The sequence below is a fragment of the Mustela nigripes genome, chromosome 8 (assembly GCF_022355385.1).
Source record: "Mustela nigripes isolate SB6536 chromosome 8, MUSNIG.SB6536, whole genome shotgun sequence".
In the NCBI taxonomy this organism is placed as follows: Eukaryota; Metazoa; Chordata; class Mammalia; order Carnivora; family Mustelidae; genus Mustela; species Mustela nigripes.
In genome coordinates, this window is record NC_081564.1 from 22,625,322 (window position 1) to 22,693,203 (window position 67,882).

General features: G+C 55.1%; 4 protein-coding genes and 1 long non-coding RNA gene across 8 annotated transcripts in view; 1 reads left to right on the forward strand and 4 right to left on the reverse strand.

Annotated features, from left to right (window-relative positions):
• Positions 1 to 7,227: 7,227 nt before the first annotated feature.
• LIF (LIF interleukin 6 family cytokine) lies at positions 7,228 to 14,935 on the reverse strand. 2 transcript variants are annotated; one of them, XM_059408806.1, is made up of 4 exons: positions 14,797 to 14,935; positions 12,444 to 12,563; positions 10,407 to 10,585; positions 7,228 to 9,679 (listed from the first exon to the last, which is right to left on the reverse strand). In XM_059408806.1, the coding sequence occupies exons 2-4, from the start codon at positions 12,460 to 12,462 to the stop codon at positions 9,269 to 9,271; spliced, it is 609 nt and encodes a 202-aa protein (XP_059264789.1). In that variant the 5' UTR covers positions 12,463 to 12,563; positions 14,797 to 14,935; the 3' UTR covers positions 7,228 to 9,268. The 2 variants fall into 2 exon arrangements, with proteins under 2 accessions (XP_059264789.1, XP_059264790.1); XM_059408807.1 differs by lacking the exon at positions 14,797 to 14,935 and having other exon boundaries at positions 7,228 to 8,149; positions 9,299 to 9,679; positions 12,444 to 12,629.
• Positions 14,936 to 27,372: 12,437 nt separating this feature from the next.
• OSM (oncostatin M) lies at positions 27,373 to 31,291 on the reverse strand. The gene is made up of 3 exons (XM_059408808.1): positions 31,159 to 31,291; positions 29,458 to 29,591; positions 27,373 to 28,906 (listed from the first exon to the last, which is right to left on the reverse strand). The coding sequence occupies exons 1-3, from the start codon at positions 31,190 to 31,192 to the stop codon at positions 28,358 to 28,360; spliced, it is 717 nt and encodes a 238-aa protein (XP_059264791.1). The 5' UTR covers positions 31,193 to 31,291; the 3' UTR covers positions 27,373 to 28,357.
• Positions 30,331 to 38,605, forward strand: LOC132023322 (uncharacterized). The gene is made up of 3 exons (XR_009405931.1): positions 30,331 to 30,471; positions 35,669 to 36,026; positions 38,077 to 38,605. It is a non-coding gene; the product is annotated as an uncharacterized LOC132023322 (long non-coding RNA).
• Positions 38,606 to 44,240: 5,635 nt separating this feature from the next.
• Positions 44,241 to 48,999, reverse strand: CASTOR1 (cytosolic arginine sensor for mTORC1 subunit 1). Of its 2 annotated transcripts, none has more exons than XM_059408809.1 (9): positions 48,752 to 48,999; positions 48,067 to 48,137; positions 46,476 to 46,663; positions 46,257 to 46,389; positions 45,862 to 45,988; positions 45,362 to 45,475; positions 45,108 to 45,190; positions 44,912 to 45,006; positions 44,241 to 44,781 (listed from the first exon to the last, which is right to left on the reverse strand). In XM_059408809.1, exons 1-9 carry the CDS (start codon positions 48,862 to 48,864, stop codon positions 44,713 to 44,715), a joined length of 993 nt encoding a protein of 330 aa, XP_059264792.1. In that variant the 5' UTR covers positions 48,865 to 48,999; the 3' UTR covers positions 44,241 to 44,712. The 2 variants fall into 2 exon arrangements, with proteins under 2 accessions (XP_059264792.1, XP_059264793.1); XM_059408810.1 differs by having other exon boundaries at positions 45,862 to 45,985; positions 48,752 to 48,994.
• A 2,321-nt stretch (positions 49,000 to 51,320) lies between these two features.
• The window catches only part of TBC1D10A (TBC1 domain family member 10A), a 31,536-nt gene continuing 14,974 nt past the window's right edge, over positions 51,321 to 67,882 (reverse strand). Inside the window, exons 2-9 of one of the 2 annotated variants that reach the window (XM_059408812.1) lie at positions 62,902 to 63,001; positions 58,569 to 58,676; positions 54,843 to 54,949; positions 54,046 to 54,160; positions 53,901 to 53,966; positions 53,012 to 53,201; positions 52,748 to 52,902; positions 51,321 to 52,186 (exon numbers count right to left, since the gene is read on the reverse strand). In XM_059408812.1, coding sequence (XP_059264795.1) covers positions 51,695 to 52,186; positions 52,748 to 52,902; positions 53,012 to 53,201; positions 53,901 to 53,966; positions 54,046 to 54,160; positions 54,843 to 54,949; positions 58,569 to 58,676; positions 62,902 to 63,001 — 1,333 coding nt within the window. In that variant the 3' untranslated portion in view covers positions 51,321 to 51,694. The remainder of the gene's footprint in view (positions 52,187 to 52,747; positions 52,903 to 53,011; positions 53,202 to 53,900; positions 53,967 to 54,045; positions 54,161 to 54,842; positions 54,950 to 58,568; positions 58,677 to 62,901; positions 63,002 to 67,882) is intronic. The other variant, XM_059408813.1, reaches the window with a different exon arrangement.

Consider the following 67,882-nt stretch of genomic DNA (forward strand, 5'->3'; position numbering starts at 1 on the left):
CAGCCAGCTATGGGCTCAGGACCAGACACTCTCAGGACCGGATGCAGGAAAACAGGAAGGGAGGTAGCTGCTGCTGGCCGTGGTTAGGACTAGGGCCTTCCTCTCTTCCCCATCTCCACCCTTTACAAAAGCAGGCAGGGGCCCAGACCCTCACTCTCAGCATCCGCCAGGTGGCAGCCCCTCCTGTCAGGACCAGAGGATTCTCTCTTAAGGGTCTTTTGCAAGATGGTTTAGAAGAGAACCCCCGGCACGAGATGATTCATTCCTGCCATAGGCAAATTGGGCAGTCCCCAAGAAGCACCAGATGGGGGATACTGAGGCTCCTCCTTCTCCATCACGTCTCCACTCAAATGTTGCTTCCCTGGCCACCCAGCTCCGGTATTTCCTCCAGGGCCTTTCTCAACCTGCTGACATCAGCTAGTGTGTCCACTCGTTTCTCATTTCTCTCCCCACCTTGAAATGAAACTACATGAGAATGGAGACCTATGTCCAGTGGCATCTAGCCCATGGTAGGAGTTTAATAAATATTTGTTGAACAAATGAAGCAAGAAAGAACCCAGCCCAGAGAGAGGGAAAGGACTCTGCCAAGGTCACTCAGAAGTCAGTGAAGAGCCAGGCCTAGAACCTGGGCCCCTAGACCCCCAAGCCGGTGTGCTTTCTATTTTCTTCTAGGCTGTGTTCCCAGGGTGACAGTGCTCACTTTCTTCTGTAAATATCTTCTCTATCCACCACCCCGAGAATGAAGGATTTACTCTGTGGGCTCCAGCCACACAACCCCACCACCCTACAGCAAGCAATCATTTCCTGACATACACCAGGGCTCAGCAAACTTTTTCAGTAAAGGGTCAGATACTATTTTAGGCTTTGCAGGTCATAAGGTCTCTGTTGCAGATGCTGGACAATACTGTAGCATGAAAAGCAGCCAGAGATAATATGTAAATGAATGCGTGTAGCTGTGTTTCAATAAAGCTTTATTTACAAAAGCAGGCAGGGGGCCAGACTTAGCAAATCAAAATAGAATTTCAGTGTCCTGCATTTTGTCTCCACCCTAGGCTGGTGGGCCAGTGTGCTGACCTGAGCATAGATTCTGGATTGGCACAAACCTGGGAAGGAACAGGGGAAGGAACCCTCATGGAGTGGCCTATTATGTGGGTGGCACAGAGCTGGGCACCTTCCTTTCGTTTTCCCAGCAGCCCTGCAAGGTGAGATGTGGGGTACCCATCTGACAACGTCTGAGAAAATGAGGACTTAAGGAAAGGAAGGATCCAGGCTTTTCATAGCTGGCCAGGGACAGAGCCAGGATCCAAACCCGGTTGCAGTCTGACTCCAAAACCCATGCTCTTTTAAACTGATCTCATTGTATTCTGTGGAAACCAGTGCTCAAGAGAGGTGAAGTGATGTGACCAGGGTACACAGCAATGATGGAGTCCTGCCTGGGCTAGGATGAAGGCTTCCTGGGCCTTCATTCTCTGAGCTTTCGGGGGGCACCCAAGAATTCTGGGAATGAACTTGTGCTGTTGTTGACCTATTGGGTTACTTCCCGTGTGTGTGTTTATACACGTGTGTGTACACGTGTTTATGTGTATATACGGGCACGCATGCCCGTATATACACATGTAAACAAGAGCGGAAGCCATGGATCTGGTCAGTTTCTAGGGGGCTGGAGCCTGTCTGCTTGCAAATGAGATGCTGTGGAATGCTGTGTTGGTTGATGGCTTTGTTTTGACCCGGGCTTCTCAACCTTGGCACACTTGGGCTGGTGATTCCTTGTGGGGGCGCCAGGGGACTATCCTGTGCGCGGTGGCACAATTAGCAGCACCCCTGGCCTCTACCCACTAGAAGCCAGTAAATAACACCCCCATTGGTTGTGTATGACACCCCAACATGTCTCCAGACATTGCCATGCATCTCCAAGTTAGCAGAGGGCGTGGCTGGGTTGGAAAGAAAGAGCCTCAGGCTGAGAACTACTGTTTTTGCCGAATTCAGAGATTTGAATCTCCTTGAGGGTCTCCTGGGGAAACCTGTATTCACCTACCCTCCAGAGACCCACAGATCTCCCTACACTTCTGGCAAAACCATTCCGAGTTCTTGAGAACAGTACCACTGGGAAAACCTGAAAAGCAGAAGGAAGGGTTTATGTTAGCCAAGTGCCGATAAAACTTGCTGTGAACACAGAATGAACCCAATCCCTGAAGCCGCGCTCTGTAGGCCGCAGACGATGCCTAAAGCCAGAGGTTCTGGAACCTGTCTCTGCCCCAGAGCACCCCAGACCTGTTCGAAGGCCCACTCTGGGCCTGTCTGCGCATGCCCAGTGGCCTCTGGAGGGTAATCCCGGAAGTTGTCTGTCCCGTTTCCTCTCAGCCCGTCCAGCTATCTTCTAATCCGCATTTGGGGCCTACTTCTGAGGGCCCCTCAGAAGGGATGAAATGGAGGGAATCGGGGGCCCTGGGGCTGCTGTCAGGGAGAAGCTGTGGGCGGGAGACTCAGGGGTGCAAAACTCCTGCCACATGGGTGGCTGACTTCTTTGCATCAGGCTGGTCTGGTGGAGAAAATGACCTCACCTGCTTGAAAGAACCCTGGGTGGTTGCTGGGATCTGGGGTCGGGGAGGGGTCCCCAGGGCCAGACGGAGAGGAGCTTAGGGGCTGAGAACACCTCCCCCCACAGCCTGGCTGCAGCCCAGCCTGGCTGCCTGTGGTCTGGCCCGGGAGCAGGGGACAGACCTCCTCCGTGGCTGGCACCCGCTCAGCAGCCTCTTCCCAGCCACGGCAGGGAAAGTGAGAGGGGCTGACGTGGGGCTGACCTCACAATCGGCTCCCCATCCTCCAGGACCTCCCTCGGGGGTTCACTGCTGCTGGGAAGCAGGACCTCCCTGGGGTCCCTGGGGGGAGGGAAGCAACTAAAAGATGCCACAGGCTGAGCGGGCGAGGAGGCACTGGGGGCTAGGTCCCCAGCCAGGGCCAGGGGCTGGGGGAGAGGGGAGATGAAAGGCGCCTGGCACCCCAATACCTCCTCTGCTGCCTACAGGAGACCTGAGGTTTTCCTTAGGAGAGTCATCATTGTAGAGGGGCTTTCGAAATTTCTAGAAATGACTTGAGACTGGATGGCCCTTGAGGACAATGAGGAAGAGGCGGGGGATGTGGTTTTTCTTGTGCTACCTGGCCACTCAGCCGACGTGCCAGACATTACCTAGACTATTCCGCTCAACGTTCGTAGGAGGCCCACGTGACAGGTGAGGACACCAGGGTGCAAAGAATTTCACAGGCTTGTCTGAACTCCTGCGGCCCTGGTCAGGGTGCTTACCCTATGTCAGCCCTTCTCAGACTCAAGGGAACAGAATCCCCTGAGAATCACCCTGAAATACAGATTGCAATTCAGCCTGTCTCGGGTAGGGCCTCGATTCTAAATTTCTTAGCTCCCGGAGGTAAAATTCAGGGGTTGGCAAGGCTCTAGAAAAGGACCCCTCCAGTGTCTTCCAGTGTCTTGTGGCCTTAGGCTTTCTCTGGCTCCTGGCTGCGTCCCTCTGCGTCCCTCCCTCTGCCCTCACGGGGCCTCCTTCTCTCTTCTTCCCTCTGCATGTCTCTTAGAAGACAACTGTCCTTGGACTTGAGGCTCACTCAGTTCATTTGGGATGATCTCACCTGGAGGTCCTTCACTTAATTACATCTGCAAAAATTCTTTTTCCAAATAAGGACACATTCGCAGGTTCCAGGGACTAGGAAGAGGATGTTTTTTTCCAGGGGCCACGGTTCAACCCACTGGAGTGGGCGACGCAGGCGACGTAGGCTACACCCCTCTCCAAGAGGGGACCAGGAGAGCCGGCAGAGGAGGAAGCGAAGAGTTCTACCGTAGGCTGCCTACGTCTGCCCTTTGCCTATGACACACTCTTCCTCGAAGAGCCAACCATCCTTCTGGGGAACTGGGAGGGTTCCAGCTGGCCTGCCAGGGCGGAGGGGTGGGGCCTGGGTGAGCAGAGCCAGGAGAAAGCCTGCTGACAGGTAGAGCCATTCCTGGCTTTGATTCATTGACCGTCCGGGGCAAGAGCTGGACCAAGTCTCTTGGAATTACAAAAATGCCCCACACATATTTTCCCTCCCAGCGGTGGTTTTGTTCTCAGCCAGCAGAGAAGGCCTGTCTGCTCTGCTAACCGCCCCCCACCCCCCCACTCCCCGCTCAGCCTCCTGTCCCCTTGCCCTGTCTGCGGCTCCCTCATCACATCCCCCACCCCCACACCTCTCCCCCCAGAGACACCCTCTCTCCGCTGCCAGTCACTGAGGCCTCAGTGGGCAGGGCTTGACCACGTCCTCATAATTGAAATATTTGGCCCCTCCACTAAGGCCAAAGCAGGGCGGTGCTTCCCCCAAGTCAAAGGGACAGATTCAAGCTGGGTTCTGCTCAGGCAGGAGGGGGCGTGGGAAGTGTCTTGGACACAGGAGCCAGTGGCCAGTAAAAGATTTTCTGCTCAGCACTGGAGGATCCAAGTAGCCTTGGAGCAAGGCAGGGGCCAAGACTCAAGGCCCACTGACCACCCCCTCCCCAAATCCCTGCCTTTGTCATGGTGCCCTCCTTCCCACCTTCCCCTCATCCACCACCTGGCATCACTCCAGGCTCACAGAACCTTCCGGGAGGGAGGAGGAGGGACGTGTCCATTTCGTGGGTCTATTACACATCCATAAAAATGTTCTTCAAATTTCTGGGGACAGAGGGAGCTTTTGAGGCACGGCCAGCCCCTGCTGCCCTCTCGGGACTCAGAAGCCCACTGTTGGGCTGGGCCGAAGCCCCAGTTTGCGCCTGTGTCATCCTGGGTTCTTGTAGAATCCCTTTCTTTGGGCTGCATTGGATGCTGGGCAACGGTTTTTGCAAAGACCGCTGCCGAAACAGCCCCCTAGGAACCCACTCGCTGGAAGGCCTGTCACATGATGACTACCACCCACCCCCCCGTGGGTCTCAATGGAGAAATCACCCTCAGAACCAGTCCCAGGGCAGGCTCTGTTTTCCCCGAGACTGAAGAAAGCCTCCTCCTTTCTGAGTGTGAGAGGGAGGACCACCGGCTGAGCCCCTGCCGACGCCCAGTGTTGTGATTGCCCTCTCCACCTCGGCTTCTGGCACCTTCTATGTGCCTCTTCCATCACTCACATCCTCCCGAATGCCCTCACTGATTGTCCCCAGTAACCTGTGAGCTTCCAGAAGGCCTAGATTTTATCCTATTCACCTTTCAAAACCAACACAGGGCCTGACACTTCTAAACATTCATGAGTGAGTGAGGAGGTGACTCTCAGAAAAACTGTCCAAATCCTCAAATGAATCTCAGCTGGGAGAACCTCAGACCCAAACCCCAGGGTCCCTGTGTCTATGGTTATCTCATTCTAACCTCCCTTATTCCCCAAGGGAGAAGTCCCAGGAAACTGAGAATAAGGTTGGCATGGAAAGGGGCCCCCAGGTGTGAAACAGAGGGACAGGACAGCAGTGTCCACTGCGGGAGAGCTGCTCAGGCCCAGAAAAGCCTTGGTCCTGGTGCCAGCATCTGCCACAATCCTGGGCAGGACCCTTAGACTTCCTGCTCCAGGGTCATTCATGCCTATGCTCTTTAGCTCCCCTTGGACAGTCACCGGGCCACTGAGGACAGAAAATTGGCAGCTGGTCTCTTCTAGATCCCTGGGGTTCCATGCTGCAGAAAGAACATGAAATGTGGAGCTAAGGGGTGGGCCAAAACAGTCTGCCAGTGGGACCTGGGCAAGTGGCTTCATTGCTGAGACTGTTTCCCTCTCTGTGAAATGGGGATGATGACTCTTAGAATCTCACGGGGCTACTGTGAGACGGGAGGGGCAGGGGCCTTTCTGGATGGCACGCCACGATCTGGAACCCCAGCCATCTTGTTCCACCTGTGCCTGTTCTGCCCACCCCACCCACCCATGCCAGCATCCTTGCCCAGTGGAAGTGCCCCCTCCACCACCTCCCTGCCCTTTGTCGAGGAGAACTCCACTAGACTGGGTGTCCAAGACAGAGAAAGTCCCAACCCCCCCGCCCCTGTCTCCCCACATCAGTACAGTCTGGAGAGCTTGCCAAGAGCAGATTCTTTATTAATTTCTCTTTTTTCTTAAAAAAAAAAAAAAAGTATTCCTTCAGTATAAAAAATAAATATTTTAAATATGACATTGAATAAATAAAAATAATCTGTCAGTATGAAACATTCCCACAGGGTACATTCATCAAAGAGGAATTTGTCCCTCAGGGCCAAGTCCTATCCAGTAGAAAGGAAGGAGAGAAACACAGAGGGACAAAATGGGCTAGCAGTGTGGACGGGAGAGATGCCCAGGTACTGGGATCGAGGCGCAAGGGTGGGGGTGACCCGAAAAGTGGGGACATCTGTACCATCTGAAGGGAAATTCTCACTTGATTCTGGCCTCCAACCCCATAGGCTCCGTCTATTCTAGAGAGCCAGCCAGGTGGGGCTGGGTTCCTTGTGAAGAGGGGGCAGGGGGCATCCCCAAGGAGGAGGCAAGGAGAAGGGGGGAGGAGAGGCAAAGAAACCGGTGGTGCTTTTTTTGCTTAAAATGTTTTTTAAATAAGTAAAAGTTCCCAATACTCCTTTCTCCATCAATTGCCAAATTATTTGTCCTACCCCCTCCTCTGCTGACAGCCTGTTCCTCCTCCCTACTCTTGACCCAGGATGCAGGTGTGGGTCAATACCAGCAGATGAAAAATGAGGAAAAGGACAGCTTCCTGCCCTGCAAAGCTTTTTCCGCACAAAGGCTCCATAATTTCGGGCTGCTGTGCAAAGTGGTCTGCTGGACTGGTTCGAGAAAGGGTGTGGGGGATGGGATGGGGATTGAGGAGCAGAGCAGGAGATGGGGGTGGGGAAGGGAGAGGGCAGAGGCCGTGGGAGCGAGGCAGAGAGGTGGTGTTGGGCCCAGGGGAAGAGATTCCCTTGGTCCTTGAGCCTCATACCCTGCCCAGGTGGGCTCAGCACGGTAGCTGGTATACTTGAGGGGACGGGATGATGGAAGATCCAGCTGGCCCAAGCCTTCTGAGTCAGGTTCACCAAGGGAGCAAAGTGCTGGAAGGAGGTAGGAGGCGAAGACACCGGATGAGGGTGAGTGTGACCCAGATTAGGACAGCCTCAGAAAACCTGTGGCTGTCATGGTCTCCTCTGCCACCTGCCACAAAACCACCTTGCCCCCACCCTACCCCCACCCCTGCTGGCTGCCCACCCGCCCCCCTGCCCCCAGGGTAAAGTGCTCAGGGAAGACAGAGAGGTGCAAAGTGAGTGTAAAGTACCATAAGAGCATTGGCTGAACTGCTAGGACCGCCACCCGCTCAGGGTTTGAGAAGAAGCCAGAATGTTCCTCTTAGCAGCTGCCCCAGCTCGGCACCCCCTCCCTTGCTCCCAGACTGGAGGGCGTTTCTCCACTTGCCTGGCCCCAGCACAAAGGAAAGGATCGGGTTCCCTGCCTGGGAGCCCAGACATGGGTGGGGGCGTGGGGGGAGGTGGGGCAGGAGGGACCACAGCTTCCTGGTCGTGGGCCCAGGGCCTCCCTATCCTCCTCTCCAGAGCAGGGAGCTCCTCCCTGCACTGCTCCAGCTTCCCAGAGGTCCACCCAGGCCCTCTGGCCCTTTGTGGGTGTTTGGCCCACCCGAGCAGGAGCTTCCCCACTGTGTGCAAGCATGCTGGATGCTGGCTCAGGACGGTTCCAGAGCCCCTTGCTGGTCTAGAGACAGCATGGGAACAAGGAAACAGCAGCAGAGCGGGCCACCAGGACTGCCTTACCCAGGGTTCCCGGGCACCCTCTTAGCCGCGAATGTTACCCCTCACAGCACAATTCCAAGGAACTGCCAGAAAACACAGTGTTGAGTGAGCCCCCTGGAGCCAAGCAAGATGGCGGCCCTAGGAGAAGGCCCCCAGGCCATCACTCCACAAGCCCGCCCAGCCTGCCATGAACCCAGGATCTTGATATCCCCAAATCAGGCCACAGTTGAGATGGGGTATGGAGGCGGGTCCCCTGTCCCCCACCCCGGTGACCAGTTCTCTCCGATCCTGACTCTCTTCTGAGCTTCACCCGTAAGGCTTCTTCTACTTGTAACATCTTTGACTTCAGGACCAGTCCCTGTGAAGGCTGGGCCCTGGCTCTTCTATGAGACATCGTATTATTTCTGTTGAGTAGGAAGCAGGGAAAGGGAAACTTACTTTGCCATTTAAAGCACCAATAAGTTAATATAAATAGGGCATCATAATAAATAGACAATCGTGCTGGGTCAGACACACAGCACTCTTGGCTCTCAGGCTTACTAAGACCCTGACCTCAGGTTCTGCTGTCCCCTTGTTCTAGGAACCAGAGATGGCCTCTAGTCCCCATCAAGTACCTTTGTGTGACCTCACGGGACCTCCAGGGGTCCCGGATGTGAGCTGCCACCCTGAACTACCCAGTTCTTCCCATCCCTTCCCATCCCTTACAGACCCCGGCCCAGAAGGAAGACTCTGGGTGCCCTCGGAACCTCTTCACCTAACTTTGCCACCTCCCCAAACCCCACCTCCAGGTCCAACCACCAGATCCTGGCCATCCCGGGCTTCAGGAAAGACTGTAGGGAAGGAGAGCCTGCGAAGGCTCTCAGGACCTCTCTACCTTCCCAAGCCTGAAGGTAGCCTCTCAGCCTCCCTAGAGGCCTGAATCCCAGTGAGCTCTTTCTGGAACTTTCTGTTTCACAGTCCAGTCTCTAAGCCTGAGCTCTCCGATCATGCTCAAGAAAAGGAATATCTTAAACCAGAGCTCCCCTTTCTCTCTTCTACTCACTATACTTATAGGGGCCCAAGGAGTCCTCTGGATCCTAGCCCCTCTGGCCTGTTTGAGCTCCGTCAAACTTTCCAAAGACTCCGGAAGGGGCAGCAAAGGCACCGATGGTGGTAATTCTGTGGATCTGACTCCTGCCGTCGGGCCCCACAGTCAGAGTCACCATGGACAACTTGTGCAGTTTTCTCACAAAGCCCCTAGCCAAGTGGGCCAAGTGGGGACAGAGGTCCAGCCCACAATCCCCTCACCAGCCCAACACCCTGGTGTCTGGCTGTAGTCTCCCACAGGAGGGGACCTTCTCCTAATTGGCACTGCTTGGCTTTATCACAGCCCACCCTAAGGGGAGTGGACTGGCCAGGAACCCTCGGGGGTCTGCCGGCAGCCCCCAATTTGGCCTGGCGATACTCTGGGCCATGGCCACAGTCTGAGAGCTGCCTGAGCCTAGGATCTCAGGGTGTTCCCTGCAGGCTTCAAGACCTCCCATCTAGAAGGCCTGGGCCACCACGGCAATGACCTGCTTATACTTCCCCAGGAGCTGACAGCCCAACTTCTTCTTCTGAAAGACGTCTTTGCCCGAGGTGTCAGGGCCATAGGCCACGTCCACGTGGGCCACATGGTACTTGTTACACAGGCGGCAGAGCACATTGCTGAGGAGGCCCCGCAGGATGTCCGCCGTGGCGTTCAGCTTGCTGTGGAGGCTGAGGGCGTTGGGATTGAGGACCTTCTGGTCCCGGGTGATGTTGCCCAGGGAGGCACCAAGGTACGCGATGATACGGTAGAGCTCCACGAGCCGTGTCTTCTCTGTGCCGTTGGCGTGGAATGGCGGGAAGTCTGTCACATTGGGGCCACACAGCTTGTCCAGGTTGTTGGGGAACGGCTCCCCCTGGGCCGTGTACTGAGGAGCAGAGAGGGAGAGGGGTGGTGACGTTGGGGGTGGTCAGGGTTGAGGGTTCCAGCCCTACCGCCAAGCCTCTGGGCAAGCTCTTGGGTCCATTTCCTGCTTCTGGCATAGAGACCCAGCTACTCGCCCTCTAGGCATCTCAGGAGCACTGTGAGAGCCCGGAGTAATCAATGGTGTGAACGCACGCACGTGGTGAAGCATCAAGGGACTCTCGTCCCCCTCACTCAAGATCATATGGGGACGGAAAGGAAAACACCCCGTCTCACCTTCTGTGGGTGTGCCACACACACTTGCCCTTTCACCCACCGTACGCGCCTTCTTCCTGGACGGCTTTGCACCCCAGACACCCACAGCCCACTTTCTCTCCCAACAGCAGCATCTCCCCAGTCACCCCTCTTCCTCTCTGTCCCTCATTGGCCTCCTGCTCCACGTGGTGGAGGAATGCCTAGACCAGCAGTGCCCAGCTTCCCGCTTTTCCCCTCAGCTCTGCCCAGACCCAACTGGACACCTTGGAAAAGTGGCTTCCAGTCTGAGCCTGGGCTGGGGGAGGGGCACCCCCACGCCCCTGAAGCTGTGGCGGGTAGGGGATTGTTGTTGAACCAAGCCCTTTCCCCATTCTCTCCTGCCGGCTCCAAACTCGATCTCTTCCCAAGCCAGCCCCACCAGCCCAGGTCTGTGGAGCCACACCCCCCACCCTCAGGACCTAGAAGGGGGGACTTACATAGAGAATAAAGAGAGCATTGGCACTGCCATTGAGCTGCGCCAGTTGGTTCCTGATCTGGTTCATGAGGTTGCTGTGACATGGGTGGCGGGTGGCACAGGTGGCGTTGACTGGGGTGATGGGAAGGGGGGTCCCTGCTCCGTGTTTCCAGTGCAGAACCAGCAGCAGGGGCACAACTCCTAGGAACACGCAGGAAGGAGCCATGAGCAGGGTGGCTGGGGATGAGCAAGGGGGCTCGGAGCAGAAGATACACCTCTTCTCCCCAGGGACACCAATGCCCCCCAGCCCACCTCCAGCTCTGTCTTCCCCAGGCTGCTTCTAGTTTTCATTGTCTCACTGCATCTGTTTCTGTCCAATTCCCTCTCTCCAGATCTCTATCTCTGCTTCTCTCCACTCCCTTGTTTTTTCCTTCTCTCTCTCCTGAGAGGAGGAAGGGGGTAGGACATGAGCTGTTCCCACCTGCTGGGAGCTGGGTCCAGCATGACAGGAACCATCCAGCCCTTTCCCTCAGGAAGGCAAAAAAACCCTGAGGCTTCCTGCCCCCCTCAGGCTGGAAGACACTATGCCCCAGGCCCAGCAGGTCTCAAGGGACAGAGAGGTCCCTATCTTCCCACCTCACAGGATGGTCCAGATTCTTGTGCATTGCTTCATGCCCCCTGGTCCTTTGCAGGAATTAGCTCCCAGATCAGGCTCCCATGGGAACCCGGGGTTCGGAGGTGCGGATCTTCTGCGGACACTCTTCTCCCTCCCAAACCTGTCACTTGATTCCTCTGGGAGCTAGGGGCAGCAGACCAGTGAGGCTGGAGAACCGGTGAGGCTGGGTTTGGCTCCAAAAATTCTGCCACCCTCCCCCATCTCTTCCATTGCTCTTCTCCCAATGGGGCCATTCTTATATTTAGGACCCTCAGCTCCACCCCAATTCTGCAATTCTGCCCCCTTCTCTAACCCCAAATCATCACTCAGAATTTCCTGTCCCCCAGACCTACATGCCACCCCCCTCTTATTTACCATTTGCCCCAGGCGCCAGGTTAGGACAAGGAGAATCCTGGGGTCCTGCAGGCTCTCAGAGCCTTGGGGAGGGAGAGGAAATGGTGCAACCAGAAAAGAGAAAAGGGAAAAAGGTCGCCGGCAGCCAGGTGGGCGGAGGAGGAAGGAAAGTGAAAGGTGACAGGAGAGCTGGGAGCGGTCCGGGCCTGTTCTGGGTCGCCCCTCCCCCCAGGGAGCCTGCTTCCCTGCTTTACTCTCTCCGGTTCCCTCCCAGGGGCCTCTCCCAGTGGCCCAGCAGCAGGAGCTAGGGGCAGCAGACCAGTGAGGCTGGAGAACCGGTGAGGCTGGGGTGAAGGGGGGCGCTGGAGCACTGGGATCTCCCCCGTTGGGGCAGTGGCAGCCTCAAGTTCACTTCTTCTGGGTCCCCTGTTCCTCCCAGCATCCCCAGGCAGCACTGAGACCCCGGGATGGTTGGGGGGCCCCCACAGCCCCTGCTCACCTAGCAAAGATCACAGCTTTCCAGGCACTAGCAGATGGAGGCGGCACCTGCTTCCGTCCTGGCCGGAGTTTGCAAGCTGCTCGGAGGTCGCTGCGCCTCCCTGGGAGCAGCCCGGGACGCGGTTGGAAAAGAGAAAGCGGAAAGACAGACAGACAGACAGAAAGAAAGAAAGAAAGAAAGAGGGAGGGTGAATCGGGAGAAAGCAGAGCGGGAAGAGCACACGGGAGAGTGGCAGGAGAGAGGAGGAGGAGGAGGAGGAGGAGGAGGAGGAGGAGGAGGAGGAGGAGCGGGAGGAAGACTGCGGCGGCCCCCTCCCTCGCCCGCCAACCTGCCGGCCCCCGGACGCTGAGCGCGCGGTGCCGGGACCATGTGCCTGCGCTCGCTCCCGGCCGCCACCCAGCGCCTCCAGCGGCCCGGGCCGGCTGCACCGGTGCCCCAAGTGTCCGTGTGTCTTCGGCGAGTGGGTGTCCCGCTCGCGATCGCCAAGTGTCCCAAGTCGCCGCAGCACCCTCCGTGGGGCGCGGAAGCCGGCGCGGGGCGGGTGGATTTACCTGCCGCCAAGACCTTCATTATGGGCTGGACTCCAGAAGGCTTTGGAGGAGACCTTAGACGCGGGCAGTTTTCAGAGGTTCATGCTCAACGGGGAATTTGCCTGATTTATATACTGGAGCCTGTGTTGTAAGACAGAGAGAGAAACAGCTATATTTAGCAGGGATCCCCGTCCAGGAAGTCGTTTGAGGTGCATCATAGGAAATTATGAATGGAAGAAAGTGAGAGTGGGGGGGGCAGTGAAGGGGGAGGGTGGAGAGAGCAGACTTTTTTCCTCTTCTAAGAATTTGATTGATAAAATTATAATGAACTCTTCAACAAAACACCCTGTGGTTTTCCTGAGTGGCTTGCCCTAGGAGTTCTTTGAAGTTGGGGAGTGCGAGGATTGTCCCGAGGCTCCAGTCATCAGGGTCCCTGGGGCTGCAGGTGCTCCAGACAGCCCTGACTCACCTGGGTTTGGGGAGGTGGCTCGACACTAGGCAAGCAGATGGAGGCTGGCCCCTGTGGCCCCGTGATCAAGGGATTTTGGGGGCAGGGGGGAGGAGGCAGTCTGGGGCTTGGCTGAGAAGGAGGCTCCAGGAAGAGGGGCTGGGGCCCTGCTTGGACTTTAGACCGTGATAAAGCAGAACTGGAGTTCTGTGGGCACCTCAGACGTAGCCTCCTCCAACCTGCCCATTGCTACTGGGGCCAAGTGGGGCTTCGAAGGGCACAGGTTGCCCAGAGTCCCACGGGGTCAGACCTCCTGACCACCACTAGCAAGCCTCCATTGCTGATACCTGTGAGGCTGGGGAGGAGCTGGGAAGATAGGGGAGCAGGGAGGTTGCGGTGACTCAGTTCTTGGGGGACAGCCTAAGGAGGAGCTTCTGGGAAGGTGTTGTGTGTCGGGGGTTTACCTAAACTCTTTGTGGTCCAATCTCCCCCTTCAGGGAGCATTTCCATTCTGGAGGGACACCTGGAGCAGAGACCCGGGGAGGCTTAGCGGATCAGACCCAGGTTTCTTCCTCAGGATGCTGAGGGCCTGGCTTGGGAGAAGAGAAATAGCTTGCCCCAGCCCCCAACCTTGGAAGCGCCCTTGGGCTCAGAGAATAATGGTAACCCCCCAAAAAGGTATTTCTAGAGTCTGTAAGGCAGGGTCACAAATAAATTCTGGTGTCTATCATGACCAATTAGATTCATAAACATGTGAGGACAGGCAGGAAGGAATGGTGGAGACTAGGGCAAAATGAGCACGGGACTCCTCCCCACAGAAGGCATTTCTAAAAAATGATGTGAAGAACACCTATCTGGCACCGTACTGTCTCCCCAATTTGCCAGGGCCACCCTCTGTCCCATTCCCCTGGGGAGCTCACCCCAGCCCTCCGGCCTGACTCTAACCAGGAAACAAGGCAGAAGAGTTGGTTTCCTGAGGCAGGGAGACCCACCACCTTTCTCAGGCCCCTGCTCAACCCCTCACCCATCCTCCATGCATGCTCCCAGCTCCTGCCTCTTGCCACATCCCAGACCTGCCCAACCACGCGTTCCTCCCTCATCGTGCCAGGACGAGCCCTCGTGCCTGCTGCGGTCCCCCTTCCCCCACACACACTCTGCCCTATCCAGGCTCACTTCCCCCATGTCCTAGGAGGACATGGGATGTGGGGTGATAAACCTGCCCATCCCAACTGGCACTTCCCGGCAGGGAGGAGGCTGGTAGAGTCCAGACTGGCTCTCCTTCCTCCTCCCTCCCCCTCCTTGTCTCTTCCTTGGAAGGCCCTAGAAGACCCCTCCTGGCACTTGCCCCTCCCATACACCTACTATGGGGTCCACATACACCCCCAGGAGGCCCACCTACCCCTGCCAGGCTCAGGCAACCCCACGGCACAAGACACCCCAGCTTACTTCCCTCCCCACTCCCCTGACAAAAAAATCCCCCCACTCCTCTCCTCTCCCGAGTGAGGGCCTGACACAAACACGGAGCACGTGAACACAAATGCTGGGCCAGCCTCCAATCCTACCGCCACATCTCCCAGTCCCCTGTCACCTGACTCAGCCTGGTGCTTCTGCTGTGGACCCCTCTATGGGTCCCCTTGTTCCCCCACCTGAGACACTCTCTAGGTGCCCTGATTCTCCTGGAGGCCGCCAGCCCTTCCCACCACTCTCCTGCCCCCGTCTCTCCCCTCCAGCCTTCAGAGTAGACTTCCAGGTCCTTGTACTGCATCCCGGCTCCCTGGATCCCATGCCAGCCCTACAGTCCACCCCCAGTCACCATGTAATCTCAGCCCCACCCCACAGGAAACAGGAAGTGGGGGCAGAGTCTAGAAGTCACTTAACTCCTCCCCAACTGGCCCTCCCATGCCTCAGTTTCCCCTCTCATGGTACCTGACTTGGTCCGTGCTCCCCAAGAGCTGTGGGCCCCTCGGCACCCTAGGCCCGGCTTCCCTTTCCTGCCCATGTCCAGGCACCACCTGCTCTGGGCCTCTGAGGGGAAGCTCGGGCAGGGTCTTGGAGCCGCCAGGCCGAGAGCTGCCTGCAACGTGGCCTTAGTCCCCAGGAATCGGCCGCCCAGACCGCACTCCAGGCCTGCTCTGGTCTCCCGGAGTTTGTTTTCTTCCCTCCCTCTCTATGAGCTTGTGTGTGTGTGTGTGTGTGTGTGTGTATGTGTCTGTGTGCGCGCGCGCGCTCGTGAGTGTGTGTGTGTGTGTGTGTGTGTGTTTTCCCCTCGGCTTCCTCACGGAAGGCATCCTCCCTTCTTGGCTGCATGCTCCCGGGGTTGTGACCCCAGGCCCCACCCTGGAGTGGCAGCCCCAGCTCGGCCCCTTCCAGCTGTGACTTCATCTCCAGGCTGTCCCGCTCCTGCACACAGGGCCTGCTGGGGATTTGACCCGCCTCAGGGTGAGGGGGACCATCAGGGTCCACATGGGGCCCTTTTCTGCCGACCAGGGCTCTGCCAGGTCAGGGCCCCAGGGTGCTGTCTCCAGGTGGCTGTGCCCTACTTTGCTCATCTCCCCTCTCCAGGAAGTAAGCCCACCTGTCGGCCTTCCCAGGGCCCCGAGGGGCTCTTTCTGTCCTAGGTACTCTGTCATAGGCGCCCACCCCCTCCTCCTTTTCTGCAGCTTCTTGCCTGCTACGCATTCGCCCTTCCTAGATCATCACAGGTGTTTTATTTTTCAGATGGGGAAACTGAGGCTTGGAGAAGTGAAGCCCACTTGCCCAGCTCTGTGCAGAGGCACTAGAGCAGGGTCTGGAACCCACACCTCTGGCTTGCAGGCCGAGTTGAGACCGCAAGCACCTCCAGCTCTGAGAGGAGCAAAGGCTCATGAAGAGCACATAGGCTGCTTCTTCCAGGATGTCTCCCCTGCCCACAGCTCAGACCAGCTTGAGTCTGCCTGTTCCTATCTCTCTCCTCTCAAGCGGAGACAAGTCTTCTTCCTCACTCCTGGAGGGCTTGGATGGGGTCTGAGCCTCATTCGTACTCTTGACAGCACCTGGCTCAAGGTTACACCAGAGGCGATGCTAAGTACTTTTTAAAAGCATTTCACAATTTCCAAAAGCCGTCTGGGCCAAATGTCTCGTGGAGAGACCCTGTGGAGCTCTCTGGTCTGAATCATGGACTTTGGCCTCAGTCAGCACGTTGGAAATTTGGTTTTGCCCCCTCTGAGCGGGGGACTTTGGGGGACGTGAGCAGTTCCTGGCCTCAGTTTCTCCATCTATGAAATGGGAACAATGGCACCTATGCTGTGGGTTGGCCGTGAGGTGTGGGGCTCTGCGCATTTCTGGGCACTCCACAAGCTCTCAACAAGTCAGCATTTATTCTTACCAAGTGAAGAACCTCACCTCACTGGGAAGGAGGGGCTTTTGTCCCCATTTTAGAAAAGAGGACACTGGGCACACTCCGGGGCTGAGGAGGGAAAGCTGACAGGAACTGTATCCCCTCTCCTGATGGATAATGAGGAAGGACACCCTTATAGGCTCCAGCTTCTTCAGGGACACCCCAGACAAGATAAAACAGGTCCTATGGGGGGATGGCATGGCACCACTCGCTCTCCTCATGTCCCATCCTGGCCCCTGACTCCCCCTCCCCTCCTCACCCCAGGCCTGAGCTGAGGACAGCATCTGACCCCAGGCTCACCGCCCCCAGGAACTGATTCACCCCCAGGCCCCATCTGAGAAGGAAGGAGACATAGCTCAGCTCAAAGGGGCTTGAATCACCAGCCGCCCCCTGCGGAGCCCCGGGGGGGGGGGTGATGCGGAGGCGGGGGCCAGCCCCCTGCCTGCCTGTCTGTCTCTTTCCTGGGCCTCAGGGGCACTCAGGGGAGAGGGCAGCCGGTGGCAGTGGCCATCAGCTGGGGGACGGCTGGGAGGTACCCTCACAGTCAGGCATCCTGTGTGGGTAGCCAGTAGTACTTACTCACCAGGTAAGCAGCTCTCTGGGCATTGGGGAATTCCCCAAGACCAGTGACCCAGAAACAGAGTGCTCTGGGCAAGCCCCACTGCCCAGGCCAGCCCCCACTCCTTCCTTCAGCATCCCCTCCCCTGTGCCCAGCGGAGATCTCAGTTCTCTGAAAACTCAACGGGCAGCTGCTCTTAGCCTCTGGCAACCCAGCCCCTGCCTGGCCTCGATTTTCCCACCTGGGAAATGAGCACAGGAGAATCAGATGGGCCCAGGGAGGCAGTTGGAGGTCAGAGGCTGTGGTCCAGGACTAGGGCCGGTGAGGGGTGGCCAGAGTTGGCAGGAACAGCTCAGGAATTCTGGCACAGCCCTGGCAGTTGGGAGTCCTGTCCAAAAAGGCAAAAACACCTCATTATTCGACACTTGAGCAATGAAAGTGTCACTACGCCTGTGGTCCCAGCCTGCACCCTGCAGCACCACGAAACCATCGTGGACTTTCCTGTGGCCCCTGGCGCCGCTTTGCAAGTCAGCCGTGGGCCAGCCAGGGCTAGGCTGGGGGTAGAGCCTGTGGGTAAAGGTGCGGCTCAGAACCAGGAGAGCCTGGATTCGAACCCTCCGCATACCACTTACCAGCTGTGTGACCGGGGGCCACCGGGCCCCTCTCTCAGAGCCTTGATTTCCCCTCTGGAAGTGGGAATGCTGCGTGTGGTGCTGCCATGAGGGGTGTTCAGTGGGAAACACAGACAATGTGCTTAGCACACCATGGTCATTCTAGTCGGAGCTCTGAGTGGTCCCAGGAGGGGTTCAAATCCCAGCTTGAGTCAGGGCCCTGGGTCTGAGAGGCCAGGAAGGGCTCCTGGGTCCTCTCAGTCCACAGAGCATGGTGTGGCTCCTGGGGGGTCAGACAGCCTTTGAGAACCTTAGCAGGAGAATAAGTAATACTTCCCGCCTCAGTGTCCTGGAGAGCCCAACTGTCTTTGAGACTCTAGAGGCCCGGGTTCTGGGATTATAGTCTGCTCTTTCTCACCCTCACCCCGTCAAATCTCTGGCAGGGACCAGCTACACCCCTCAGGGCCAAGCACAGGCCAGAAACCATCCTGGCCTGCTGCCAGCTGCCCCCATCATTACCCGGACATTTCCTGACTGGTTCTGCGTCAGGAATCACCCCCCTGGAGGTGAATCAGAGTGACTGCATTTTTTTCTTCAATTCTGATAGAAATTGCAAGGGAAGCAGCAGCCCACAGAGTGTGCTGATCACATCATTGGCAAGGTCAGAAGCCAGCCTTCGAGGCCCACACTGTTACATGAAGCCCACTTCCCCGCCGGGCTCTGCCCTCAGCATCTCTATCTTGAAGATGGGCTGCTCTCCTCTCTCATCCGCCATCAGCATGGTCTCTGTGAGCACCTTGACCTCCTGCTCTAGGTGCTCCCGCTGGCCCGAGACCGGAGCAGGTGGGATGGAGAGAGCAATGTTTTCACGCTCTGGGTTTCGGAAGCCGGCCACTTAGCAGCTCATGGATTTAATTCAGAGGGCTGCCGCCAGCACTTTCAAAAAGGAAATGGAAGAGCCAAATCATGGGGCATCGCCCAGAGCAAGGGCAAGTGCTCCTCCACAAACTTTTTTTTTTTTTTCCGTTGTCTCTATGTGTCAGCGGCCACATCACCCTCCCGGTCGCAAGGTGCGATGTGTTTCTAACTGCGGGTCGCGGTCAAAAACGTTTGTAAGCCACTGGTATCGATGATGAAAGCCTGGCCCTGAGGGGCTGAGGAGTGTCTTGCTCAAATCAAGGTCACTCAGCAGTTGACAGCATGGGACTCAGGACTTCCATGCCATCCTGCTGTCCCTTCCAGTTCAGGATCAGGCAGGAGGTGCTGCGGGCGGGTCGGGGCCGGGTGGGGCGGGGCGGGGCGGGGCAGCTGCTCCTGGTATAGGCTGGAGGCCTTTCATCACCCTGTGTGGGACAAAGGCCCTGGGTGGGGGGGACCCAGCCCCTCGCCTTCCACTCCCTTCTGCAGCCTCAGACCCCCAGCTCCCCGCCCCACCCTGCCCCACCTGGGTGGGGTGGGGATAGTCACGGGCCTTTCCTCACTCCTCCAAGGGAATGCTTCATCCTCGCCACAGGTGGCAGCAGGAGGAAGTGGCCAACGTGTGCCCCCCCTCCTTCCAAGGTAGCCTCCCACCTGGAGACTGAGTCTGTCTGGGAGCACCTTCAGGGCATCCCATGGGTCTAGGACTGAACGAGCATTCATACGCGAGCATGCATGTGTGGCAGGGATCTGTGTGTGTTGACCGGTCCGTGCTGGGCTGTGTCTGATCCTGTGGGCATGCACACGTGTCTGTGCTGGTCTGATCGCTTGTGGGAGACAGCTGAGGCATACATATCTCTGGCTGACTTGGTGGCCCTCTTTGTTATTATTGTGTGGCTGTGTGAGTGACCGTGAATGTGAATCCTGCACGAGCATGTGTCTGACTTGGTGTCTGTGTGAGTCTGCGTGGCAGGGAGGGTTTCTGGGCCCAAGTAGTGAGGCATGACCCCTGCCCAGGCGAAGTGTGTATGTGTGTGTGTGCGTGTGTGTGTCCCAAGTGTGCCTCCAAAATCCCTGCCCCTCACCCTCCAGCTCCCATCCTTGGGAACTGTGTGGCAGCCTCACGTCACGGGGGCCACCAGCAGCTGGTTTCCTCCCCACCCCGCCCCAGGCCCCCCTGCCCTGGCCACCCTGACTTTTGGCGCAGGGACAAAGCTGATGTCAGAGCTGAGCTGACAGCTTCCTTCTCCCACTGGATTTTCCAAAAGAGAGAGACCACAGCTCGGCTCCTATTAAATAATCGTGGCGGGGGGGGGCGGGGAGGATGTTTCACTCAATGATTTCCTGAACTCAGAGGCAATAAACAGAACAGGAAGCAGCCCCGGGGACCCACTCAGCCTGAAACTGGCCAGCCAGAGGTGGGGCCCAGCCTTTCTCCAGAGTCAAGCTCACTGGAGCCACCCCGACCCGACCCCAGAGATGATGTCAGGGAGGCAGGCAGGCCTTCTCTCCAAACTGTCCCTCAGTGCCTGTAGGGACTGAGGAAATGTTCTGAGGATGGTGGGTGGGAGGTGATAAGATGGATAGAGTAGAGGGGGCCCCTCCCAGTGGGTGGAGAGGATGGAGGGAAAGAGGCCCAGCCAGAGTTGGACCATTGTCTTTCTTGGGAAGAGAAGAAAGGGGGAACTCCTTGAAGTCAGGGGAGGGACAGAACCAGGTAGGGGAGCAGCTCGTGGGGAGCAGGGAAGACAAGGCCAGGCATCCCCCTGCCTCCCTCAGCCAACCTGGAAAAGATGACTGTCTCCCACAAACCCAGCAACTTTGGACCACTCCAGCCCTGCTTCCTGCCCTTTCTGGGGCACACTGCAAACCCCAAAGGCCATCAGGGGGCTCTCTCCCATCCACATCCCCCAAAACAAACCATTACAAAGTGCTGCCTGGAGCCCCCACCTCCAAGAGAAGCATTTAAATCCTGTTTCACAGACTTGGAAACTGAGGCTCAGAGAGTTGAAGGTTTGCCAGAGGTCATACAGGGTGTGACAGAGCCAGGTCTATCCCCCACATTCCCCACATCCCTACAGGGTTCCTATAATAGAAGCCAGGATGGGCAGGGTTCTCTGGCAACAGGGGACACAGGGGTCCCCAGGATGAGTCTTCCCCAGGGAGCCCCTCCTTCTGCTTGGGCCGGCCACTCAGCTGCTTATCAGCCACAGGACTCCATGACACAATCCTGCTCTGATCTCCTGCCCAGTGGGGCCCCTTCCACCCCTGCCCCTCCCTTGGACCCCATTTCCGCTTCCTCCCTTTCGGGGTGGGACAGGCCTGCCCCGGGATCACAGTGGGCTGTTTGGAGAGCCGGTATGCCTGCCAGTCACTCAGCAGCCAGGAGCTCCCATGTCCACTGTGGCCAGCAGGTAGCCAGCAGGAGACCCTCACAGAAGGAGGAAGGTGGCCCGCAGTTCCCCATCCTTAGAGTCCCTTCTGAGAGCCCACTTACCTCCCAAGACCACCACGGCCTCTCCTGGCCTCCGGATCCCCACTTGTAAAGGGACTATGTTAGGAAAATAAGCTTGGGGGTGGGGGGGGGGGGGGGGGGGGAGTAGGTGGGCTCAGCCATCAGCCAGACCACAGATCCGGCCGTAGACCGTAGCTATGGCCCTCAGACAGGGGGCCTTGTCGCTCAGACATTTACAAAATGGGACTTGATGTCATCAGCCCATAAAGGGAGCAACACCCTCTGGAGGATATGCTGGAGTTACTGATACTAACTAGCTGGTAAGATTTCACAGGTGGGATGCAGAGAAAGAAAGTTGCTTTTCCAAGGCCACAGGCCACAAGCAAATTAGTGGCATGTTCCCCAACAGCATGTGGGCGGCCTGCCTCACTTGGGACTCCCAGATGTGGGGGAGGGTCAGGAACCCCAAGTTTTAGTCGCCATTGGTTGTGAGAATTCCAGAAAGAAGCTTTTTGGCGTCTTGGCTTCTCCAGCTGTAAAACGGGTCTAGAGAAGGCCACCAGCCTCCAAGAATCTAGAAAAGACTTTTTGAGGTGTGGACTTTGGGGTCTGGTCATGGAGGAAAGGGAAATCCTTCCCAGGGGCGCCCTGGAAAGCCGGGCCCAGCGAGGTTAGGGCTAAGTGTCCGGCTCCTGGCCCCGCGTTCTCCTACACCCGGCGGCTTAGGTCGGTTCCAAGCCGCGGGCTGCAGCGCCCCCCACTGCCCAGCCAGCGGCAGCCGTCTTGGCCACAGCACCACCGAGCCCCACGCTGGCGTGGCTCCGCCAGTGCCTCCCCCAGGGCTGGGCAGGGCAGGGCGGGATTTGGGGATTGAGGAAGTGGGCGGGGATGCCGGAGGCTCGGAATGGAGGGTAAGCAGAGGCCATTGGCCCAGGCAGGAGAAGAAGACGACACTCGGAGGGGTCCTCCAGGGGCCTCGGCCTGGCCCAGGACCTACCCGGGTACGGAAGGGGACAGTCCTGAAGACCGGCCTCAAGAGGGCGGCCAAGACCGCACTCAGTGGGCCCGGGTGGGGGCGGCGCGCCTGATCCAGCTAGAAATCTGGAAGGAGGGAGTTGGGGAGATCACCCTCTCAGGCCCCAAACCACCTAGTTGCCACCTGGGACAGGCCCTGGGTACCATGTGCCCCCATCCCGGAAGCTTCTCTGCAGTCAGGAACTGCTAATGGCAAGATTGGGATCCAGCCCCTTCTCAGATATTTGTGCCAATGAGCCCCCTCCTGCGGTGCCAAGCTGCGCACAGACTTCAGTTATTTTTTACTTTTTCTTCACCATGGCCTTGTGAGCTGGGGCTTCCACAATCAGGCCCATCTTACAGAGTGATCAGAGCAGAGTGGTCGAGTCCTGTGCTAGTCCAAGGTCAAAAGTGTAGGGACCATGACCTTGACTGACCATACACCCAAGAGCCTCCCAGGAGGGACTTGACTTTGTTGAAGACTACTGCCCTTCTCCCCAAAGCAGAAGCAGGCAGGGGGTACCCCGTGACCTACCACAGCCCTTCTAGAGGGACAGGGACCCTCCGCCTGCCACATCTCCATCTGAGGAAAAGCTAGGCTGCCACAGACTCGGAACCCTTTACTGCCCTGGGATAAAGGAAACTGGGGGTCCCTTGGGAACCCAGGAATCAAGACCACCCCCCATCCCCACCCAGAGAGGCAACCCCTTCGGGATCACGCAATGCCAGGATTCTGGCCTCTCCATCTAGTTCTCTCTCCTCTGCCCGTCCATGATCTTTAACCCTTCAGTGATCCATGACACTTTCACATCTGGTCTGTCTACCTTACCTCAACATCCTTGGTGAGATGGGCAAGGAACGTCCTACCACACCCATTACACAGCTGAGAAGACCGAGGCTTGGAGAACCGTGGGGGTCACTAAGTACACCCCCAGACATTGGAGGATTTGCCAGTGCTGAGGATAAATTGGGAGGCTGGCAGCTACCCCCCCTACCAGCCCTGCCCCATCAGGGAGGCTTACCGTGCTCTGCACCCATGCAGGACCCTCTGGAGTCTCGCAGGTGTTTTCTGGGTCTTCAGGAGGACACCATCGACTTCAGGGCCAGGACCCCTCTGCTTCCCTCTCCTGCTGAATCTTCTCTGGAGACAGCTCCTCACACTGCCCCCCACTTGACTTCCCGTCAAGTGCCGGGTGGCCCTGAGGCTCCCCCCACTTCCACCCCACCCCCTGGCGGAAGGGCTGGGTGCAACAGGGGCAGAGAACCCCAGGCTCCTGGCCAGCCTGCGCCTGATCGGTGGGACAGGGTCTTTGGGGTGGCCAGGGGTAAAGTGGGGCTGGGGGTGGGGAGGGGGCGACCCTGTGCCCAGCACCCCTGCCCAGCACTGCGTGGCAAGGCCGCTGGGACCTGAGTCACAACTGACTGGGCCGCGCCCAGCCTGCCTGGGTGACCCAGGCCAGCATAAGGCGATGACTGAGCAGCCCTCCGCATGACCGGCCGGGGTCGGCCTTAGGTGTTTTGACTCAGACCTGCCACAAGCCGTGTGCACCAGGGCCATGCCCCTTGTCCCCGTCCCCAGGAGAGTCACAGGGCCGTAGCCACCCTTCCCCTCCCCCAGGGCACAGGTCCCCCCAAGCCACCCCGCGCTGTCCCGGCACCCACCTCAGAACCCCAGAGTCACCTGTCCCATCTGGTTGGCCCTCCTCCACAGGCTCCAGGGCCCCACCTGCCCAACCCACGTCCCTGGGAGACCTTCGCCCCTCCCCGCGCCAAGGAGCAGAGCCCAGCCCTTGGGGCCGCCCCAGGAAGCAGGGAGTGGGGCTGGCCAAGCGGAAGGCCTCCCCAATGCTGACCGTGGACTGTGAGCCTTGCCTTAGCATGGAAAAGGGGTTCTGTGTGCACTCTGGGTCCCAGGCCTGGTGTAGAGGGGAGGAGGGCAGGGGGACAGGGACAGAGAGAGGAGTTGTGAAGAAAAATCAATAAGGAAGAGAAAATGAGGGAGAAAAAATAAAGAGAATGTTGCTTGTGCACCTGCTCAGCGACAGCTTATGATAACGCTGAAACAGTGTTGCGTGTGTGTGTGTGTGTGTGTGTGTGTGTGTGTGTGTGTCTTGTCTCCTGGGAAATCTTACAGCCAGGGAGGTGAGCCAAGTTAGCCCATTGTGCAGAGGGGAAAGCTGAGGCTTGGCTCGGCGGTCACACAGGTTTAAGGGAAGGGTGGGTGGGGTTTGAACTCATTTTGCTTGACCTTCAAGTATTTTCTCATCCCTCAAGAAAGAGGGAAAAGAACCAGATGGATTGTGGTGGACAGTGAAGGTCATGGAGGCCAGAGAGCCGGCTCCGCTGTTTGCAAGCCCTGAGTTTGTTTGGCAGTTAGATAGTGAGTGCTAGGCACCCCATTCCCACCTTTTCCCAGCAGTTTCCCTGCCCTCTGGACCTGGGGAGCTTTCTATCCTTGTGCATTACATGCTGTTGACTGAGGGGCTGAAAGGGTCACCTTGAAAAACTTGAAAAAGACAAAGAAAATCTGGCTTTGAGTCGATGTCCACACAAGGCCAGGACCCTTCTGTGTTCCTGAGCCTGTGCTGGTTCTGCCGGGGCCTGGGGCCATTGTACCTTCACACAATCCCTGGGGAGGAAGCATCCAATAGCCGTGAGCCCACAGCGTGCCACCACTCCAGGGAAAAACGCTTCCTCTGTGGCACAAAAACGTTATTTGAGCCCTGCCCCACTGCCTGTCCCAGCAAATGGCCGTGGGAACCCCAGTCTCACTTGGAGTAATCAGAGAAAGCTTATTCTAATTCTAGATGCCGACTCTAGAAATGATGCCCTGCCAGCAGCCACCTGCGCCCCTCTGGATGGGGGAATCGAAGAGGAGGGGGCATTTGAACTCAGGGTGGGAGGTAGCAGCAGGGGTGGGAAAACGCAGGCTTTGGCAGAGAAGGGGGCGCGGCTGTCGGGATGCCTGGATGGTGCGACAGAGAGCGGGGGCCTGGGGTTTGCAATTGGTACAGCAGCCAAAGGACAGGTGGGAGTCCCCAAAGGCTTCTGAGCAGAAGAAAAGGTAGCAGTGAGATTTTTGACCCATGTCTAGGGAGCCAGGACCTGGCTGGCTGTCGGGAGAGAATCAGGCATGTGCCTGAGACAGGCTGTGGAAGAAACCCCGGGACATTGTGATCAATGGGGAGAGGAGAAGCTGAGAGAGGAGAAGGTGAGGACCGAGGTTCTGGAACTTCTATGGGGGCAAATAGAAGGCAGAAATCAGGTGTGGGGTGGGGGTGACCTTGGCCTTGAGGTATCCACAGGGCTCCCAGCTCACAGTTCCTAGCTATTGGGCCTGTAGACTTGGGAGAGCACCAGGCTGGAGACAGCAGTTTGGGGGCACCTGCGGCTGTGGTCTCAGCAGGGGACAGCGTGGAGGGAACAAGTCCTCGGAGGTGGGACCCCTGAGACTCCCTCCCCAGATTCTGGAGCTCCCTCATCTGCCTCCTACGGGGTGGGTGCTGGTGCAACTCAAAGCCTGGGGCTTATCCACAGAGTAGGGGGCTGGCAAGGGGCCTAGGCAGAGGTGGGGGGGCAGTCCCCCGGGCTTCCTGCTCTTCCTCCACAGACCAACCTCTGCTCACTCCGTGGGCAACAGCACGACCTGCGGCAGCCTCAACTCCCCTTCCGCTCCGAGAACCTGAGCGAGTCTGGCTCAGTGTCTGCTGCCTCCCACCCACAGCTTCCCAGCAGCTCAGCCTCAGGAAAGGCCCCCACCCCCATGCTGGGGCAGGGTGTGCTGCTCAGCTCTCTGACTCCCTCCAGGGCCCCACCTGCCCTGCTCTTCACTGAGCTCCTCCTGGGTGCAGGCACCGAGCCGGGTGCTATGTTGGAGCAGAGGGAAGCAGACACCGTACCCATCCTTGGCAGGTTTCAGGCCAGCAGGGGAGGCAGAGGGTAAAACACCACAGTGGGGGAGGGCTTGCCAATAAGACAGTTTTCAGAGAACAAATAAACCAAGTTGCTTGACCCAGACCATGGGTAATAGGGAAGAACACCCAAGGAGGTGCTGATCAGAATGACAGGGAACACTGTTTCAGACAGAGGGAACAGCATAGGCAGAGGTCTCTTGGTAGGAGGGAGCCTTGGGCCTATCGGGAGCCAAAAGGTGGCCTGTGTGGCAGGAGCCTTGAAAACGAGGGAAAGCCCAGTGGGGGACAGTGGGAAGCTCTCACCAGGTACTTGGTCAATCACCTGGAACACTGGGCACTGCCCTGGAAGCCTGCCGGTTGCAAGTCCAGGCGTGGAGTTGTGCACGGGAGTTCCCTCTGTGATCTTGAGTAAGACACTTCCCTTCTCTGGGCCGGTTTGATAAATCAGTCATGCCCGCCACTTACTTTATGCTGATCCTTAAATGCTTGGAGCCTTTGCTCTAGCTGTTCCCACCACCTGCAAGCCCCGCCCCTTCTCCAATGTGTCATTCTGGGTTTCGGAGTAGATGGAGAGGCTTCACCTCCTCCAGATGCCACTCTGACCACCCCTATTGCCTGGGTCTCTCACTCAGTTCTATCACCCTGTGTTGGTTTTTGCTGAGCTCATGCTGCAATGTCTTGTTGGTTCTGCGTGTCTGTTGCCTGTCGGCCCCCTGGCCTGGGAGCTCTGTGCCCCCAGGTACTCAGTGACATTGTTGGCCTAGTTACAGAGGCTAGAGTGTAACAGAAGTTGCTCCCACCCTGCATCTAAAGGACCTGAATTCAGCACACGCCTGCCCTCCCTGTAGTCTCCCTAAGTCTCAGTCTTCTCATCTGCAAAGTGGATCGTATCTATTGTGGAGAGACTTGCATGAGGCTTTCCTCCACCCCTGATCTTAAGTCCTGTTCCATCTTGTCCCAGGAGGTGGGGTGCCCAGGGATGGATCCAGGTCAAGTTCATCCACTTCTATTAGCTCTTCCTTTGTAGCTGCTGCCTTAGCTTTCATTGGCATGTACACAGTGTCCTATTGTGCACAATTTTAGGGTTTGCATTTAATCCTCAAGGGTCCACTTTCTTTCACAGATGTTTATACTGTATCCCTATTTACGAAGTGGGAAGGGGGCTCCTTTATATAGTGCTTCAGTATTAAGTCAACACCTGTTCTGTTTCGGGGAATGTTCTTTTCACGCATTAAGAAATTTCAAGATTAAAGAAAAGGCGGGGCTCTGAGCATCAGGACGGAGCCCGGTTTTCTGGTGGCCTGGTGGAATTCCTACCCCCTGGGGCCCCTCAAGAAGCAGGTTCAAGGACAGAGCAGGTCACAGGTCGTGTCTGAGGCAGGATCTGTTAGTATCTTGTCTATTTCATGGAACCCACATCAGCACATGGACTCCCAGCCAGACACGCACAGGGGCCCACAGCTCCAGCCTTCCTCCTTTCCCTCTTGCTCCGAAACCTCGACATCCCTAGTCCCTAGCATCTCAGGGGAGTCACGTTCAGACGGGCTAAATGCTCTGTCTGTGTTTGAGACACCCCACAGTTGGAGTCCCTGTCTCTCCAAAAGGCCAGGCTCCCCCAAATCCTTTCCCACCAGACAACAGAGAGACACAAGGGCTTTAGAAAAAGGCAAGTTTTTTAAATATATGTTGACACAATATTAACATTAAATACACATCATAAATAAGCCTTATAAATAGGAAACAGATAAAAACTGATAAAAATCGATAAATTAGTCATATCCCTCTGAAGAATTGAGCCAGCACCTTCTGGGCCTCCCTCGAACCAGTTTCAGCATGAGAAATTTTAATGATGCACCACCAGGGGGCGCAGCCAGCAGCCGGGACCCAAGACCAGGCCCTTCCAGGCAGTAGGTCTATAGAGAACTCCAGGCCCTGCCCATTTGCAAGGCATTGGATATTTGCTCTATGTAATTGAATCAAGCGGAGAAGGCTTTACACCAACGGCTTGAACCACAAAAAATAAAAACTGAGGTCCAGAGAGGTAAAGTGGCCTGCCTGAGGCCACACAGTGAGTTAGGGGTTGAGCTGGGAACTGAGCCCTATTCTTGGACACCCCTGCCCCCAGATCAGTGCTCCTTCTAAGACACTCTGCATCTGTCACAGCTGCCTAAAGTGAGGTCACCCAGATGTCCAGGTGTCTGGCCTGAGAATGGCAATGAGCCTTCGAAGGCCAGCTCAGGCCCTAACCCTCCCCTTGGAACCATGCTGCCGTGGAAAGGAGGAAGTCTGGGGGCAACGGCTCTGTAAGTCATGAGAGGGAAGGGCCAGCAGCCCTCCGGGAGCAGAGCGGCGGGGGGGCAGTCAGTCTGGCCATGAGTCAGCCTGTGTCATCAGACCCCTGAATCAATGGAAAGTTGGCCCCGCGTGGCCTGACCCAGCCACCCCACCAAGACTGACGAATTCAGGGCTGGGGGCTCAATAGCCTGACCCTACCCTCCCATCCCGGAGCCTGACTCCCACCCCTTAAAGTGCACTTCTGGGAGGTGAGGAACAGAGGGGAGCAGGTTTGGAGGCCCTGGGGGGAGATGCCATCCTAGGGAGTACATACGGATCCTTTCTCTGCCGGGGTGTCCCCTAAGACTACCGGGGCAGCTGCCCCCGGGGAAGGAGTCTCTTATTCCCCCTGGAGAGTGGCACTCTGCGGGCCCCCTTCCACAGGCCACGGCGGGGGCTGTGTCTCCGGCTCCGACTCGGGCTCTCTGCCCACTCTCGAAACACCTGCCCCACAGAGTGCATGAAGCGGTGATAGCCGTGCAGGAACCTGCAGCCTTCGAGCCTGCGCTGGAAGGTGTCTGGGGTGGGGGTGGGCGATGGAGATGTCCCTGGGCCTATCGGAGGGGGCTCAGTCCTCTCCGATGAGCCTGGAAGCAGCTGGGCCATGCAGTGGATATTGTTCTTGAACCCGCGAATGTTCTGCTTTGCTCTATTCACTGTCTCCAGGTCCTGGGCTTTGGGGATGTCTTGCTGCAAGGCCATCAGTCTGTGCAGAACGTGATCCAGCATGGTGTTGAGAGCCCGCAGGAGTTCCTGCCTGCTGAGCCGCTGCAGGGCCTCTTTGCTGGGGAAGGTCCCTGGGCGCTCCCGGCAGTGCTCCTTCAGTCCATCCTTGTCTAGGCCTTGGCTTTGGATCTGGAGGGAAAAGAGAATCAGGACGTGAGTGCTCAAGCCCCCAACACACACACACACACACACACACACACACACACACACACACACAGGTCTGCTCTGGTCTGCCTTGAAATGCTGGACCTCATGCACCCCATCCCATTCAATCCTCCCATTGTACAGATCAAGAAACTGAGGCCAGAGAGGGGTGAGGACTCCCCAGTGTCTGTAAGCAGGGACAGAAGGATGCTGGGGGTGGGGGCTGGTTGGGGTGACTATGATGCAGGGAGCGTAACCATAGGCTTCAGGAGAACAGGACTCTGTTTGGGTCCCTGCTGCTACACCTGAGAAATGGGACAAGCTGGGAAAGATCTCTCCTCTCCTTGGTGTTTCAGAGTTAGGCCCAGAGAGGTCCAGGGGGCCTTGGAATAACACAGGGACTTGGTTTCCCCGCCGGTCCCGTCTGGAGTGGGGATTGTGTGAATGGGAGTTGGGCCTCATCCTCTCCAGGCTCACTCGTGCCCCAGGCCTGCTGTCCTCTGAGACTCAGATGCCACCAGGGGCCAGGTGCTCACATAGGGGTTCAGGAGCATGCTGGTTCGCTGCATGATGTCCGCCTGCTTCTGGAGCTGCCTGAGCAGCTCTTGGTCCTTGTCCAGACAGCTGCCCATGACCGGCGTGCTCAAGAACAGGAGTCCGAGGACCAGACCTGGGGCAGAGAAGGGGGGAAGATGTCACCTGACTTGGGGAAGGAGGTCAGCGGCTTTCAGAGGGGAGGACACCCCCAGGGCCTCAGAGGGCATAGCCCATTGGCTCAGGCTTCGTGCCATTGAGGGTGGGGCTGGGCACTGTGTACGCACCTGCTGGGGCCACCACCACCTCCCTGGCGAGTCACAGCCCAGCATCCCTAACAATGATTCTGCTTCACCAAGCAGGCCCTTAAGAGAAGTTCCCGCACCTGCCAATCTTGCCAGCCTCAGGATCTGACAAGGGCAGCCCAAGCAAGGCTGCTCTCTGCAAGACCTCTGGACCAAGATTCTGGGCTCCCCTGTCACAGACCCTGGCCCTCTGCGCAGTCGGGCTCAGCCTGGGAGCAGCCTGGTGCCTAGAGCTCTGTCTGTACAAGCAAAAGAGGCTGCCTTTCCCACAGAAGGTTCTGTCTGCAAAAGATGTGTGGGATCATCTAGACCATAGCCCCATTCTACTGACAGGAAAATCGAGGCACTGAGGGAGAAGGGCTTGCCCAGTTCACACAAGGCCAGAACTGTTCTCGACCTCATGCACCTTCCTCTTCTCTTCCTTAGTGGCCACTTCCGTCAGGCCCACCAGGGATGCTGTGAGCCACACTCTTGGGGGTGGTTGGGCATAGTTACTGCTGGCGACCTCTCCACATCCACCCAACCCCCACCCCCAGGCACCGGCAGCCATGTGGTCGGAAGGGGCCTGTGGCGCAATGGCCCGGAAGGCAGTGACACCATGTTCCGTTCCTAAGAACCGTTCAGCCCCTTGGGGAAGACGCTGCCGGGGACAGCTGGGGGGCTGGCCACCCAGGCACCGAGACCATAGGGCGCTCCTCGCTACCTCCCCAGGTATCTGCAGCCGGGTTTGGGCGGGGGGCGGGGAGGAGATCCATGTGAGTGCTGCGTGCACGTGGGACTAGGGTGTCTTCACGGGTGTGTGTCCAGGTCTGCATGAGGTGAGAGGAACAAACTGGCCACACACAAGCGTTGTGCCCAGTCCACCCTGGGGCACCGGACTGCATGTGGGGGCTCCCAAGTCGGTGAGATTGAGGGCTCTGAATGACATCACATGGCTCTGTGTGTGTGTCACCCTGTGGGTGTGGCTAGGCGTGCTGTGTGATTGTGTGGGCTCCGGGGTCCCCGTGTCTCTCCATCCCAGACCCTGCGGATCAGGGCAACAAGGAAGCCTCACTGCCCCTCCAGACATCACACACTGCTTTTCTGCAGATTCCTCCTCTCCCAGCACGTCACTCACCTCCCTCCTGCTTCCCTGGCTTCTCCCTCAATCTATCCCCTTCCCTTATTCTCTAGCTCCCACAGTCACCTCTATATCACCTCCCCTTAAAAGTCTTCCAGGGATTCTCCTTCTTTACCCTGTGAAGATGCTCTGTTCTCAGTGGACCACTTTCTTTGCCTGACCTCCTGGCTCTCTCCCCTTAGCATCCTTCTGGCGCCTGGCCTTCCCAGCCCCTGCACCACGCTGGCACCCATGGGCACAGCAAGCGGGGTGCTGGTGGAGAGGAAGGAAGTACTTACTGGGCAGCGTCCTCCACATAAGCTGTGCCCGCATGCTGGGTGCCCGAGCTCCGGCCGGCGCCTGCTGGGGGTGACACCTCCTGGCTGGGAGCCTTGCGGGCTGGCAGCCACTTTATGCCTGCCAGGGCGATTGGCCAACACCTCGTGAGGTGGGTGGGGAGGGGGGGAGGGCAGGCCTTCTGGGAATATAACCCCAAAAACCAAAGTTTCCACGGGCAGCCAATGGGCGCTGTGTGCGGTGGCATGCCTCCTCCTCCTCCTGTTTTCTTCGAATTGATTCTTCGAGATCAGGCTCTCTCCCAAAGATGATGCAAACTGCAGCCTCAGCCTTCCTGGGGTGAGCAGGGGCAAGGGGGTCCATGCCATCTGTAGGGAGCTGTGCCCAGGATAGAGGGGAGAGTGTGACAACTGGGTCCTTGGAGGACTGCAGGTCAGGCTTGGCCCAGGAGCCAACAGCCTCACAAGTCACTGTGGTTTGGAGCTGAGAGTAGCGAGACATCTTCCTTCTTGAGTGCCCTTCCCGCCCTCTTGCTGGGACTGTTGGGACATCTGTGAACAGAAACCGCCACGCTCTGGGCACAGAGCCAGACCCAGGCTGGCATATTCGAGATTGTGGTCCTGGCCCCAGGACCACCAGGGCTCCCAGCCATCTCCTTTCTCCCATCATGCACCCCCTCGCAACTAGCCTTCCTTATCCCAGATCCCTTGCCTGCAGCCAGGACCTTTCTTTACAGACGGGATCTTTTGGGGGAAAACAAGACATAAGAAATTAGGGTTCAACCTGCCAACATGCTGTGTGACCAGAGGCAAGTCACTTAATGTCTCTGGGCCTCAGCAGCCCCACCTATAAAATGAGGATTCGAAAAGCATTTCCTGGGCCTGGCTCTTAGCCCTGCCGCTATCATGGACATAAAAGGCAAAAGTCCTTTGAAGGAAAAAAGAAAGATGAAAGTCTAATTCCAAGTACTCGCTGCTGAGGGCTAGTGTGGGGGGCGGAGGAGATGGGGAAGCTGTGAGCTCAGAGGGGAAGCCAGGGTGGAGGAGTCACCGTGGTGATGGTTGGGGACCAGGTTTCACTTTCTCTGAAAGATAGTGATTTTTGGTTAGTCTTCCGCTACTCGCAGACCTCAGTGGATGTCAGAGTCAAGGCCCTGTGGAGACCATGCCTCTCTAGTCAACCTGCTACTCTGTTAGGATAAACTGAGGCCTGGCCTAGGGCAGACAAGGAGGCTAAGAGGCAGCCCCAGCATATCTCCTTGGCTTGGAAGAGGGTCTTTGGCCTGCACCCTCAGGAGCTCAGTGGGGGGGAGGGCCTCAGGAGCCCGGAGAACCAGGGTAGGACCCCTGGAAGCTGCCAGCTAGGGAAAGCATTGGGCCTTTGGAGCCTGGACAGGGAGACCTGAGGTGGCAGGGGAGGGGGTGGGTTGGGCAGCCATCCTGGCCACCAGGGCTGCTCCCACCTTCTCTATCCTCTGCAGACACGTTCACCATTACTCATTTATTTGTTCAACGAACTTTTATTTGGCCCTACTCTGAGCCAGCCCCTCCCAAGTGCTGAGGATCCCATAGTGGGCAAAACCAGACTCTTCCCCCCCACACACCCCCATGCCCAGGAGGCTATTCCTCACCTCCCGCCCACTCCCTGGCACCCCAGCATGGCGCTCACCACACCTCCCATCACCGCCCCCAAGGACCAGTTCTGGATTCTCCTTCTGAGAACGTGGCTTCTGCTCAATTCCTCATCTCTGTGCCCACCCCCACAAGACCGTTTCCTGGGGCCCATGCCAAGCTGGGATCCTTCTTCATTTCGCATCCCTGATCTCATCCAGCAACAGCCCTGGAAGGCAGAGAGCACCAGGGCAGGGATGCTTCGGCTCTCTTGAACAAGGAAACTGAGACACTCAGGGCCCGGCTCCGGGCTGGAGAGCCACAGCTGGCTGGAGTGCCTCGGCCGTCTCAGCTACCGAGGACCGCCCTTCGCACTCAGGGTGGTGGGAAGGCACAGGCCTTTGCTTTCCTGTTTCTGCATCACCCTGGATGGGAGAAGTTACGAGGACAGACGTGCTGTTCACAAGGGGGCTCTCAAGTCTGAAAGACCATGCTCTGAGCAGCAAAGCGAGGTGCTGTGTGCAGGCCCCAGGGCAACGGCCACTGACAGCAAGGAGGAGTTAGCTCTTGGTCTGCTCGGGCTGCCCTGACAGCATAGCACAGACGGGAGGACTGAAACAACAGAAATGGCTGTTAATGCCATCCCGGAGCTAGCGATCAGTAGGGTCGATGTTATCCTGCGGCCTCTCTCTTGGCTCCTAGACGGCCACCTTCTTGCTGTCTCCTCATGTGGTTGACCCCTAGTCTGTGTGTCTGTCCTAATCTCCTCTTCTTAGAAGGACAGCAGCCATAATGGATGGGCCACGCCCACCACCGTGGCCTCCTTGTGCCTTACCTCTCTGAGGACCCTATCTCCAAATACAGCCACATTCGGAGGTACTATGGGAGTCGGTCTTTAACACAAGAATTTAAGGGATAAAGCACTGCCCAGAACAGCTTGCAAGAGGAGGGCATGGTTGGAGGGCTGCGGGGAGTGCGGACGATGGGGGAGTGCCTGGAGCTTGGTGGGAGGGGACAGTGAGGCAGGAGGACAGGCAGTGCCCCAAGGTGAGGAGACCCGGCTGGCCAACTGAGCAAAGCATGAGGGGAAGATGCGTCAGCATTTCTGGTGAGGTCAGCGCCCAGTGACGTCCCTCTCCCCAGCAGGAAGGGCTTGCAACACGGCCCAGCCAGTATAAATAGGCTCCCCGACCACAGGCCCGGGCTGTCCCCTCTTCCCGGGCCACGTCAGCTGGGTCCTCGTGATTCGGAGGGGGAAAGAGGACTGGCTTGTTTCCTCAGAACTGCTGTTTCCCTGTCTTTCCGGCCCACCCTGTGAGGCTCTACGGCTCTAAGTGCAAGAACAAGACCTGTGGTGGACTGGGTGGGTCAGAATTGGAGGCCACTCATCTGGGAAGAGAGACAGTGACCCGTGACCTGCTAGGGTGGGAGCTAGACACCAAACCAGTTACCAGTTACCAGTTACCAGTCTCCATCTGCTTATGAGCTTATGAGCCTCGTCGCGTCCCCTTTCCGAGCCTCAGTTTCCCCTGTGGACAGCAGGGGCACAATGTAACAGTCAAGAGGCAGACAACCCAAATTTAAAATGGGCAAAGGGGGGGCGCAGCTGAGTGGCTCGGTGGGTCGGGTATCCGGCTCTTGGTTTTGGCTCAGGCTGTGATCGCAGAGTGGTGAGCTCGAGTTCTGTGCTCATCAGGAATTCTGCTGGAGGTTCTCTCTCTCTCCCTCTGGCCAGGCATGCTCTCTCTCTCAAATAAATAAATAGATCTTAAAAAAAAAAAAAAATACAGGGGCACGTGGGTGGTGCAGTTGGCTAAGCCTCCAATTCTTGGTTTTGGCTCAGGTCATGATCTCAGGGTCCTGAGACCAAACTCCGTGCTCAACCCAGAGTCTGCTTATATTTCCCCCTTCCTCTCCCTCTGCCCCTCCCCCCTCCCCGCTCGCTCTCTCTCTCAGGTGTGCGCTCTCTCTCTCTCTCTCTCAAAAATAAATAAATCAATCTATAGAAACATAATGAAAATAAAAATAAAATAAAACGGGCAAAGGAGAAACAGACAGCTATTTCTTCAAAACAGGCAAATGCCCAATAAACCCATAAAAAGCTGCTCAACATCGTTAGCCATCAGGAAAATGCTAAATGAATGGGTCTGAGGAAAATGCAAAATGAAAACCACAGTGAGATACCTCTTCATGTCCCCTGGGGTGCCTGTCATCAAAGACAGACAGTAACAAGTGCTGGCGAAGACAGGGAAGAATCAGAACCCTAGGATACAGCTCCTGGGAATTCAAGATGGCACAACCACTTTGAGGACCAGCAGGCCTTCCAACACGCAAACATAGAGATGCCCCATGCATGAGAGTTCCACGCCCCTGTATGCACCCAAGAGAATTGAAAACACGTGTTCACACAGGAACTTGCACACAAATATTTATAGCAGCCTTTATTCACAATAACCAAGAAATGGAAGCAACCCAAATGCCCATCAACAGAAAACGGATTTTAAAAATTGTGGTCTAACCATACAACAGCATCTTACTGAGCCACAGAAAGGAATGAGGTCCCGATTCGTGATAGACTGTGGATGAACCTCAGAGACAGGACGCCAAGTGAAAGAGACCAGTCACAGAAGGCTACACGTTGTACGATTCCATTTGAATGAAATGTCCAGAAGAGATAAATTCATAGAGACAGAAAGCAGAGGAGTGGCCGCTGGGCCCGGAGGGGTCTGAGGACAAGGAGTGATCGCTAATGGGCATGGGGGTTCTTTGCGGGTGATGGAAGTGGTTTTGAGTCAAATTGTGGTGGCACTGTCATCTGAAGAGACAAAAACCCAGTGAATTACCCACTTAAAGTGAGGAATTTGGTAATAAATATTTTGTATCTTTATTTTTTAAAATGCAGTGGCGAATACTACTTGAAGAGAACGGGGAATGTAACTTGGTGAATAGCACGTGCCAATGCCCGGCCCATCGCTAGTCCTCCAGAAATACCCGCCAGCCAGCCAGTCACCCGGACAGACAAAGGCGCACATCTCTTTATGTCATAGGCTGGCTTTGAGGACGATTGGGAAAGAAAATATTACATAAACCCTGGGGTGAGCAAGGATCTACCAGCGCCCTCCCCACGAGGCCAGTGAGGTCATCCTGAGCTGAAGGATTCTTCGGTTGAGAACTGCCAAAGTTCTTCTGGGACCTGGTGTGTCTTCCCCCCTGTGTGGGAAGCCATGTCCCCCATGTGCCCACTGCCTCCCCCAAATTGGGTAAGTGAGCGCCCTGCCAGAGGCCTAAATACCTACTGAGGGAAGTGCAGCAGAGAAGGAACTATCTTCTGTTCGGGAGTCTCTTACTGTTTGCAGTGAAGGGGTAGGGGGGGATGTGTCCCCCTCTGAGGGGAGATGACCAGGAGATCAGAGTGCTGCCCCTCTACCCTCTCTCGGATTAGCCTAGAACAACTTCCCCCTCACCACCTCTCTGAGACCAAGGTCCTCTCTGTCAGGTGAGGGGACAGGAGAGATGAACACAGAGGGCCTAGAACCCTATGGAGCCCCATGGGGTCCCTTAGTGGCTCTAAGCACTGAAATGTCACTGTAAGTAAAAGCAACCTTAACCATTAAACAAGGACCGGCAAGTCCCATGGAGTCCTGACTTTTCTCGTGATGACAACATACAATGTCTATTTTGAACCTTTACATTCCTGCCACATATGTCCAGGTGTCCCAGGCATGTGCTGTTTGCCCAGCGGTAATAATCAGAGATGTCTCTGTGTGCTGAGACCAGTTCTGAGTATCTACTACAGGCTGGCTCTGTGACCCCTCCCAGCCATCCTCACAGAGATGGTTTGTCTCCACCCTATAGATGGGGTAACTGAGGCCCAAGAGACGGGGCAGTTGGTGGGAGGTCACACAGCTAGGAGGGAGCAAAGGCAAGTTTGAGTGTGGGCAGTTGTCCTCGGCCCACATGCTTGGCCAGCACGCCATCCACACTGTGGCTTGCCCAGAGCTCATGCAGCCACATGGTGCAGCAACAAGCTTGAAAACATATGGCTTTTGCAGTGGGAAGATGGAGATCCACTTGGTCAAGGGCCAGCCAGGGAGAGGGTTGGTGTTTCTACAGGTCTGGAAAGAAAATGCCAGTTTAACTGGCAGAAATGCAGGAAAGAGATGCTACAAGTTCCATGTGGAGGGAACCTCATGAGCTGCCCACCAAGCAAGATTGTCTTGGTCTAGTTTATTCATTTGTTTTTAAGATTTTGTTTATTTGAGAGAGAGTGAGAGAGATCACAGAGGGAGAGGGAAAAGCAGATTCCCCGCTGAGCAAGGAACCCGATGTGGGGCTCGATCCCAGGACCCTGGGATCATGACCTGAGCTGAAGGCGGACACTTAATGACTGAGCCACCCAGGCGCCCCAGTCTAGCTGAGAGAGGAGCAGGTGTGGCTGAAGTCTAACGGAGGGGAGGGAGGAAATGGGGCCACCCACAAAATGGCTTTACTGCCATTACAGCCCCTCTGGGGGGCTTGTAGAACACAGCCTGGTGCCACCCTCTTGTTTAAAACACTCCCCTGGCTTCACATTGATGTTCAGTAAGGCCAAGGCCATTACCACAGCCACCAGGCCCTCCCCACCTCCCCAGCCTCACCCACACCTCTCTAAGCCATCACCTTCTCTCACCTTCCTCAGTCCCTCAGGGGAGCAGAGCTCTCACCCCATGGCCTTTGCATATGCTGTTCCCACTGCCTGAATCTCCTCCTACTGAATGAACTGTCACCCAGACCAAGCTTCACCTCTCCAGGGAAGCCCTCCTGGAACCTTTCCCACCCCAGGCTGGTCCCTACCCATCCCCCTCAAATTCCATGGCTCCTCATGGCCTCTCCAGAGCACAGCATAGGCCATATAATTTAGTAGGTGCTCAATAAATCCTTAGTGACTGGATGAACACCCAGCCATACAGATGTGGGCATCTGTAGAAGCCCCAGGAAAGGTCAGCCATGGCTTCCAGGCTGCAGGACCCAGATGTGTGCCTCCCACATCCAGTGCACTTGCAGCCAGGCCTCAGGAAGTGCAGGTCCACCTCACTGCTGGGCAGGAACAGGTTCTCTTGGAGCCTTTCTCGTGCCTTCTCTTGGTCACCTTTCCTCAAGGAAATCAGAATTATATCTCTCACAATACACCAAAGCACATGATCTCTCTCTCTCTCTCTCTCTCTCTTTTTTTTTTTTTTTAGGAAGCCTTGATTTTTAAAGACGCTGACTTTTTCCTTTATGATATTTTTTTAAAAGCGAATTCAAAATATATTCCTTCACCCACTGCAGATTTCAACACTTCCCTGGAAAACAAGCTGAAAAGGAAAAACATAAGGCATTTCTCCTACTTCCTTTAAAGAATTCACTTCAGAATGAATTCCATAAGCAGCACCTGACAGCCTGATAGAACGAGACCAGTCTTCACTGGAGGGGCTAATCCTGCCTTTTGCCAAGACAGATGAAGGATGGTGGCTTTTTAGGCCTTTCTTCAACCTGTATTTAAGTAATTAATTATATGTGTCAGGCACCAGGCTATGCACGGGGTGTAAATCAGCAAGACTAGGCTTCCAGGTAAGTGAATTTGTTGTGAATGCCTTTTTATATCCAGGTCTTGAAGGGTGAATAAACACACTAGCCAACATCCAGCATGTGATCTGGAAACCCACCATTTGTCAGCCTACTCATTTCTTACTCTAGGCTTAGGAGGGAGCGCCCAACACAGCCTGATCCTCATGGTACCCTGGAGTCTAGCACTGTACCTGCATCCCGAGCAGAACCAGTCAGAATCCTTCCCCAAGACTGATGTCAGACTCAGGAGACAGGCCTCCCTAACATGGCCAAGCCTTTGGAGCTGGGACATCACAGGTCTAGCGCTGTGAAAAGCCACTTTCCCCAGCTCCATGGGGTGGGTTGCGGTCTGATAAAGTGGGTGAGAATATGGCCAGTCTAGCTGGAGAGGCCAAGCAACTTCCCTGAACCCTGGTCTCTGCCTGAAGCCAGGACCAGCCCCACACTTGTCCCAGCTACACAGGACAATGATGTCAGTCTATTTTCTGCTAGTTGAGCTGGTTTCCTGGCACTTGCATGGGGAGTCCTTTGTCCTGCATGTCCTGTGTGAGGATGAAAGCGGGAGGGGTGGAGGAGATGGAGAGAGGAAGTGGGATGGGCTTGGAGACTTCTCTTGGTGCCAACTGCTGCAAAAGCTCAAAAACTCTGCTCAACAGAGAGAGCAACTGGAGAAAGATGGAAGGGACCAGCCAGGGTCCCCATGGGGCTGTCCGCAAATGATAGCCCTGGTCCCAAGGGGAAGTCCAGGACACAGAGGTGGGACTCATTGGCAGGGATGCCTGGAGGAAATGACCTGGGACAGGTGTTGTGGAAGACCTGCCTTCTTCCCCTTCTTATTCTTGGAGAGCTGCCAAGGAAACTCTGGGTGTTTATCTTGATAAGAAAAAAAGAAACAGAGGCACCTGGGTGGCTCAGTCAGTTAAGTGTCTGCTTTTGGCTCAGGTAATGATCTCAGGGTTCTGGGATCGAGCCCCACATCAGGCTTCGGTGCTCAGCGGGAGTCTGCTTCTCCCTCTGCCCCTCCCCACCTCATGCTCTCTCTCTCTCTCCCAAATAAACAAAATCTTTAAAAAAAAAAAAAGAAAGAAAGAAAAAAGAAAAGAAAATACATCCTGCAGCTCCAAGGGGAGAAAAGGCCATCAAAGCTTGCTCTGTCCAAAGGCCAACTGGTGGACATTCAATGGCTGATGGACAGTGGTCAGCTGGGGCCAGGTCACCTTGTCCACCGAACACGCATGTAAGGAAGGAAGAGAAGCGGGAGATGGCAGAAAACACAAATGTTGGGCGCCCCCACATTAATAGCCCGAGGTGGGAACCCAAATGTCCACCAACAGATCATGAATTGTTAAAAAGTGGTATGTCCACTTATTCAGCCAGAAAAAGGAATTGGCAATACCGATAAAACACGCACCGCAAAAACACCAGGCTGAGTCAAACAAGCTAGAGGCCCAGAGTCACATATTATCTAATTCTGCCCACGTGAAATGTCCAGAACAGGGAAATCCACAGAGATAGGATGCAGATTGGCCGTGGCTGGGGGCTGGTCGGAAGGGGAATGAGAAGGGACTAGCGACCGAGTGTGGGGTTTCCTTTCAGGGTGACGAAAATGTTACAGGTGGTGGTTGCGCAACATTGTGAATATGCTAAACGCCACTGACCTCACCACTTGAAAATGGTCAATTATGTATTATGTGACTTTCACCTCAATTTAAATTTTTTTTTTTTTTTAAAGGCAGAGCTTAAAAACAGGGCAACTCCAGGAAAGCCAAGGGGCAGGAGAGAGTCAGAGACCTCCCACAGCCCCTCCTGTTACTGCTTAATTAGGACCTGTCCCAGAGCTCTTGCTCGTTGACTTAGAGAAGGCTCACCTCAAGTTCAAAGGCCGGGGCAGGCCCTTCAGGACAGCCTGAAGGCCTGGCAGCCGCCCCACACAGAAGCTCCCAGCAGCAGGGGAGAACAAGTCAAGGGCAAGGCACAAGGGCAGAGTGGGCAGAGCAGCTGAAGAGCTGCTGCTGCTAGGAGGTCTCAAAGGCAGACCTCCTGAGCAAGGGTCTGCCCAAGGCTAGTGATCGGGAAGGGAAGGGACGCACCAAGATTTCTTGCGCAGCCAGATGACAGGGACCAGCAGGAAGCCCGGGGAAGCACAGGTGAGGACAACTGAAGGCTGAATCAGGACCCAGGGAAGTGTGGAGGGCCCGGCTGTGGAGGACGGAGGAGTGGGAAGCTCAAGCTCATAGTGGGCGGGCGGGGGTGGGGGGCGCTGGTGTTGATTTCTCTGTGTCCCCGTGGGGGGTCCAGATGGAGGGGCAGAAAGTCCGGCCAGGCTTGCTTCAGGCTGCAGACAGAGGACGAGGGACAGGGGAGGAGTGGACAGAGAGGCAGGAGGGAGACTGAGGAGGCTGAGGCAGCTGGGGTGGAGGGCGAAGGTGGAGGGGTAGAGTTGAGGCACACCCAGCACAGTCCAGAAGTCCCCTGGTGACCGCAGGAAGCTGGGCGTCCTGAGATTAGGGTGAGGCAGGAAAGCCTGGGAGGATGTGGGCCCGGAGAAGGAAAGTGGACAGGAGGGTACGTACGGACACACATGTGAACACAAAAACACCAGATGTGGACGCCTGCCCTGGTACACACGGACATACAGAAACTGCCCTGCCACAGACGGGAGCAGACGTACAGACACTGGCACCAGCACGTGTCCACATGTGCACAAACAGGCACAGACGCCTCCGGCCACGCACACACAGGACGCGTGCAGAAACACAGCCAGACACACAGCTGATTTCGGACAAAATCAGATGCACGTAGGGCCACAGAGGCCCAAGGACGCATTGGGACATATGGATTCATGCGTGGACAGACAGACAGACAGACACACATTCTGGCTGAAACAGGTCCATCTGCAGAGATGCACTCAGAGGTCTGCACTGATTACAAGCGCGGGCACCTGGAAAACATCCCCATTGGCATCATGATGGATTCCCCCTGAGAAAGCAGCTCCAGGCACCACTGTCTGCGGCACCCTTGGCTCTAGAACACCAGCACCAGGTTCCGCCTGGGAAAGTGAGACAAACCACGGCCATTGCCCAACACACCCACTGGGCCCAGCCCGGGGTCAGGAAGGAGCCAGGGCCAGGCCTCGCGTGCCTGCCCACACATTCACTCCCTGCCGCCGACGCAGACAGCTGGGATTGCGAGGGAGCTTGCAAAACCATCCCCATCCCTCAGGGTTCAGCTAAAGTGTCCCTTCCCCCAGGGAACCTCCCCAGGCTATGCCCAATGTTAACCTTTTTGAATTCTCATTTTGCCATGCCCAGCTCTGTGACCTCGAGCAAGCACCTTCTCCTCTCTGCTCTCAGTTTCCTCTCAAAGGCCGGGTGGGTAATGAGAGCGTGCTTTGAATACACAAATGAATGGAGCACATCCCTGTCCCACCTCTTGCACAGCTGGGGGAATCAGCTTCCTGGTACTCAGTCAGCTAGCTGCAGGGGGGCTGCCCTCCTGCCTGGCACCTTCCCACCAGGTGGGATCTTGGTGCCAGGTGTGACATCTGAGAAGGTAAGGGTTTATTCTCCCTTCTACACAGGACCAAGGAGCCAGCTTTGGGGTAACTTGGCAATAAGCACTAAACCAGACAGCCCTACCTGGCAGAGAGGTGGGGATGATTCAGGGTGCCCCCACCCTGAATTTCTGCTCAAATAATTTCAAGGAGGACTCACAAGTTCATTCGCCCTGTATGGGCAGGTAAAATCTGAGAGGGTAGAAATGAGCCACTGCGGGTACCTGCCTGAGCTTTCCTCATCTCCCATCCCCACCCACCTAAGAGCATCCCCCACCCCAGGTTCACATCCTCCCAGCAGATGCCAGACACTAGGCTGGCAGTCGGAGGGCTGAGAGCACCTTTCTACTCCTCAAGGGACTGTAGGCAGGGCCTTCCCCAGGCACGGGCTGCCGTCTTTATGAGGTTGGGCACTTGGGCTCTGCAGTCTGGGGCCTTGACCCCTGCACTCAGGAATGGCTGTGCTGATGTGGACAGGTGCTGAGTGTGTCCAGGGTTGGAAGGACAAGGACATGGACTATGTGCCAATGAACACCCCCAACCTTAGTTATAAATGATCCAAGCTGAGCCTAACTCCAGGCCTGGGCTAACCAGACAGACTTCCTTTGTTCTATAACTGTCCAGGGGCTCAGGTGGGACAAAGAGGTGATTCTGCGAGGCTCCGCCATAGCCTGGCACAGCTTAAGCCCTGTCTGTGTGATGGCACCGAGAGCATTAGACAAGTGTGAGGCCAGGGTCACATCCCCCTTTCAGCGGAGTGTGCGCCAGTCACTTCCCAAGCCCTGTGCTCTGACCCCAGGTGGGTCCTCGGGTCCCTGGCAATCCCAGAGCAGATCTCCCCATTTATAACCTGTTGACGGTCAAGCTGACCCAGTGACCCCCAAGGACCCTAATGCGCAGGGAGCTAAAACCCCTCCACACTGACCTGGGTCCAAGTCAGAGTAGACCACTGGAGCCCCCTTACCCAGGCCAGTCCTATGGGAAGCACCTGGCACCAATGCCAGATTAGGGCCTGGTTTGAGGGACTAGGCAAAGCCTGATGCACCTGGAAAGCCAGGATAACAGAAATACCCAAATTAGGCAGTGACTCACAAGCAGACAGATGGGACAGGATCCCCCGGAGCTGAACATGGGGCCTAGAAATTCTCTACCTACAGAGTTGGGAGTCTCAAGGATTCTGGTTCTAAAGCCCCCACTTAGCCCAGGACATCCTTTGAGCCAGGGTCCAAGTTGTGCCCTCCAGAGAGAAGCCAGAACTCCCTCTTCCCCCTGAGCAAAGAAGCAATGACCCCTTCCCAGCGCCAAGAAGTAGAGGGGTACTGAAGGATCTGCCTCCAAGATCTTGATACACATGAGGAAACAGAGGCTGAGGGGAAGGGGCTGGCCTAGGGTCCCTGACCATTCACTCACCGGCTGGCCTTTGCTGCGCTCTGTTCCTGTGATCTGCAGCTCCTGGGTTCCCAGGGGCAGGGCGGGCACACTGCCAGAGGACTGGCCCCCGTTCTGGCTTTTCTGGGGAGCCACGGTGACCTCTGAATACGCCGAAGTCACACCCTTCTTCCCTTCTTAAGTGCGGGCGGGTCTGGGCTGAGGGTACCTGATAACCTCCCCGAGGACATCTGTAGGGTCCCATCAGGCTCACAGTGGAATCCTGGTCTCACGGAGTGAGGAGGCACCCCCTCTGCGACAGGAAACCTGGGCCCACACACTGAGCCTCTGGCCCAGGAAGGCAGCCTGTGAAGGCAGAGTGCTTTGCAGGTGGCCTTTACACCCATCCTGTCATTCTAGCACCCAGGTCCCCACTCTGGCTGGCCCCCTCCCACTACTACTCCAGGAAAGCCCTGGTGACAAGAACTAATTGATCTCTTGGCCAACAAGAACTCCCGTGAGGGGCCTCCATGACTCAGGCATGATCCAAAGGCAAACAGGCAGCAGCCTGGAAGAAGGGTGCTTTTGGGTCCTCCTTGAGGGGTTTCACAATAGGCCAGTCACACCCAAGGTGGCAGGGAAGGCTGGGGGACCTCCAGACAGAAGGATCTCAGAATCTCTAACCACATTCAGTACTTTCCGGGCTATTCCAGAAACAGCAAGGAAGGAAGGAAGAGGCTGGGCTTCAGAGGCAGGTAGCCATGGATGGGAATCAGGTGACCTTGGCCAAGTCACTTCTCTTCTCAAAGGTTCAATTTCTCTCAGAGGTGAGAACTGAGTCAGGTGAGCCCAGTCAGAGCCGGCAACATAGGGACAGAGCAGGACTTCCGGCAGAGGGGCTGGGAGGAGGCACAGAGCAGCCATGTCCAAACTCAGACAACACCCACTGGCCACAGCCCAACCCTTCATTACTCCAAGGCCTTTATTAAGTCAATAAAAAAGGGAGAGAGATGTAAAAATACTTTTCTTGGAGGCCCCCAGAGGGGCAGGCACTGTCAGAATCACCCGGCCAGGGAAGGCAACCCAGCCAGAGGCAGAACGGAAATCAGGGCCCTATCCAGGGAGCAGCTGGCCTGGGGCGCTGAGGGTGGGGGCGATGGCTCGGACCTCAGGCAGGGAATGTGCAAATGCTGAGGCCGAGCAGGGAGTGATGGGGTGAGGGGTTCCCGGAGGAAGCCCAGAGCACCGTGTTCCCTTGCGTGGGCAGACACGCGTGTCCACGTGAGAGCCAGTGCCTGCACGCAGCTTATATACAGAGAGCAGAAGGAGGGGTGCCCGGCAGGAATGGAGGCGGTGGGGAGGGCTCATCCCAGAGCTTGAGGAAATAGCTTAGAGAAGTCTCTGGAAGACTGGGGCGAAGGGGGAGCGAGGTGGCCTCAGGAGCCCTGGCTGTCCTGCCGTCGCTGGAGGACTTCAATGACACTGCCGATGCCGTCCTCAGGCACCTGTGGGCAGGTGGGCAGAGGGAGGGGTCAGGGCCATGCTGACCTCCTGGCCTAGATGGACTACATCCTGCACCCTCCCCACCCTCCCCGGCCTCAGTGTCCTTCCAGGAGCCCAACCCATGGCGCTCACCAGGGCATGGTCAAAGTTGAAGGTGCTGATGTAGTAGGCAGAGATGTCGGCCGCAGCCAGGGGGCCTGCGATCTGGGCCACGATCCCACACTCATCTGAGGGTTATTGGGGGGGATGGAGGGAGTCCATGTGGATCATCCTGGCCACCCCGCCCAGATCCTCTCCAAGTCCCCAACATGAAAGAAGCAGCCCTCACCAAAGCCCAGAGGCTGTCCACCGATGCGTACCATCCTCCACAGCTCTCCTGAGGAGCTGGTCAGCAGGAGGTCACTGGGGAACCTGGAGAGGCAGGTGGGTAGTGGGCAGGGCACCCACCCAACCCCTCCCTGCCCCAATGTGAGCCCCTGGAAGCAGGGCGACCTGGTGACCTCAGAGTCTGATGCTCCCCCTCCCCCCTCCCTAGTGCTGGGCTTGGGATCTCTGGTCCCCAGGGCCTAGGGGGTCACATACTTTTTCTGAGTCTCAGCATCCATAACGATGGAGATGTAGCCCTCGATGAGGGAGAAGGCAAAGAATGTAATGGAGCTGGGTTCAGTACCGCCAGAGGCTGCCTCCTTGGGGGCACTGGAAAAGGAAAGGAGGCTCAAGGGTTCTTCAGGGCACTCAGCCCACAGCATTTCCTCCCACTCCCTGGGCCGCTTTCCTCCCCTGTCTGAGGGCCCTGGTCTCCTGATGGGGGTGGGAGGCGGGAGAGGACGATGACTCTCACCTCGTCCAAAGATACTGGACCCCCGGGATGGCCTGACTCAGGGTTGTCTCAGTTCACACTACAGGAAGGGGCTGCACCTGGGACATTGAGATCTACCCTGAACATCAGTCAGGGGTACATGGTTACCGCAGGCTGCCAGGAACCCAAGACACAGAACAGGGCACAGAGTGGCAGAATGGTGGGACACAGCACGGGGAAAAACCGTGTGAGGACAAAGACATGAGGTGCAAACAAGGCGCACCTGTATGAGTAGAAGAGGACATCGATGAGCGTGGTTGCGATGGCTGGCAGGGTCTCAGGGTCCAGGGTGAGGACACAGAAGCGGTTCTGTGGGCTCTGGATGGGATGCACCGTGGGGCTGGGCCCTGCTAGGAGGGACCAAGCAGCGGCTGTCAGGGCCACTGTGGGCTGGGGCGCCGCCTGGTGGCCAGATAGGGAGGGGCCTGGGAGGGGTGTAGGATCATGCTCTATGGGTACTTCCTACACTCGTGCTCTCTTTCCACCACATCTCCCTATCTTGGGATGCAGCCGGTGTCAGCTGGTATCCCCATGCCTACAGACCAACCCTCACAAGGGAAGGGGCCCAGTGTGAAGAGGAGGCCCTCCCTAGGTCTGGGTGTCAGAGGGAAGCCTCACCATGCTGAGAACGGGGAAAGCCATTGCTGGAATCATCCCTGGCAACAGGCACAGGCTCCCCGCCCACTTCTCGGTAAATGTCAAACTCCTGGGATAGCGTGTGGATCACCACGGACAGGTCCTGCTCCCGAACCTGGACCACAAGGGGACGAGGTATCATGTTAGTGCCCAGGCCCCCAGGCTCACCCTGCCCCACCCTGGAGCCTGCCGAAAACTCACCAGGATAAAGTCCGTCTGGTAGGTGGACAGCATCAGCACAGACACATGGTGCTCCGCCAACGGTGCAATGACTGAGCGGGCGATTTTGGTGACCCCAGCAGCCTGCACTGCCGCACCGCTGCGGGATGACACGTTCAGCACCAGCCATGTGGCCTCAGCCACTTGAAGGAACTCAGATGGGGGAAGCTCTGTGAGCAGGAAGCACACACCATGTCAGAGCCTACGGGACAGGCCCTGCCCCTTTTACCCTGTCTGTGGTGGGGGTGAGGGGACGGTGGGGTTCTACCATGGTAAGGGCAGGTCTGGAGACGGGGGCTGTCTCCCTCTCCCAAGTTCTGCTCCGGAGAACCGCATGTGTGCAAGGACTGCAAAGTGCTTCAAGTGCTGGCCTGCTAGGGATGGAAACTTCCCAGTTAAGACTGGAGCTCCGAGGTGCCTGGGTGGCTCAGTGGGTTAAGCCACTGCCTTCGGCTCAGGTCATGATCTCAGGGTCCTGAGATCGAGTCCTGCATCAGCTCTCTGCTCGACGGAGAGCCTGCTTCCTCCTCTCTCTCTCTCTGCCTGCCTCTCTGCCTACTTGTGATCTTTCTCTGTCAAATAAATAAGTTCTTTAAAAAAAAAAAAAAAAAAAGACCGGAGCTCCAAATTCAGACAGACCTGGGTTCAAATCCCAGCTTCACCATTTACTTGCTGTTGACCTGCGGTAAATGATTTAACTTCAGAATCTCAGTTTCCTTATCTGTAAAATGGGATGAGAGTTTATACCTCACTCGTGACGGCAGTCTGTGGATTAAGGCTTTATATGACGTGGAACCACTAGGGGGCGCCAGCAAATCAGGTTAGCTGAGGGATGCCCTAGTCCCTCCGGCAGACCCAGACTTTCCTGCAATACAAACCGGGAAACTAAGGCCTGAAGAGCTGTAGTGGAGGACAGGCCAAACCTCAGTTTTGTGGCCTGATGTTGCAGGCCGGTGAGGAGGGGTCAGGCTGGCAGGAGTAGGAGCCAGATGTCAGCTTCAGAGACCAGGGAGGAATCAGGCTGGCGTCCAGTCCAGAGCAGGAGCCAGAGCCCTGGTGGCTGCTGATCTCCCAAGTGCAGCCAGAAGGCTCCCCAGGACCCTGAGGTGGGCTGGCTGCCCGCTCCTGCTTTTCCTTTCCCAACCCTCCTACTCCTGGAGTTCCCAGACCAGCCAGGGAGGGGGTGATCGGCACCAGAGAGAGAAGTCCAGGGAAAAATAATGGCCCGGGGGATATAACTGGCACAGGAACCCCTGATTTTTGCTCTGAACTGTAACTGAGACCCAGCTACTGGCCTGAGGCTGCTAAGTGCCCTTCACAGCCCTGTCTAAAAAGTTCTCATGGGACCCTATTAGATCAGAACCATAACTATGCCATTTTACATAAGAGGAAACAAACAGCTCAGAGAGAGGAAGTGACTTGCTCAAAGGCACACAGCCAGTGAGTGGTAGTAGTTGAATTCGAACCCAGACCCATCTGCCTTCAAAGCCCCAATTCTTGTGACTTTGGATCCCAGGATCTAGTGAGAATCCCACAAAGAGGGGAGCACATCCTTCCCCAGCCCAGCCCCCACCTTTGAAGCCCTCCTCGTCCACCATGAGCGTGTAATCCTCGGGGGTCTCCGTCAGGCTGAAGAACTTGCACCTGGATGAGGGTGGGGGGCATCTTCAGCCTGGGTTGGGCGGAGGGGGCAGGCAGGATCTCGCTCCAGTTCGCCCAGAAAGACCCTGCTGAACCCCTCCCTGCCCCCTCAAGCCTCAATTTTCTCTCCCGGGCCAGTGGGTGTGGGCCTTATCTCCGGAATCACGAACTGTTTTTCGTCTCCGGACCTCTGTAGAAGCTCCCAACCCTCCATTCCGGGAAGGAAGAGAGGCTCAACCACGACTACAGCTCTGGGGGTGCCGGACTTTGGGGCCCCTAGACCAGCCCCTCTGACCCGATGGGAGGCATCTGTAAGAAGTTCCCCGCAGTCGCCTGGAAGGAACTGCCCCCATTTGACACCACTTGGAGTTAAGCATTGCTCAACCCAGGTTGTTTGCGCCTTAACTGGCCCTGGGAGGGGGCCTGACGGCGCCGGATAGGCGCGGCGGTCCCAGGGAGGGTAGGCCCAAGCCGGATGGCGGCGGGAGGAGGGTAGGAAGGAGAAGCGCCCTCCCCGCCCGCTCCAGCTCGCCCTGCGGCGATGTTAATCTCCCGAACCCGTCCCGGATCAAAAGCGGAGCCCACCCCCACTTGTGCCCCCGAACCCGGGCGCGCACCGGCTGCGGCGGGGCAGGAAGAGTAGCTTGATGAGCGGGTGGGTGTAGAGCCAGAGACCTGGGCGGGCAAGGCTCAGCACCCGCACCCGGTGCTCCAGGATGTGCAGCTCCATCACGGTCCGCGCGGACCTGACGCCGCTGCCAACCAGACCCAGGCCGCCGCCGGGGGCGGGGCGGTAGGGGCGGTGTCGAGGGCTTAAAGGAGCCGCGGCGCGGCCGCGTCCTTGCCGCCAGCTACGCGGCGGACCCTCCCAGCCCCACGCCGCGTCCAGTTTCCTGACAGCCACGCCCTGAGGGGCGGGCTGCTTATCCAGAGTGGCCACGCCTCCTTCCTAGGGCCGGAGCCTCACCCCTTAGGTTCCAGCCCGTTGAGCCCCGCCTCTGATGACTCCTCCCCTTTAGGATTGCTTCGGGGATCACAGGCTGATCCCACCCCGCTTGAGTCCTCTAGGCCCCGCCCATGCCGCGCCCCTTCTCCGGGACTCTGCGTTTTCCGTAGGTCGCCTTCCTCGCTGGGGTCGGAAACAGGAAGGAGATGGGAAATGGTTTCTGTCCTTCAGTCTTTTATGATTGATATCCTTGAAGTTCCGAAGGGCAGCGAGACGAACCGGGGTTCAGTTGGGTCCAGAGTGCTGCCCAGAAAACTCTGGAGTATGGAGGGATAGGGATAGGCTGTGCAGCCCTGGTGACTGATTCTCTCCCCACAAAGTGTCCTTTCTTCCTTCTTCCCCTTATGGAGGAAGAAGTCCAGTACACAAAAGGATCATAGAGGTAGGGAGGACCCCAGCCACTTATATTTGAGTAACATACCGTGGGCTACGTAGGGGATGAAGGTGGCCAGGCTTATGGCTTGAGACCCTTCAAGACTAAGTGCTTGGGCCGGGGATGCCCAAAGGCCCAAATTTCAGGGGACAGGCCCATGTATCTGGGGCTCACTGGATACTCAGATCTCAAACCTGAGATTTCAGCCTCCTGAGGTCTCCCAAAGGCTGCAGCCATTAGCAGAACCCAGTTGGCCCCAGCGCAAGCACATGTAAACTTGCTTCATGCCCATGGAGGCCCCCAGCACTGGCAGATGCCCCAGATCTGAGGCTTATTAGACTAACTTGGGGTCATTTCAACATTAGACCTGGGTTCTGCTCTGGCTGCCTCACATTTAAGAAGACTCCAAGGCTAAGCAGGTATCAACACACTTAGGCTGGCTCTGTAGCAGAACAGACACAGCATGCTCTGGGGGGACTTTGGCTTGAGCATCCTCTGGCTTCAGATCTGAGGCTTTGAACCAAACAGATTAAAGCCGCCCTCCGGCCTGACTGGGGACCCAACAGGCCTACACAAGCCTCGTGCTCAAGAACCTCTACTGTAGGTGGATGGAAGCTGGGCAGCACCCTCCAGCCCTTGACTCTCTGGCTCAAGGGATCCCTGGAACACTGCGGCTGCCATATCCTGGCCTAGCCCCTGGAGAGTTGGGCGGGGAGGGGACTGTCCTAAAGCCTCTCAGGGCAGGTACAGAAAGGTGGGAAACCATAGGGGTGAGGGGTGGGAGGCAGGAAATGGGTAGCTGCCCTGATAGGCTCATATGACACTTGACCTCCCTAGGCCTCAGTATCCCCAGCTATATCAGGACATGACGTTCCAGGCCCAGGCCCTGTGATGCCTGAAAACTCCTAGGGAGGCTCTTCTCCTCCCTCTCCCACCCCCTCCCACCATGGCCCAGCCCAGCTTGGTAGCCTGCCAGGAACAGCCGCTATTGTTTGACTGGAAAAGCTGCTTCCTCAGCAGAAGGGGGGGGGGCTTTTCCCAGGGACACCCTGTCCTCACCCTCACCAGTCATCAGGTTGTGACCGAAGCGCCTGCCTGGGCCCTCAGTGGCATTGCCAGGTCACTAGGAACCCTGGTCAGGAGAGTTAGCTGAGGGGTTTTAGGTGCAAATCGACCAGCTTCATCTTTCTCACTCATCTCCTGCTTCCTCATCTGTAAAATGTGGACAATAGAGCCTACCTGATCGGCTAGTGACATACCAGCCCAACGTGGCACATGCTAAGTGTTCAGGAAACAGCAGGCAGCCTTCTATCAAAGACCCAAACTTCTTCCCTCATCCCTGTGTGTCCAATGGAGGCTTAGACTAGGCATGTAAGGGCATTCATTCATGGTCCCTGACCCCTGGTGACAGCATTCAACCCAAAATAAACATTCAGAACCTCACTGGGGTTTGATGTGGCATCCAGGCAAGGGGCCTTGATGGAGGAAGCCCCTGGAAAGACCTCCTTAAAAAGCCTCTCCCCCTCAGAGATGGGTAGGTGTCAAGGCCTGGGAAGCAGGCCCTGCTCTGCTCCAGCACTGGGCTCTAGTGACCCTCCTCCATGGCAGACTGGTGGACATGGGGCAGAGGGGATGAAATGAGGGAAAGTGTAGGCCAGAAACAAAGACTGGCCTATGACAAAGGTACTTCTGAGAGAGGCTCTTGTGCTGGGCTGGGGGGCCAGGATGGGGGGCTCTGTAGGGTAGAAAGAAGAGACGCTGAGCACCAGGGGTGGCTCCCCTTCCCAGTCCCTAGCCACACACCAACTCTCTGCACAAGCTTGTTTATTTCTGTACAAAATCATGTTTCTATTTTACACAAAGAGCACCCCACCCTTTACCCCACCCTCTCTCCTCACAACAGCACCCTAGCCTGGGAAGCATCCCCCCAGGAGGAGGAGGCTGAGTGAGGCCCCACCCATTGGCCCTCACTTCTGCCTGCCTGAGCTGGGCTGGCCCAAACTCCACTCTGGAGAAAATAAATAAAAAGGCTCAGGCAGAATCTGTGCTGGGCCAGCCAGACTCTCTGCTGCCCAGGGGCCAGGAAGCTGGGCCCTCAGAGCATAGGCAGGCCCTTGAATGTCAGTCTGTGAGCTGTGTAGGTGTGTGGAGACCCTTCCCCACAGGCCTGAGCTGCCAGGGTTACAAGTAGGTGTCCTCACTCTCCTGGGATGTCAGGCTCTCCTGGGAGTGGTGGTGGACTGAATCCTGGGAGTGGTGGCAGGCTGAATCCTGGGGAGCTGAGTCCTGTGGGGCTGGGTCCTTCAGGAGCACATTCTGTGGGGGACACGCATCTCCTGCAGCGGCTGCCACCTTGGCTTGACCTGAGGTTGGGGGCTTATCCAGCTGCCCACTTGCCTTTGCTTGCTTCCATTGCTCCTTCTCCTTCTGGATCTGTTTGGGTGGCTTGGGCTTGCCTTTGGAGCCAGGGAGGGGGGCATCTGGGGGCAGGCGGATAGATGGTGAAGGTTGCAGCGTGGGCCGGGGGCCTGGCTCCGCCTCCATGATGGCCTTGGCACCATGCAGCCTTGGTGGGGAGCAGCACTGCAGCTCACCCCGGGTCTCCTGCCAGCGCCGCAGCTGAATGAGATGTTCACGCTCAATCTGGCGCTCTGTCACCGGCAACTCTACCACCTGTGTGGGTAGTGACAGTAAGATGGGTAGCAGGAAGAAACTTCCCCTCTACCTTCCAAATTGGCCCTGTTCTCCCTCACAGCCCTGGTCACTAAAGGCTGACCCTAGGAATAATGGGGGTCTCGTCCCTGTGACGATCACAAGTTCAGGCACTTGAGACCCACTGCCTCGAGGAGAAAGCTGCTCACAACTCGAGTCTACTTGCCTAAATATGTGTCACCTAAGTACAGCCCCTGAGACAAAAATCCACAAAAGAAAGAAAAAAGGGAAAATAAACCCAAGGCCATGGATGTGGTACCAGGGAAGAAGAGAGGGTAATGAGTCACAGCTCCTCTAATTCCCAAGTGGTTCAGAACAGGGAAGGCCCTGCAAACCTAGGCCTCCCTGTGCCCCTGTCTTCTCACTAAGACAGGAGGAGAAGGTCTACCCACACCATCCTGAGCTGCTGAGTACCAGGCCTGGCACCAATAACCCACCTTCGGCCAAAGTTACAAGGCTGCTTCTAAAGGGCCCCCACATCTCCCACTCCCACCCAGGGTGATGGGAGGGTGTAGGCCGCACCTCCTGGACCAGGAAGGCCTCCTGCATGATCTTGGGGCTGAGGCTCCGCAGTTGCTCGATAGTCTCGTACTGGCCCTGACAGGCTTTGAGCTTTTCTGGGGAGCCCAACGCATGTTTCAGCAGCACCAGCCCCACCCGGAAGATGATCTTGACTCCTGCATTGGGGGGATGGTAAAAGGGCCTGTAAGGAATTTCTCTGAAAATAGAGGCTCCCTGTGGGCTGGGTTAGAGGCAGGGGGGTCCCCCACAAGCCTAACCCAGTACCTTCACAGAAGAACATATCCCAGACGCGCAGCACAGAGCTCCAGGGCAAGGTGCGGGCAAAGGCACACATGAACCACTCTGTCATGTATAGCAGCGGGTCGATCTTCTGCCGGCTGAGGTGTTTGTGGGCCACAGGTGACACCTTCTGCAGCAGTGAGAAGAGGATCTCCCCATCCAGTTGGATTGCCTCCTGGGGGACACAGTGAAGCTATGGGGCCAGGACTGTAGGCTAGAAGCAGGCATGCCAGACTACGCTCTGGTTCCCAGTACCAGGCAGGCATTCATTCAGCCCTCAGGCAGCAACTGCCTGCCGGGAGCCAACCTTGTGTTGGGGCTGGGATACACTGAAGAGCAAAACAGACCTAGCTGGTCCACCTCACAGAGCATGTAGTGGAAAGGAGCAGACAGATGAATCACAGGAGCAAAGAGACTGGGGGCAGGATAGGCATTGGTGAGGGAGGTGGCTAAGTGCCCAGAGTATGGCAGAACCAGGAATGCTGGATCAGCATGTGCCAGAGGTCCCACCTGCAGGGTCACAAAAAGCTCCCTGAGGGCTTAAAGCTGAAGGAAAGGAGGGGTTATTACAGGAATGAAGGGAGTAGAGGTTTAAACCTATGCCAAGGCTGAGGCAGGGAGGAACTTGGTGCTCTGGAGGAACTGAGACCCTAAAAACCATCCAGACAGCTAGAAGCAGAGATAGAGGCCGGGGTGGAACCAGTAACTCTGGAGCCTAGAAGACCTGACCTTGAAAGGCCTTGGGTCTTCAGCCTTGAAAGCAACAGAAGTCTGGGAAGACTTTAAGCTAGGGCAACAGTGGCTGTGGAGAGAAGGTCTAGAGAGGCCACAGAGGTCAGGTTCCAGGCCTGCTCTGGACCCAGGAAACACTTACCAGTTTCTCACTGTAGTAGCCAGGCAGGTACTTCTCACAGATCTGCACCAGGCACCAGAAGGCTTGCTGTGGGCAAGAGAGGCATGAGGCCTTGCTGCTGGGTACTCCCTGCCCACCCACTCACCCGTCCAGGGCCTGGTGGTACCTCAGCAGGCATGTGCATGAGTAGAACAGCGGCAATGGGCGCCTGGGCCTGGCAGTATCCCTCCTCGGGTCGGTAAAGGGTATAGGCCTTCAGCACACGGAAAAGGTCCTGCTGGCTGTAGAAGGGCCAAGTGGGGCAGGAAAGATAGGTATAACTCTGCCGCCCCTATCAGGTCAGACTTGTTTCAGAACTTGACCTCCCCGGGAACCTGACTGTAGTCAGCAAAGGGTCAGTCTCCCACTACAGCACACAGATTCTCACAGGACCAGAGCAGGAGACAGGGAGGGCACCTCCCCAGCCCTGCCCCGCCCCATATGACAGGTGAGAGCAGAGGCAGAGCAGCAGAGAAAGCGGAGGCAGAACCAGGCAGGATGCCAGATACAAGGTAAGGGTGTGTCAGGTCTGGAAGTGTGGGCCTCTCATTCAACAGCTATGTCTCCTTAGCCAGACAGCTTTGTCCCGGGTATCTGTCTTCGTCCTCTGGCTGCCTATCCTTCCCCTTCTCCATACCCTCTGCCTACCCAGTTATCTCTAACACTCTTTCTCCTCATCAAAACCTGTTTCCAAAAGAAGACCAGGCAAGCTCTAGCACTTTGGGCATAAATGAAAGTTGCCCTAAAGGTAAGAGAAGGAGCTAAGGAGAGACCCACCTGATTCAAACCAAAGGAAATAACAGTGGAGTCTGGGGCTCCCAGCTTCTGGGTCCCTGAGATACACCCAAACTCATTTTACTTCCTCTGTGCCCTGAGGAACAGGGCCCAGAACCACCTCCAGCCCATAAGATCCAGTCTGCTTACCCATGGCCTCCCCGGGACACAAACATCTCATGGAAAGGGAACTGTCGGTGCAGATCACGTTCAATCACGTCCAGCCACTTGGGGTCCCCAGGGGACATGTCCAGCTCCTAGAAGCAAGATCAAGAGCATGTATTAGAGGAGTCAGTGATGGCTGCTGGGAAGATACAACTGTCCCAGGTATTGGAGGAACCCTCTGCCAGGGGCAATGCCCACCCAATCCCATCATGAACTAGGCCTTCCTGAAGACAAGTCAGGAAGCTCAAGAATGTCTGTCATAGCTGTAGCTGGAAATAACCTCTGGGCAATTTATTCAGGACTCACTCAAATATCTCAGGTCCTTAAGCTGGAAGGCTACTATCAACGCAATAGCTACCACTTTTGGCACTTCTCTGAGCCACCCACAGGCCTCACTGACTCTTCTCAACCTCAAAGAAAAGCCCTATCATTACACTGTTCACAGATGAGGAAACTGAGAATCAAAGAAAAGTCACTTGTCCAAGTCCTCATGATTAGAAAAATGGTGGTGCTGGGCCTGGAAGCCAGGCTGACTCAGAGCCATTGATCCCAGTTCCTCTGCTTTCTGTCTCCCTGTGCAAGTGGCATCACCTATTCAGGAAGGAGTGTGCATGTGTGTGTGTGTGTGTGTATGAAAGAGAGAGAAGGAGAGGGATCTGCATGAGTGCTATCTGGAAGGATGTGACATTTGTCAAACATTAAACTCAGAGCCATCTCTGGGTACTGGGGTTTTGACAAAGTTTTACTCTCTTCAAACTTCTGTGAACATTTTAACATGAATACCATTTAAAAACAAAGCATTACACAAAGAAAAATCATTTCCCCATCTTTTGAAATGTTCTGTATCATGATTTGCTTGTTGTTATGTGAATATGTATTATTTGTCAGAATTCACTGAACTGCACACTTAAGGTCTATGCATTTCACTCTCTGTAAATACCCCAACTTAAAAATAAAAAGGAAAAATCAGGGTGTTTGGGTGGCTCAGTTGGTTAAGCATCTGACTCTTGATTTTGGCTCAGGTCATGATCTCAGGGTCCTGGGATCAAGCCCCACATCAGTTTTCCTGCTCAGCGGGGAGTTTGCTTGTCTCCTTCTCCTCTGCCTCTCCCTCCACTCATACATACTTGTGGTCTCTCTCACTCTCTCTATAAAATCAACAAATAAATCTTTTTTAAAAAATCATAAAAATAGAAAGAAAAAAAATCAATAAAAAGGAAACCCAGAGGGCTGAACAGGGAAGCAGACCATGTACACGTTGCCTGCAGGGCTCATGCAGTATTAGGGAAGGCCCCTGGGATGACAGCCAGATTCTCAGCAAATACACCCATGGGTACAGACCCAGGCCCTGGCCTTGACTGGCAGGTGTCTTCATAAAAGCCCCTTTATATCTTGTGTCCCCTCAGTAGGTGTGTCCCAACATTCAACTAAAGATGTCAGGTAACTTGACACAAGAGAGTAAGTATTGGACTAAAAATCTGATAAGACTGTTCAAGGCTGGAGGTTGGAGAAAAGGACCAGGTGCCTTTAGAGGGCTTTTGATCAGGCACACAGCTGAAGAAGTGGGTGTACAACCTCTAGAGCCCCACATATTCTCAAAATGGGGCTTGTGTGTAGCCTATGAATCTCCCAAGTCAAACAGAGGGCTGGATATTGTCTGAGTACAATGCAGGATTGTTTTTTTCAGAAAGGGGAGGAAGACCCCACAAATTCTCCAGAGGGCTCTGGTAAGGTAGGGACCTGAGCACCCAAGAAGTCAGTTCCTAGGATGTGCTCACCTGGTACCTCAGCAGCCCAAGGCACTTAATGATATATGGGTGGCTGAGAAAGGAAGAGGTACAGCAAAGGGCCTGTGGCAAGTAAACGCTCTGGGGATCAAAAGCAGGTGTGGGCCGCTGGCAGCTGATGCAGATACTGAAGCCTCCAAGAGAGCCTGAAGGCACTCACACCATCATGAGGTGAAGCCAAGAAGAAAACCAGGTAAGAAAAGGACAGAGGTCTTGCCCTGCCCAATGAGGGAGGAAGAAGTAGCAAGGATGGGAGAAGACAGAGCCATGAGCCATAAGAGGCTGCAGAACCTTCCTTGACAGCCAAGACTGGGGGACTTCCAGGGAATTCAGGAATAGGTACTGCTGCCAACAGTCTGTTACTGTACCCACACTGTGGGTGTGGGGACACTGTCATGTCCACAGCAGCCAGAGGGAGCTTCTCATCCTTGCTCACTTCCTCCATGTCATCCACAGGCAAAGTCCTTCTAGGTGTGCTCGAAACCATTGCTCCAGCCCCCAGGACTGCCTTGGGGACCCACCACTTGGCTTCAGAGGATCCAGAAGCCCTTTCTTGGCAAATCTACCTTCTCCCACAAGAAACCCTCATGATTTCACAAAGGTGGCTGGTTTCTCTGCAGATACATTACTCCCCACACACAAAATGCACACACAGCTCTGTGCCCTGCTACTATGGGATGTGCTCACATTTGCTAACTATGGAACCAGGAGTCTGGCCATGCTGACAAAGCTCTTGGCTCCCATGCCTGTGCTCTAGCAGCCAGAGGTAAACCACAGATTTGGGGAGAGGTTCCCAACCGAACCTCTCCCTCCACCCAGGATGCAGCCTCCTGGAATGAAAGAGACGGAAGAAGAGACTGGAGTCAAGAGGTCTGGTATTGCTGCTCTGTGGGACAGTCCAATCACCCTGATTCCCAAAGCTGCTTCCAACCACACTCCACCAAACACTGCAGCCCCATGGCCAAATGCTGCTAGCAAATGATTCTCACACTCTTCGGGTCAACAGCAGAAACTCGGGCTTCCCCGCCCCACCCACTCTTCTCAAGGAACAGGTTTGGCAAAACAGGAGTGTTTGCCAAAGCATGAACTATGTCAACAGAGAGCTGGTAGCTGGCAGTTCTGTCTCACTGCCGCTCACCAGTCCTAAGAACTTATGAGAAACCCTGATGCCTGGGGCCAGGTCTGGTGGGTAAGCAAGGGCAACCCCAGGGGAGCCAAGTGCCTCTCACAGGGGTACATGCTGGAACTGCTGCCCAGCCCAGGTAGACCCTAAGAAGTCCCATGAAAGGAGGAGTATTCTTACTCCGGCAGCCATGGGGCAAGGGGCAATGGGCAGAGAGGGAAAGGCATGCCTGCAGAGGATATCCTCTCTGGTCACTGATTGGTTTCTAATCCTAAAGGATACTGGTTTGACTCATCCACCCCTAAGCCTGACAACCTCACTAGCAGCATGGGTGAACTATGTCTGGCCAGCTTGGATGAGGCAGGAGAAAAGAGTTGAGGATGGGAGGCCAAGAGTTACTGAGGGTTCTATGACCCTGAGGGCAGTCCTTCAAAGGCTCAGAGCACAGAGCCCAAGGCAGTCAGGGGAGTGGTCTGAGGGTCCCCTCCTGATGACCAAGAGCTTGGAGGTAGTCTGCTGAGCCCAAGAAAACAAAACTGGGTGGTTGACAAGAGAAAGAGATGGAATGGAGGATGGAAAATCGGTCCAACCCACTAAAGCCTGTTCAGCGCTGGAGCTTCAGATGGGCAGAGCCCCCAGGAGTTACAGGTTGGACAGGCCTGGTCAGTGGAGTATTTGACGGGTGGGCTCACTAATCGGCTCATACTGCTGAGGTCTAAGTAAGTACCTGGAGGATTGCTGCCATGTGAAGGACTTCAAGAGATGCGGGAGGGAGGGTAAGATGAAAGAAGGGCTACTCACATCAAACTTTCCAGGGTTCTGCTGTAGCTTCACCTTGCCTCCTGACAGGTACTGCCAGGCACGGCCCCGCAGAGAAGGTGGGATGCCCTTCTGGCACCGGAGACGGATCTAAAAGTTAAAAAAAAAAAAAAAAAAAAAAAAAAGACTGTGCTCTTACATCCACTAAGGCAACACCTCCAGAGGCTGTGTGCCAGCCCCACTCTTCTCTTGGTGTTTGGTGGGCCTTCAATTAGCACACCAGGAAAAGAAAAGGGGGGAGAAAAAAAGACTTCCCTCCTTTTGCTACTACTGCTACAATGCAGAGCCCAGGATACCAGGGGGCAAGGGGAATAATGACTATAATTAGATATGCTGCTACCAGGTGTTGTCAGTCTCCCTGTCCCCTGACCCAGTGATGAAACAGATATTCCTGAGGTCTACTACATAATTCTGAATCCCTATGACCATTTTCTGAATCAAAATGGAAATGAAGCAAAATGTTCCTCCAAGCTGGAGAAGCCCCATGGGACATCACTAGGGAGAGATCTGCATGGTGTGGGGCACAGCTGTAGTTGCAGGGTGGGTAGCTTTTGAGATGACCCTGACCCAGAGACATGGTCTAGGCATTTCTATGGGGGTGCTTGTTTAAATAGCCATGTGGCAGGATACAACCCACCTAGAGGGGAGAGAACTCAGCAGAACTCAGAAGGAAGATGGGAGCTGATCAGAATGGCTCCCTCTTTGTTTTGGTCATGAATCCTCTCTTCTGCTCTCCTTGATCTTGAGCTCCCACAGTCACCAGCACAGGGACTGTGCTGGACTGGATGTGAGTCCTGATTCCAACTCTTGCTACAATGGCACAGGTCTTTCCTACCACTCACAGACTGGGAGAGGAGAAGAAGAAAGTGTTTGAGGTAGCTCATGACCTAGAGCTTAGGGCTCAATTCTTATCCTTGCTGTCTTAAAAAAAAAAAAGGCTTCTACCATCAAAATCCAATTTGGAAAATCATCATGTCTTTTACATATGGGAAAACTGAAACATAGAGTGGAAAAATGTTAGATCACACCATCAGGAACCCGTGACCTCCTATACCACACAGGCTAGAGGGATCCAGCCCCATACACTTTGCACTCCACTGGACTCTCAGAGCTAGACAAGAGGTGAGCTCCACCTGGGCTTTGGGACAGAATGAGACTGAGGCAGCTGCCTTGATCGTCCTCCTTGACCTCAAGGCCAATGGTCAAGGAGGGTGAGGGCAAAAGCAGAGGCACCACTCCTATAGGATGGAGGTACGGGTACTGGCCAATGACAGTCCCTTCAGTCCCTGCACTAAGCAGCCTGGCCTGGGATGAAGATGGGAGCTAAGGGCAGTGGGAAGAGCAAATGCATGTGCTGACCTTGAGCCAATCAATTTGCATAAATAGTTAAGAACAGAATGGCAATACCTAGGATCCTATTAGAAAGGTGAGAAAATGCCTAGCAGGGAGCCTGACACACAGTCTGTGTTCAACAAACACCTTCCTCTCCACCCCTCCATCCCAGGAAAATGCCTGACACAGAAGCCCCAGGGGCTCCGGCTCACACCTAACTTCCCCTCACCTGGAAACCCCCTCAAACAGTCCCATTGGAATCTCTCAGAGGAGCACAGAAGGCCTAGCCTTCCTGATGACCAGCACAAACAAGAGAAAACTTTCCAAGGGTCAGAGAGTGTCAAGAACCAGGAAGGAGATAGGCAGACAGTCTGGAGGGAGTGGGGGAAGAGCAGAGTGGCTGGTCATAGGAGCTAAGCTCAAGCTTCTGGACTGCCCCTCACTCAAGGGGGTGAGGAGGTGGGACGAGGAGGGGGCGAGAAAGGGAGTGGAAGAGAACTGCCCCAGACTCTGGGAATAGTTTCCTGCTGCTATGGAATAAGGGTTTCCTTAAGGAGGCCAGTTGGTCTGAGAAGACTCTGGTAAAGGGATATAGTATGACCTAGAGCCATAGGTCCTTTAGGCTTTCTTCAGGGCCAAGTTTAGCCTGACCTGAGCCAGACCCCCACATCATCACAGTCCCCTGTCATAGTTGGCCTGCCCCAAGGGAGCCCAGGAATACCTTCAGTCCTTTAAGGTTTTCAAAGACGCCCTGCCTTCACAGAGGCCAGGGCCGGGGAGGCGGGGATGAAGAACCAGGAGTACAGCCAGCTTTTCCCACTCTGGCCTCTGGAATCCTCCTTAGTACAGGAATGGCAAGCGCCACCTGCCTGCCTTAGAGAGGAGGCAATGGTGGGGATCAGAAAAGATAAAGCCAGAGAAAGTTTTCAGCAAACAGAAAGCACAAAGGATTATCATTCTCTGATTGACAGCTGAGTGAGGCCACACCCTGCCTGCTGAACTCTGGGAGGCCTTGGCCACTGTTTAAGCAGAGCTCTACAGGGCTTCCAAGATAGCGTTCCAGCCAGAACCTTTCCTCCATAAAGTTCCCTCCTGGGGACTCAGGATAAGTCTAGAAGTGTTGGGTCTGGACCCACTTCCTGAAGCAGGATTTGTCCCTCCTGTGCCATGACTTCCTGACCACGGGGAGAGCCTAAGCCTGTTAAGGCAGGCAGGAAAAGCTCCTAGGGTGACCATAGCTGAGGTAGCAAGAATGGAGAGCAGAGGGCTAGGGCCTCTCAGTAGGATAGGGTACAGTCTCCTGTGGTGGCCCCTACTGGGTAGGGGGAGCACTTGGCCTCTAACCACAGTTCCAGGGAAGCAAAAGGAAAGAGGAAGTAGTGCTGCCTGCTCTGCTGAAAGGAGATCCCCAAGGCTTCCCTCTGGAATCCCCATTTGCAAGGGAGGCTGGGGCATGAAGGATCCGCTGTCCCTGCCAGCCACTAGTCACAACAGAGAGTGGAGAGGGAGCTGAAGCTCAAGGTGAGGGCCTGAGGGGTAAAGAGGCAGGAAAATAGACCCCAGAGTCATGCAGGAAGCAGATGAGAACAATTATCTTTAAAAAAATTTTTCTTAGGAAAAATGTTTAATGAGTACAAAATGAATGCTACAGAGCCTATATAGAATAGCAAGAAAGAGCTGAGGTCTAGGTGTGCCTCCCCTCCATAGGTATAGGACCTTAAAGTCACCAGCTCATGGGAGCCTCCCAACATGACTGTCATTATCACTCAACCAGGTAACCTGAGGCTCAGAGGGTGAAGTGACACACAAAGTTGCACAGCTAGTCACAGGCACGAAGAGGGGAAGGTAGTGGGGCTGGGCCAAAGCCCACATCTGACCTTCAGTCCTGAGCTTTCTGCTAGGCCCTGCAGCCAGCTGTGCCAGCCTGGACCAGACCAGCATGGCAGGTGACAATAGTGGGACAGCAGGTTCACTCTCTGCCCTGGGAACTTGTACAGAGAGACCCTGGCTATGAATTCTAGACAGGCCTTCAATAGGCTGGGGAGTAACTGGATCCTGCCCAGGTGGCCAAGGGCATCAACACTGTGGTGGGCAAAGAGTTCCTACAGAGCAATAGAGCTAGTGTCTAAAGAAAGACCAACTAGGAGAGGACCACTGGGTATTTTCATTTTTATAAGACCATTCAACTGTGAGATTACTTTTTAAAAAAAATTTTATTTATTTATTTGACACAGAGAGATCACAAGCAGGCAGAGAGGTAGACAGAGAGAGGGAAGCAGGCTCCCCGCTGAGCAGAGAGCCCAATTTGGGGCTCGATCCCAGGACCCTGAGACCATGACCTGAGCCGAAGGCGGAAGCTTAACCCACTGAGCCACCCAGGTGCCCCTGTGAGGTTACCTTTTATTCTTTTTCCTTTGGCCAGGAAGCAAGAGGGAACCCATCACATTAATCTAGAGGGTGGTGATGAAGTATGCAGGCACTAAATTAGACTGCCTGGGTTCAAACCTTGATATGTGGTCACCCATAAAATAGGGATTCTACTGCTACCAACCTCATTGAAGAGTTGTAAGGATCACTCAAGTCAAGTATCCAGCACTGCAAATGTTCAACATGTTAGCTATTATTAGTATTATAAAGTCCTCCCTGATAGGTAGCAGCAAGAACTTCTCCCAAGAGGGTTGGAGGAATGCTGCTAATAAGGGCTTTTGGCTATAAGTGGTTTTGAAGTTTGACTCCAGGACAAAGTTTGACTCCAGGACAAAGTTCTGTGTGATTCTGAAGTCATCTTGGAGCACCAAGTAAAGACTAGTCTCTGCCCTATAGCCAGCTTCTGTTCCCTCTTCAGAGCTGGCAGATGGGGACACTCAAGGCTACTGGTAGTTGGAGAAGCTCCTGCTCCTTTAAGCTGATACAGTTCCTCCCACTTCCTTTTCTTCCCCAGGCTGCCAACTCCCAGCCCAAGGCCCAAGGCCAGGCCCCTCACCTTTTTGTGCTTCTTGGCCATCCATTTGTCCCAGTTGTTGAGCATGTCCAGCCACTTGGACTCCCTCTGCCTCAGCACCTCCAGGGGGACTTCCTCTAGCCTGTGGAGCAAAGGGCAGGGCCTGTCAGAAGTGCCAAAAGAAGCAAAGGCCCTGGCTTAGGCCCCAGCCACCAGCCTTGTTAAGGCCTTCATTCCTGCCTCTGTCTTCCAACCCTGTGTTCCCTTTGGGCTGCTAACCCATGAACATCCTAACACAGATGATAAGGAATGCTGCCCCCTCCCTAGAAGGCATAAGCCAAAGAGACATGGTTAAGTGCCCACTCCCCCAACATGTCAGGGAGATAGGGGTCACCATGCCTCTCTGGGGGGTAGAGGTCTGAGTGCCTGCAACTGTGCACCAAAGCAAAGCATTCCTGTCCTGGATCCATCTAGATAAATATGCCTCTTCAGAGGGCCTACACGCAAGGTGTAGAGCTAGATTGGAAAAAAAAAAAAAAAAAAAAAAGGTCAAGAAATAACATGCTCACTTCTTCGAACTCCAGCAAAACTAGTTATTCATAGTTTCCCCAGTTATACCCTGGCCCTCTCCCACTTCTCAACCTTGCTCATGCCAGTCCCTTTGCTGAAATGGACTCCAAGTTGTCTCTACCTATCAAAATCCTACACATGCTTCAAAACCTCACCAAATATCACTTGTATTTGTACATCTACTAACTGAGCAGCTATCACAGCTATGCTGGTATTATTCTAGGGCCAGGGCTTCTGGGCAGGCTGTGGGGAAATGTCCCTTTGATTAGAACAAAGTCTGGGCCCTTATGGTGCTGGCATTCTGCTGGGCTCTGAATGCCCGCTAGAGCCACAGGGGAAAACACTGGAGCATGGAGGCCTTCCCCAGGCAGGCAGGCAGGCAGGCACCGGAGCAGCTGAGGCAGTCTGGGACATAATCCCTGGCTTAGCCAGAGTGTGCTTCAAGTGAGTGAGCCTCCTCCAAGGTGCGAGTTCCTGAGTTCACATAACTCTGAGGGGTAAAGAGCAGGAGACTAGCGTTTGTAGACTGGGTATTCTAAAGACGCTTTCTTATTCAGTCTACAGAGCAATATTGGTAAGGAAAAAATGTATGTGTATACTTCTGTACCACATATACATGCTCTCTTCTTAAATCACTTTTAAAGTTGTGGATTATGGATCTTTTGGCTTTTTTTTTTTTAAGATTTTATTTTATTCATTTACTTGACAGAGAGAGATCACAAGCAGGCAGAGAGGCAGGCAGAGAGAAGGAGGAAACAGGCTCCCCACGGAGCAGAGAGCCCGATGCGAGGCTCGATCCCAGGACCCTGGGATCATGACCTGAGCCAAAGGCAGAGGCTTTAACCCACTGAGCCACCCAGGCGTCCCTTGGCTTTCTTTTTTTAACCTTTTATTTTTTTTCCAATTAAAAAAAGTACTGGATGTTGAGAGGTAAGATGCCCTGGGAGGGTATCTTGCTCAGAGTCAAAGAGCGCAAATCAGTGGAAAAACCCAGACTCAGACCCAAGTTAGATCCTAGCCAAGAGCCCATACTCAGTCCTGCATGACCTCCCAGAAAGGAGTGCAGGGTCAGAAGCACTCCGGCAGCTGGGAGGAGGTCCTTAGGAACAGGACATGATAGGGCTAGGGCTTGGCCCAGGCCTTGATTCTCTAATTCTCTCTTTGACGGAAGGAAATGCACTGCTATGACTTCTACTGGTTGGCAGAGCAGAGGCCTCCAAAACACAAAAGGGCAGGTCTTCTTTAGTACGCTTTATCTGGGGAACTGCACAATCCTGAGAGCAACCTTGGAGCTGAATAGCTGAGGAGGAATGACAGCCTGGGGCAAACCTGAACCCCCCCCCCCCTCCAATACACTGATACAGGTCTTCTTCTTAAACTGCTAACCCTCTCACTACCTAGAGGCACAATCAGGGTAGGAGGACACTCCTTTCCTTTCCTTCCCCGTAGAAGAAAACCAGAGACCACACCTTTATATCAAGACATTTACAAACTGACAGATGTATGTCTCCAGGCAACCCCTACACACACAGGGAACGGAAACCAAAGGCCCAGACATCACAGGACATGCTGCCTCCCCACTCCCGCCTACAAACCACTAGCTTATACAAGTCAGATGAGCATTCTAGTTAACTAAATGAAACGGGATGGCCGCACTATGTTAACAGGAAGTTTTGGCAGTTGTGGATGTGGCTAATATTTGATCCAACCCTCCCACTGAGCAGATGAGAAGACAGAGGCTCACAGAGGGCAAGGCTTTTGCCTGAGAGTTCCAGCTTCCGGTAAATTTCCATGTGATTAAATATATGCCCATTTGATACCTCAACCCTCCAGGTCTGTCTTTGTTGATAAGATCTGACTACAGGGCCTCAGAAACACCCATTCTCTCAACTGTAGATACATAGGGGAACACCTTCAAGTTCAGTGTTCCTTTAAATGATGTCAGATAATGGCTTTGGCAGTTTCAAAACCCCAACATCAAACCTCAGACCGGAATTTCAATTGGTTACAAAACAAACAACCATATTTCCTGGATTCTAAGACACTACTGATTTTAACCTATACCACTAAATTGGCAAGATCTTCTCAGAAACAATTGGAAAAAAAAAAAAAACCATCACTACTTCAAATGTATACATAAACTGAAAGATCCGTTTGACTTTTAAAACCTTAAATTGAGGGGCACCTGGGTGGCTCAGTGGGTTAAAGTCTCTGCCTTCAGCTCAGGTCACAATCCTAGGGTCCTGGGATCGAGCCCCGAGTCGCGCTCTCTGCTCAACAGGAGCCTGCTTCCTCTTCTCTATCTGCCTGTCTCTCTGCCTACTTGTGATCTCTGTCTGTCAAATAAATAAATAAAATCTTTAAAAAAAATAAAAAATAAAACCTTAAATTGAGAAAATTTTGAGGAAATATGGTCATTTGAGTGGCTTCTCCTCCAATAGCAGAGGAGTTTAAGCCACCTGGAGATGGTGAAAAGAATGACACTAGAGGTCTGGCTATACCCACCACTCAGCACATCACATGCTCTCTAACTGCAGGTAGATTTCTCTTTATGTACAGGATGTGCCCCCTGAAAAGTTGCAGGCTATCTATCCTTTTTTTTTTTTTTTTTAAACCAGAAGTTTCACATATCCTTCAGTCTAGTCAGTCAGTCAGGATCTCAAAAGGCATCTGATCAGACTGCTGTCTGGTATAGGAATCCCTTCCACAATAGGTAAGCCCTGTGCCCTCTCTGGACCTCAATTTGCCTAGATGATTGGAATGACCTTAATTGTGAACTGATCCTCAAAGGATGCCCACAAAGGAGCGATGAGGTGAAGATGGAGTCAGGGGTATCCCTGCAAATAGCATGATGGGGTAAATGCTAACTCAGGCAATTCCCTCCTGACAGTGGAGGAAGAGCATGAGCCAGCTTCTAGTGACAGGGAAGCTGACCAAATGCCCAGTTTAAAGTACCAAATGGCACATCAAGGGAGCATCAGTTCAAGGGCTTCACTTACCCTTCAGAAAACCCCTCTTTCTTTAAGGTGGCCTGAGGGAGTCTCTGCAATCAAAAGAGCCCAGTGAGAACAGTCTCTAGTGGCCCAACCCGCATTAGGATTCCACTAGGGATGGGGCCTCATTATCACCAGGTGAAGCCACCCTATTGTTGAAACTTTTACTCTTAAAACTTTCTTCCCCGTGCAATGCCAAAATTTTCCTGGTAACATCTATCTATACTCTCAATACCCTCTTTTTTTTTTTTAAAAGATTTTATTTATTTATTTGACAGAGAGAGACCACAAGCAGGCAGAGAGGCAAGCAGAGAGAGAGGAGGAAGCAGGCTCCCTGCTGAGCAGAGAGCCTGATGTGGGGCTCCATCCCAGGACCCTGAGATCATGACCTGAGCCGAAGGCAGCGGCCCAACCACTGAGCCACCCAGGCGCCCCTCAATACCCTCTTTTAAGGTGGCACAAATCTCAGACCAGTCTCATACCAGGCACACAAGTGCTTATCCCTTTTCAACCATCCATCTTTACCTGGAAGGCCCTTCTCCCCTCTCCAAGTCACAGCAACTCCTTCAGAGCCCAATATAACAATAAAAACCACAACTTCAAATACCAGCAGCAATAGCAGTTACCATTTATACAGCACTTACTACTTAGGAATTTCTTCCTATTCCTATTTCATAATAACCCTACCATACCATTATCTCTATTTTCCAGAAGTAGAATCCAAGACTTAGTAAAGCTAAGTGCCTCCCTCAAGGCCATATGGCTGGAAGTGACAGAGCTGGGAGTCAAACTCAGGCTTGCCTGACTCCACAGCCCAGGCTCTTGACCCTTAAACTATACTCCTCTGTTCCTACAGGGTAAGCCCTCAGCCTCCACATAGCCTCCACGCCTGCCCCGATTACATTAACTGTCCTCCAACCTGAAGACCTCTATCTTGACTTAGAATACCATTTCTCAAAGTTTTAGAACTGAGATCCACAATAAGAAATACATTTTATACTTAGATTTTACACACACATACACACATGTATAACTGAAATACATTTTATGAAATAATTTACTCTTACATGCACTCTGAAATTTTCATTTTAATTTTATATTATTCTAGTCTATTTCTTTTGTCCTTTTTTAATGCTGGTCCCAATCCCCTAAAACTGATTTCAGCAGTAATTCATTAATGAATCAAGAGATGAAACAAACACTTCATTACAACTTGCTCATATTGCTTAGCACTGTTCCTCCCTAACTGGACTGATCTTGAACTTTTATAACTCCCACCAAGCATCTCATAGGTATTTAACAGGTGCCTGCTTGCTTTTCTTCATGGTATCATCACTTTCATTTGAATTGCATTCAGGACTATAAGCCACTTCAGCCTATACCAATTTTATCTGTGCCACTAATAGCTCAGTGAGGCAGATCCCTCGCTAATTAATAGATTAATTACTATTTGGCACATG

Excerpts from the sequence above, each read along its gene's own strand:
- LIF (XM_059408806.1), bottom strand. Across the intron at positions 9,680-10,406 it reads ATGCTCTCTTTATTCTCTAT|TACACGGCCCAGGGGGAGCC; the intron begins GTAAGTCCCCCC and ends TCTGCTCCTCAG.
- OSM (XM_059408808.1), bottom strand. The coding sequence starts at position 31,192 with ATGCGGGCACAGCTTATGTGGAGGACGCTGCCCA. Across the intron at positions 29,592-31,158 it reads TATGTGGAGGACGCTGCCCA|GTCTGGTCCTCGGACTCCTG; the intron begins GTAAGTACTTCC and ends TCTCTGCCCCAG. Across the intron at positions 28,907-29,457 it reads GCATGCTCCTGAACCCCTAT|ATCCAAAGCCAAGGCCTAGA; the intron begins GTGAGCACCTGG and ends TTTTCCCTCCAG.
- CASTOR1 (XM_059408809.1), bottom strand. The coding sequence starts at position 48,864 with ATGGAGCTGCACATCCTGGAGCACCGGGTGCGGGTGCTGAGCCTTGCC. Across the intron at positions 46,664-48,066 it reads GGACGAGGAGGGCTTCAAAG|AGCTTCCCCCATCTGAGTTC; the intron begins GTGGGGGCTGGG and ends TCCTGCTCACAG. Across the intron at positions 45,476-45,861 it reads GTCCTCTTCTACTCATACAG|TGCCCCCAAGGAGGCAGCCT; the intron begins GTGCGCCTTGTT and ends TTCCTTTTCCAG.